This window comes from Osmerus mordax, chromosome 4 (assembly GCF_038355195.1).
Source record: "Osmerus mordax isolate fOsmMor3 chromosome 4, fOsmMor3.pri, whole genome shotgun sequence".
In the NCBI taxonomy this organism is placed as follows: domain Eukaryota; kingdom Metazoa; phylum Chordata; class Actinopteri; order Osmeriformes; family Osmeridae; genus Osmerus; species Osmerus mordax.
In genome coordinates this window covers 6530023-6596521 of record NC_090053.1, presented here as the reverse complement: position 1 = coordinate 6596521, position 66499 = coordinate 6530023, and the positions used below count along the sequence as shown (strand labels likewise).

Here is a 66499-nt window from a genome sequence, read left to right as displayed (position 1 = left end):
TCCATGAAAGTGTTCATAAACTTCCCTTGTTCCGCCTTCTCTTTTCACGTCGCCTCTTCCGTCCCCCTGTGCTGAACGACAGTTCTTAGAGCTTGCTGCTGTCGTGGGCTTTCCAAACATGTTACTAAAGTGAAGTTATGGAAACTGTCCTTATTTACCTCTCTGAACCCTGCTCTCCGCTCCACCCTTCCCCAACTGTCTCTGCTCTGCCACATCCCATGGACCACCAGCACTCCCAAGACCTGTCCAGCTGTGTCAGCTCCGCTCTGCTGTGATTGCCTCCCCAGTCCTCCCCGGCCGTGGCCATCTCTACCTTGCTCTGCTTTGCCTAGTTGTGCCCACCCCTCCCTGGCATTACCCATCTGTCACCAAACCCCATCCTACCCCGGCCCCTGCTCCGTTCCTCCAAACCCCAACCCCACCCCACCCCTTCTCCGTTCCTCCCAAACCCCAGGCCACCACAGTCCGCTAACTGCCCACAGAGGCTGCTTAAGTGTCCCTATCGGACCACAGCAGAGAGGAACAGCAGATTAGCCATGATCCTATCCGCTCACGGCCAGCCCCTTCATACGCTCCGTTACACCAGCGTTTAATAGGAGGAGGGAACACCATTCAGGCCCATCCTATGAATCCCAGACTCAGGGACAAGAACAGGCCTTTCACCCAGCCTACAGAAAAGGCCCTTTCTGGCACCCTCTGGTTGCTATGGACTCCAGGGTTCAATGGCGGACTCCCGTTGTGAGGGGACAAAGCCTCATAGTCACCCGACGATGGTTGCTAGGGGAGGCAGAATGTATGGGGAGGGACGGCGCGCCGTTGTCCCAGACGAAATGTCTCTCTTAAAGCGGGCGGGATTTGATGATTGACAGGTGGCTACACGCTCCACTGCAGATCACCAGGGAGGTCTGGAGCCACGGATGTCAGTGTGTGTGCGTGTATGTGATGTGCGTTCATGTATGTGTGTGCATGTGTGTCTGCTTCTGTGTCTGTGTGTGTATGTGTGTGTGTGCATCAGGGAACACGAGGGGAGTACATTGTTTGTCAACGGTTGGCAGAATGGGTAAGGACTCGGGACCATCTCTGCTTGCCTAAGAACAATGTGAAGGCTTTTGCAACCTGTAGGGGGCACTATGACCTTGTTCAGACTGTACTGATGCCCACTGGGCTCCCTTCTCTTCTCATGGCGAGTGCAAGTATGCCAGCACCTCACCAGGGTTATCCATTACTCCTCTTTGTCCCTCGAACCTACAGCCCTTTGTGACCAGCCCCCTCCCTCCCTTCACACCTCATCACATGACCAGACTCCATGTTGTAGATTCTCACCTATGTTTAGTTTAGAAGTTGTTCCTGTTCATGGTGGGGGAATAGAAAAAAAGAGTATGATCTGTGTTTGTTATATATAATGTATATATATACATACATATCACAACATGGCAAAATTGAGGACAGCTGTGCCAGTAGGAGAGGAGGACGGGCAGCATCACGTTATTCAATAAACCATGATGTGTGAGAATATTGTTCTATCCTGCGATTATGTGAGTCTTTGTGTCTTTGTGTCTACGTACTCTCTTTATACATCCTGTCTGGGAACCAGAGCTCAGACCCAGACATCAGCACCCCCCCCCCCCTGTTCATCCAGGGGTGATGGGGGTGGGGCAGACAGTGGGTGGGGTCCTACGGGGTACATGGTATCCCCTCAAACAGACATTTGGGACTGTCTGAGCCCTTCACTCCCAGACGACAGGGTGTGTGTCACATCCCCAGATGCAGCCTGGGCCCACCCCCCTTCCCCTTGACCTTGACCCTCTGTCCCAGAGGCCCTCCAGACAGTCTGGGGTCAGAGGGTAGAACAGAAGACAAAGATCCCGTCCCAGACAGGTCCTAATGTCACTGATGATGGTGTTCAGAACCAGCCTGTAGGAATGTCCCTTTGCATTCCTGTGGATGTGAGTCTGAAGACCCCTGAGGGGCTTGTCGAATGGAGATTGTTCATGGCCTTTTACACTGGTGTGAGATCATATTTAGAAAATACAGAATAATCCAAGGAGAGATTCAGTGGAATGATCTGTCTATGAAATTAGACTTAATAACATTTGAACCATCTCACATCACATGGTAGTAGCCTATGTGGTAATATTAGACATGTGCTTTTGAGTTATTATTACTCGTAATACATATTAAATATGACCACATTTGTCATAAATCTAATTCATTTGAGTGACAGTTTAAGTTTCAGGTTTTTGAAAGGAAAACTGTGTTTCCATTTTGTCTTTGTGCAGCTGCCATTCTTCAGAGTGCTATTCTCAGCACAGCTAACACAATCAACCTTCTACCTTTGACTCTTGTGATTCATACTGATTTCAGCCAATCGCTACAGAGCTGCGTCCTTGCCAAGACTGATCTGGGACTGACTGGGTTGGCTTCATCCTCATCTCTCACCAATAAATGGTCTCATTCATACTGTGTTAGCTCTGATGGGCTCTACTTCTGAGTGCAAGCATGCGCATATGGGTAATTGTGGCTCAGTGTAGATCCTGTGCCTCTTTCTCTCTCTCTCTCTTCCTCTCTCAGACTAGAAACTGTGCATTCTTATCTCTGAACAACAAAGAGATGAAGTATAAAACATACACATTTGGTTGTTATTCCTTAGCAGGAGGCATTTATTTAATTGAAAAAAGCGTTTAACATTTCACCCCAACAAAGACTCTTTGTTACATGGGAGGTCCTGGATTCATTCTCTAAAAGATTCCATGAAGGTCCATCACAGAGTCTCCGGAGTTTTGGTTTTTGAGAGGGCTCAACTCTGCACCCCTCTGAGCAGAGAGACATTACTGTCATATCCACCTCCAGCCGTCTGCTTGTTATGACGCAATCTACCCATTCATACACTTGCACACACACCATACCACACCACACACACACACACACACACACTCACTCACTCACTCACTCACTCACTCAGAGAGAAATCTACACAGCTATGGATCTTTCTACATGAAATACAAAAATCCTCCCAGACCCATGTATTGTCTTTCCATCACACAGATGAAAGTGAGACACCATGCAGCACTGCAGTCTAGCTCTGGCTAGACTACTAAACATACACGTGTTCGTCAGCCTGTTCGGAGCAGCATGGTGCTCCTGTCTACCAGATGCCAAGCTAGCTCGTGCCAACATCACACTTTCCTTACTTTCTTGGCAGCCATCGCATTTGTTAAAACGTGCTAAACCTATTGTACGTTACCATGAGTGCTGAATTTATAAGTGGTGGCCTTAGTTTTGTTCATTCTCCCCATGGTTGAAATTACAGCTTTCTGTTCGTCCATGGCCAGATTTGATGTTATGTATGATTGTGGTATGAGTGTGACCATTCGATACTGGATCAGCTTAAGGGATTTCTGAGAGTATCATGTGATACTTTGACAGATCTTCAAATATCTAATACACATATTTCTTGCGCTCTTGTAATTGACTTGAATGGACACAAACATATGCTTTTTTAAACGTTAACATTTCACCATATTTTAGGAAGCCCAATTTCTGTCATTTCGTTATTTAAGAGCACATATTAGGCCTACTCTACATTTGAAGTGTACCGAATGATAGGCCTATGGAATTTGTTGAAGATAACATATGATACATCAAATTAGCCTATATTTAATAGTTACAATATAATGAGCTATTAGTCTAGACTAAACTTAAACGAATTTCGCATTGTTTAACAAAACAAACAAATGCAGTTTTAGTATATCTTAACCCGTCAATTGTTTGACATATATGAATGATTGATTGTCCACACATCGGACACTGATAAAATGATCAATAATGACATACTGAATACAAAAATATAAATATAAGATGCAAATTAAAAGATCAAACTTCGCAATATAATTTATATTTATATTCTGAAGTTAGTATACACCTGTATATATAAATTTAACAGGCTGCTCTGTTAGCTATAGACTACGTTTGTTTCATAGATTTCCCAGTGTTTGTAGTCTGTAGGCTATACCTTCACATGGAATTTTGAAATACTACATTTGTATTGATTATCTCGGAAATAAGATTTACAACGAAAGGGGTACGGCCAAACACTTGACCAATACTTGTCAGTCTTATGGGGAAAGGGAAGAATGTATAGGCCTAACATCGACCTATATTTAATTCACAGCAGGTTGTGAATACCCGTTCCGGGAAGACAGCCAGGAGTGCAAGGGCAGCACTCCCGATGTCCTAATACACCAGGACAAGTTACTAATAATCGTTTAACAGGCGGTAAAGTGTAGGTCTTGAGGTGAGACTTCCAATTTGAACACTTTTATGGGTTGGCATCTTTAGATATTTTCGGCCTGTAATAGTAGGAGTGATGTTTGACATGCCAGTATCGAAATGAGTGACCACTGCTAGCCTACTGTCAATAAGTGTAATATAAACGATGGCATAAGTTATAGGCACAAGAGGAGGTTATTTTACCAAACGCGTATATATATATATTTTTTCGTGACAGCTCCTCCCCAAAAATTCACCCACAAACATATACGTCCTTGGGTCTTGAGCAATACAACTGCCAAATTTCAACTTCATACAGGGCCCAGTTCTCGAGATACACGAGCCACAGACAGAGGACACAATACAGGCCTTTATAGTTAGATATAGACAAACGAAATTAATGCAGGAAAATTGATATGTTTTTTTTAATTCGCTGTAGGCCCACAGCGATCCTGAACATGCAGCCAGAGAGGTGGCGCTGTCCTTTCAGCACTACACCCTAACACAAACAGCAACATCTTTTTTGCTCTGTAGTTGCTAAATGTTTTTAGTTTATAATACATTTTAAATAGATCAAATATGTGTTGATTGAGCCCGGCAAATTAGGGTATGTGAAGTAAATACTTCGGTTATTCATGTTTGTTCATTACGTTTGATTTCAAACATGCAGCCAGAAACGTGAAGTAATTTGTCATTTGACTTTCCCTCGATCTCCCAGAATCTGTACAAATCTGAATTTGACGCGAGAGCATGAGTGATTTGAGTCTGATACATTTACAATTATAATTGGACTTTGTGATCTACAGCTCGGTGGAGGGGGAACTAATTGATGATAAGGAGGCCCAGGGTCTGAAGGAAGAGGAAGGGGAAGGGGCCCTGTTGTCTCATACCAGCTCCCCCGACTTCCTCAAGTGTCTGGGGCCCATGGGTGGAGGTGGTGAGTGGAGGAGGTGGGGGCTGGGGGCCTTAAACAAACTGCTGTATAGGCTCACTGTGAAGCAGTGGAGGGAGGCGCTGCCAAGGTGAGAGAGGGGGAGGGTGTTGTAGGATGCATAAAACCCGCCTGATTAGGAGTTTAGGCATGGCCCAGGTCTGATGTGGAGACTGGGCAGCCCTCAAGTGATTCCATTCAGAGCCCGGGAGAAAGGTTGATGGGTCAGAGACGTTCACAGGCCCCATCTCCTTTCTTATGCTAAAAGATCATATACATAGCCCCTGGCTGGAAAGACGTCAACAATTCCTACTCTGGTCTTTCCCCCCAAAAGTAGAATAGCTCCAACATTGACTGCTAAATTGGTTGGCACTGAGATTCCTGCTCTCGCTCTCTCTTTCGCTCTCTCTTTCGCTCTCTCTTTCGCTCTCTCTCTCTCTCTCTTTCTCTCTGGTCTCTAAGCACTGAGTGCTTTTGACTGTTTGACTGAAATTAGATACTTTTGATTAGAAATGCTGATGTGATATTCAGCTGGGAAGTAATAGTGATGGGTTTTCTAATTTACATTACTGTGAGAGATTTTACTAGATTCACCTATAATTTGATGCAGTTTGAATCTATCAGTGCTCTTCTACATGAAAGTGAAACTTCAAAACATTTTGTGTAAAAAAAAGAAATTATCCACAAAGCAATTTCTTTTCTTTTTCCTTATTAGCTTGCTCATTGTTTCTCTCTTTAGAGCTCTATATCTATATCTGGTGTCCACTACCATTGGTCCCAGACATTAACTGGTTGTTGGTTTAGATCCATTGTTTTGTCCATTGTTAGTTTTTGTTAACCTGGCATAGTGACAGACCTCACATCATGTCTCTACTTATCCATCTCAGCCCAGCTGTCACTTGGGAATAACAGGAAACCACTTAATCTGTGGTCCTTGACCTATAGCTTTGACCCCTCACACTGCTATCTCTCAGGTCCTGTTTATTGGCCTCAAGGGGACTGTCCAGACCCTGATCTCTGACCCCAGCCCTCACCAGGGCATTACCAACAGGTCCCTGACCCTCGGCCACACTTCTGCCCTCATCAAGAAGCACTTTGTAACTGACTAACTGACACACACAATGTTTGCAAATGATGGGTGTTGAAACTAAATCCTTATTTGATGACAAATTTAAGTTTGAACGCAAACAAAGGTACAAAAAGCACACAAAACTGACACAGAATTAAAGATTAACACTGCAGTTAAATACTATACACGTTTCTGATAATAGATAAGAATTACATAAAAAGCACAGTTTTTTTAAACAAAAAAAGCCCAATAAAAATTATTGACTACCAAAGGTAATATCGTCACAATAAATCAGGATGACTCAAATTAAACGTACATTATCGGTCATTATGAATTATAATAATACATATAGGTTAAGTAATATACGGCACAATAAGAAAACATAGGTTATTATTATTTTGAGGTTTTGTTTTTTGGCCATATGGAATCAACGTAACGTTTTGGCAGTCTCCTAAACCGTTCTGATAATGATCGGAGTCGGAAATAATCCCTTTTTGACCTTACTCGTGTCCATCTGTTGTTGATTCCGGCCATCAGGACGGACAGTGATTGAGGTCAAGGGTGGGAGATGTGTTGCCTAGTTTAGAGTTCATCAACTCGGCCTATAAAATACATGCTAAATAGGTGTTAAAATCGCTGTCTCCAAACCTTCAATTCGAACAGAATTTAAACATTTTTTTTCCTTTTCTCCAATAGGCTATATATATTTTTCAATCTGGCAGAATATCTTTTTCTCTAAATAAACTTTTTGCTGTAGGCCTTTATAAAATAATACATTTGTGTTATAAAGCCCATACTGATTTAGACTATGGAATTATACCCAGTTGGTAAGACTGCGAATTAATTTATGGAGCACACAAACGTAAGGCCTAATTGAATAAAGTAGGATAATTATTTATTTTTCATGGGCGGGGTTTCCTCTGCAAAGCGTGTGCCTGATAAACTTTCCCACAGAAGAAACGGCGGGGCGGGATTCAAAGCACGTCCAGAAGTCAGGGCCTCACGTCGCTGCCATTCACCAGCTAATTAAAACTTAATGGCAGCTGGCGCTGGGGTCACCGATAGTCTCTTTCCCGCATGTTTCTCACACATAACCGTGTGAATCTGTCAAATCCCCAGACAACCACTGACACAACTAACGTTTCGTCTGGTCCACCCGTTTCCACTGTTCTCCGCTGTTTTGGGGGGTTATGAGCCGGATGGGATAGCCCTACAACTGCGCTAGTGCTTGACGCATGTGTCTAATGTAGCCTAATATCTGCTTGAAAATTACACAATGTGATTTTTAGAGAGCTCTATCTAATTATTTCGTTGATAAAATAAGAGGATTTTATGTAGGTTTATCATCTAGATTATTAGAAAATAACTAGAGAATTATTCCAGACACAATTATTTAGCAAAAAAAAATCACTTTATTTAGGAAACATATTACATTTTAAAATACAATTTACAAGCAAATCTAAATGCAACAAATTCACTTAATTTCATGGCACAACAATTCAGTATCATAAAATCTCCTACTGTTTTCTTTAATAATCAGTCTCAGATCAGCGAAGCATGTGCATAGCCAAGTAAAAGACATTCAGATGTATAATCAGATGTTTTAGTCAGATGGTAGCCAGACATAGTTCCAAACTGATAGGTTTTCTGAAGAAGGAGGCAAGGTTTTGTAGAGCATGTATCCTGAACTTCCTCGAGTTTAGATGTCTACAGTAGTTTGTTCTGTAGCTCATCATACTGTATGAAAGAGATAGTCGTTAAACATCTTTGTTGGTCTGATGGTGTAGGGCAGTGGTTCTGTTCAAAATCATCCCATGGCAGGACGGTTGACCACGAAGTAAACATCATGAGCCTCAGAAATCACACCACAGTCAGACCTGGGAGTAAGGAAGGAGAAGAAAGATCAGATTCAGTAATCATAAAATATAAAACCTCCCCAACCTCCACCATGTGTCAGCATGAATCAAACATTTCTCCAACACATCTCCATGGTAGCCATAGTGACAGGCACCTCACAGACTGCAACAGCTAATAAACACAACTCATCTTTATCTGAGACTTGTTTGAGACGCTAACAGGAATACAAACAGCCTTTCATTCCCTTCTGCAAACAGGCCCCCGCGCCCTGCATGCTGTCCCCCTGCTTCATTTACAGCCTGTATGCATGAAGGGATCGCTAGGCTTTAATCTCCACAGGGAACTAGCGCAAACTCTTTCTCTGTCAATTTTCACCCACTCCCCAATTCAGACAGCCCCTTTCTCCCACCAGTCCCACAATGCAGGATTTGTCCTCCATCTCTTTGTCTAGCGCTGATATCTTTTTTGACTGCTCCCTCTCTGCAGACAGCATGCAGCGTATGCAAATACAGACTCCTTTATTCCATAAGACCCCTTCCCTGAAAGAGTGTGACCTCAGATGAGACCACACTCACACACGACTCGCACAAAGGTTTCGAAACACGAACAAACATGCAGGACTCGTGAAAACACACACTTTGAGGACACGCAACGTGACACGCTTAGCTGTAGTAGCTGACACATGCTATGAGCATTTTCCACAAATCCTGAGACAAGGTTTCATCCCATAAGTCTGGCATTCTCTTCTTGTTCTACTTCAACAATTGTGTTGTAAATCAGCAATCATCTCCCCTCAGCTTCCCACAACAGCATGCTGTTACCCAGGGAAGTAGAAACATAATACCTCTTTAGCACCGAGACATGAATGGTTTTGGATGGCATGAGAGGTGGGCAAAGCTGCCAGTAGCAGGGACAGTGGGACAGGGCAGAGGGACAGGGAGTGCAGGCTAAGATCTTTGGAGGCGTTGTAGACTTGGGTTGAGGAGCAGTCTAGACAGAGCCATAAGGGCTGGGGAAGGAGGGCTACAATGAGGGATGTGAACACAGATCTGTATGGGGTTCTGGGAGGTGGGTAGAGGACTGGGTATGTGTGTGTGGTTCTGGGAGACGGGTAGAAGGCTCGGTGTGTGTGTGGTTCTAGGACTTTGCCAGACCAGATTGGTGTTATAGGGGGTGGACTGATTGACTGGAGTTATGGTAAAGAGTCTGAAATAAAGCACACCCTCGGAGTTGACATTCCCTAGCTCTGGGCCTGTGCCATCTGTGTGGCTGCGTTTGTGTGTGTGAGAGAGTGTGTGTGAGACAGACTGTGTGTGTGTGTGTGTGTGAGAGAGTGTGTGTGAGACAGACTGTGTGTGTGTGTGTGAGAGAGTGTGTGTGAGACAGACTGTGTGTGTGTGTGGAGGGGCAGGGGGGTTGATGTCTCTTGGACAACTCTGACAGTTCGGCCTTTTCACTGGTACATTGCTGAGTTGGCTGGCCTCCTTCCCCTAGCAACCCCCTCAGAGGTCAGAGGGGAGAGGCAGCCCCCCCCCCCCCCCCTTCAGACTCAAGACCAGGGTGGCCAGACAGACCCACCACTCCATCCAGACTGGCCACAGATCTGGCGGCTGCAGCCTTGAGCTGGAACTTGTTCTACGATGTGCAAAAGAGTCTAGATGAAAAAACACGGAGGAATGTACGTGTGTGTGTTTGGAGGGGGGTCTAAAAGGTTTGATTTGTACATCATTTGAAAGATAAGTTAGTAATAGTGTGTGCTTCTCCTTGCCAATCCCTGATACTTTCCCTTCAATACACTCATACTGTAAGAGCAAAGCTTAAACAGCGCTCGGTCCCCCTCGACACTACTTTGCTGGTTTTACCATTGCCTACAGTATCTTGGCAGGAAGCATAGGGGCTGAACCAATCATTACTTTCCAGGCCTGGTAGAGCCACCATATACATCGAGCAGAAGATTAGGATAACGCAAAGAAAAATATGGGTCACACTCAAGGCCCCCCCACCCCCAAAACCTCATCTTCTCCCGTGTGATTATATATGACTGCAGTATTAACAGCTCAGTCTCTTAATTCTCTTCTACTCTCATCGGCACTCAGAGGACCCCTGGTCTGGGGGGCTCATGCAGACAGACGTAATCTGAAAAGCCCAGGATGTAGAAACTTCTCCCTGTCTTCCTCTAAGATACTTAGGGACAGGCTTTGTGCTAGATTAGTCTCGGCGAAAGTTGTAATAAGGAGGCCTGATGAGGATGTCCTGACCTACATTGGCCCTCCTCCAAAGCTACGGCGGGCCGGTGAGCGGGGCTCTATATCACTGAGGAGATGTTAAAACATTAATAGTGTCCACACAGCCAGACAGGACTCCACGGAGGTAACCAGGGAGCTCTTTCGAGTCTGCTGGGCTTCTCCAACATACGTGTAATAGCTACCTTTCACCAAGTTTCATCTGAGTTCACTTACACTTAAACATAACAAAACAGTGAAAGTCAATGCTATACAACACACATCATTTCAAAATGAAAAATCCCCATCAACTGAATTTTATTTTCCTGAGAAACAAAGAATGCACACACAGCAACAGTATGTATGTGTTATCCCCTTAAACCCACTAATAGCCACATAATAGCCAACAGTCTACTAGTGGATTTTAGAGATTGCCCCCAGTTGTAGGCTAAGGTGTCCATATCCCATTAGGATCCAAAGCCTCCAGACTTGGTGTCTTAAATATGGCCCCTGACCTCTCGTTGAGGTCAGACTCTTTACTGAAAGATCAGCTCTTTGTTGAAGATCTGATTAATACCCGCCCCTGAACTTATTGTTTCAAACATCAACATATAACTGACAGATTATTTTAAGAAATCTGTTTCTTTAAAAATCTGTTTCTTCTCAGCTCAAATTCATGTTATTTTGAATGCTACGCTATGCTCCTGCAGCGGAAGCAGGCACGGATGTATTTGTATGTATGTGTATGTATTTTGAAAGACAAACCCACAGGGTACCAGCTGGGACCACAGGAGAAACTCCTAGTTGGACAAAACACACTAACGACTGCTTCACAAACATGCCTCCTTCTCTGACTTTCTGTTGGATACTGTGTCTCTTGTCAGCAGCATCTGTCACATGCAGCTCCAGACAGACCCCCCCCCCCCCATCTTACCCCCCTTCCCCGTACACACACACTCACCAAACACTTGCACGCTATCCCAGTACAGCCACCCTCAATCCTACAATAGTCAATTATGCACCTGCGCATACTCCTCACTCATTTACATATATTCCCAGACACTCCTGTCATTTCAGTGGGTCTGAATTCTGTGCGGGCGTGCGTGTTGATGTGTGTGTGTGTGACTCAGAGAGTCGCCAGCAGCCATGGCTCCCTCTGTGAAGGCAAGGTAAGGCTGTGAGCTCAAACATGGCCGCCTGACTGCTTACTACAGTCACGTGTCTCTCCTCCCTCTGAGCATCTCTGTTTCTGCCTCCCTCCCGCTCTCGGCTTTTCTCTCAGCTCCTCCAATAGGTCTTCTACCCTTTAACCATGTATCACCTCCTTTATTTTGGTTATAGGGTTGTCACTTGTATAAAGAAGCTCGATAAAGACATACTTTATTTCCACTGTATGCTACTTTAAACATCTACATGTGATTTATGTTGTATTTTTTATTAATTAGGTATATTTTTTGTATGCTGTTGCTACATAGATCAATAATGTGCTACTCTCCTCTGCTCTACAGCAGGAAAGGAGCTGGATACTTTAACAACCTCGTTGTGATACCTCAGCTGTACAGAGCAGTCACAATCACACAGATCAGCAGCTGTTTCTAACATTCTCTTAGGATCAACTGTTCTTGCCTTACACTTGACATTGATGTTAAAAGTTTGATCAAAAATCCATCATTTAAGAAAGAGTAACTAGGACTTAAATGCTTCATGAAACCACTGACAACACATACTGCAAGTGCAGAATGGGGCAGCTCGGTGCCTCCCCCATACAATGTCATAATTTAAACGTTAAACGAATCCAAGAAAACCTCCTTCACATCCAGTACTCAGCTGGGGGGGAGGAGGTAAAGGATTTGAGCATGATCACACATGCACAGCATACATACGTGCATATGCAATGTGACTAAACCTCCCTTATTTAGCAGAGAAAGGCCAGCAGCACACGCATCCTTCTCAGACATGGCCGAATAGACTAATGAACATGGTCAGGTGGCACTCCAGTGTCTGAATGAGAGCCCCTCCCCTTCCCAACACACATATCAAACGCACACACAGGCTCGCAGGACCCTCCTGATGTTCTCGACAGTCTAACGTCTCAGGCATCTGCTCATGTCTAGTCTGGAGGCCCGTTCCCACCCTGCCCCCAAGTCGCACCCTGCCCCCCAGTCCCCCCTGCCCCCAGCCAAGCCCAGGACTGCAGCAGTACCAGCCCTGACAATGGTGGGAAAGCAGGACTTTTGGAGGGTGGGGGTTGGAGGCTGAACTGCCATTGAGGGGGAGAGAGAGAGTGGGGCTGAATGATAATGTGCAACGCAGGGTTCTGTTCATTAACACGCCCGGGCTGCAGCTGCACATGTTGGCCCTGAACACAGACACGTGTTTCCCTCTCTCTCTTTTAGATCTCCCTCTCTCTCTCTGTGTCTCTTTCTCTCTCTTCCTGGTTCAGGTTGCTGCTGGATCCGCCGAGGGCACAGGGCGGCATTTAAACCTCGCACTCAAGTCTCCTGCTCTCTGTGTATGTGTGTGTGTGTGTGTTTGCACACATGGGTCTGTCTCTGTGTGGCTCTGTCTGTGTGTGTTTGTATTTGACAGTGTGAGAGTATGTGTGTGTGTGTCTTTGTGAGGTTTTGCACTTATATTCAGAAGTGTAACAGAGGCACAGTCATAGAAATCCATGAAGACCATACATTTAAGGTGATGGTGTTGGAAAACAAACAATAACGAATTTATCTATATACATTCTATGACATATGAATATTAATATGGTCTACAATCTACACATCTTCATACAGTAATACAATAGTCTTCAACAAAAATTAATCATATATAGAAAAAAAACTAGCTGTGATTAAATCACAGACCGCCCCCCCCCCACAAACACACACACACAAACACACACACTACCAAACTGAAAACATTTTGCATTATGTTTGTTTTGATCAAATATCAATATACAAATTTATAAATGTACCAAATCAGAAAACATTTTACTATTTTATTATTTTCAATGCCACCCTATCAGCCTGCACTAAAAGCAACATTAACCAAAAATCTTCTAAATACAACACAGGCAAATCCAGACTAAATCGCATAGCTATCTACAGAATAACTTTCCGTAGCAGACCTATTAACGAAGATCACCATTTGTGTGAACAATTCCATGACATAAGGATTACAGGATCCCCTTAAGTAACGCAGTGCTCTCTATGTCAGCAGAGGAAAATGCAAATGTCACTGACTTTATCGCTGCTATAGGAGGCAGTTAGGAGGAAATTCAAGGAGGAGAAGAGCCATGACCACAGAAAAAGGCAGGATTTCCTCCAATCGTGCCAGCTCATTAAATTTGTTTGCCACACAGCCCCCTCTACGCCCCAACCCTTCACTGGTAATTAGCAGTCCCTGATAGGCTGGAGAAGAAGGGGGGAGGAACTGTGTGTGACTGAGAAGGAAATGAGAACCCCCCCCCCCCCATTCTCCTACCCTCCTCACCCCTTCATATACACTCCAACCCCTCCCCCTCCACCACCCTCATCGCTGGTACCCAACAGAGAACCATGATGCAACTCACCTCGTGTGCCAATCCAGCCATTTTAGGTGCCGCGGCAACAACTCCCAAGATGGCTTCTCTGAAAGCGCCCGTACTCCAGGGATCCGGCAGGGTCTTTGTCCGCCTCTTGGCATGGGCATGGTGCCTCTGTTCTCCCGTTGGTGGTGCAGATGGCATTAGAGGATTGTAGGTGAGGGGTGAAGGGTTGGAGGGCGGGAGGAGGGTGGAGGGCTGGAGGAGGGTAGAGGGCGGGAGGAGGGCTGGAGGAGGGTGGCAGCTTGAGATCGCTTTTTTTCTTCCTCATTTTCTTTTTGTAATGATTCTGACCTCGTTGTAGTTCTCCTTGATCATGCCGTGTTGTGTATTGGTAGCCTGGGAGCAGAGCAGGTGGATGAGATAAAAAGCATTAAGATTAAACACTGAAGACGGCTCTTTTGTAAATCTCATTAATTATACAATTAAATGTTTCTTTTAATGTGATTAATGTGAATATACTGTATGTTGTCTTTGTTTTCCATCAGTTAAGACTGGCTACTGACCACTCACTACAAAGCTTATATTAATTTGGACAGATGCACACACACACACACACACACAATCTTGGATTCAATTTTGAATTCCTAAAATAATGTGACAGTTTCTAAACCTTTGCAAGCTACACTCTTTGCCATTTTATTACATTTTATTATCAACATTTTTGACTGTATAGACCCAACGTCTTGTTATTGTGCTACTTCAAATACAATTTCACCTAAATCTGTACTGTAGCATTTACTGTAATAAAAGTGAGACAGAATGTTAACTTTCCCAATTCAGTATGTGTATGTGTGTGTGTGTACACTGCAGTCCTGCAGTGTAGTACTGGATCAGGTGCACAATGTGTGTCCATTGGTAATGTGCTGAACCCCAAACCACAAGCTAAGGAAACCTCAGGTTCTCTCCCCGATATCCACTCCAATATGTTTCTGTCCAGTTGACCGTTAAGGGGACAACATTCCCAACCAACATTACAGCCGTACCCTCCTATCATGAGGCTCACTTTAATTCTGAGGCTTGATTTAGTCCTTCATAGGCAAAGACTGGACAACGGTCTTTTCATATATTCAATATAACCTTCTGAACCACAGCAATTAGCGCTGCCTGGTCTGACACTGAGCTTGGATGTAGCTGCAGGTAGTTAATAGCTTGAATGAAAACTCATCTCACTTTAGTGCTCTATAGGCTTTACAATCTTGCTTGCTTTCTCTGGCCTAAGCTCAGCGCCTGAAGTACCCAGTTGAGAAGTTCAGGCCCTGTCTTAGGATGGCTCTGCTTTCAGTATTGAACAAGGACACAGTGTATCAGTCAAATCACACAGAGGCTCTCAAACTCACTCTAGTTGTAACTTCAGTCTGAAAGTGTTTTTTTCTTCTTCACAAGTGTATACTTAAGTTACACTTACACCACTGGGCTTCAGCTATAGGAGCTATAGGCTAGTTAGTTTTACTTTTAATGAATCACTCTCACTTTCAATTATTAAATTAAAACTTTTCAAGCATGATTTAGTCTCAAGTTTTCCAAAATAAATTGCTGAAGCCAAGTAAACACCTTAATTTAAAAAAAGTAACATAACAAAAGGTAATGTTTTAGCATGAGTTGTGAGACTGATGAGAACATACGTTCTCTCCTTGTGTGGCGTCTGGTTAAGCATTCAGCACCATGTTTTCGAATCATACTGAATGGACAGCTCCCTGCATGGGCATGCAGCCTCGATAATACAACAAGCCTAATCCAATCTATTGAATCAAAACTCATTCCTTTAAAGGAGCATTTTGTTTTGTCAAATAGGCCTATTGGAGTTACAAAATAAATGAATGATAATAGGCTACAAATACCAAAAATAAACAAATTGAAAAATAAACAAAATAAATTAATTTGCTTACCATTGGTGAAAGTTGGCATCCAGTAGGCATCAAACCCAATGTGCTTGCACAGATTTGGAGCTCATTTTTACTTTCGGTTTTCTAGCTTTATGACAGGTATTTAACACTCATACAGCTAGATAACCAAAGACAAAAACCGACCTCCCACGTGCTTATTTTCGGATTTATCATCCAACGAATTCGAAAGACGATGACGTGCTCCATCAGACACCTGGGGTAATAATGGGTGATACCGTTAAATATATAAAAGTTAAAGTATTTTTCTTTCATCACACTATCAGTTACAAACCTTGTTAACAGAAAAGCTTATGATTTTTTACAATGTTGGTTAGGCTATAGTTCCAATGTGTTACAGTAGGCCACAACACTACAGGTCGCAGTAGGCCTAAACCCTTAAACTACACAAGCATATCGTCCATAGACTACGACACAACTCCATAGGCCCACATCTAAACATTTCTAAAACGGATTATTTTACATACTAAAAATATTTTATAAATATGATGATAATTGACCTGTTGTTTGTGGAATAACGGTATAATTGAGAAAGAAAATAAATAGTATAGACAACTTCAGTTAGTTCTTAAATGGTTACAAAAAATACCTACTCTGTAGGCTATTCATTATAGACTTCTGCACACATTGCCGCCTAAGAACAATATATTTGACACAGGCTTTAGTCAAATGCTTTTCTTTGGGGGAAAAGCGAGAAAATACTTTTCCTAATGCCAATACCTAATGAGTTTGAAATATTTTCAAGAACAAAGTTGATTTACTTTAAGGCCTACATAATTTAAATTAATTTCAACAAGTCAAGTTACTGTATAATCTAGTAACATATAGTAACCTGCTCGCCATGTGCCTTCAATTTGTGGGCTTATGTTACTGTATACGTGTTAACTAAAATACGTCAACGTAATTCAACAGGATATCAATTTCAACCTCGTAGTAGTCTAGTAGCATATAGACTAAAGTGTCTGTCTTTTAGGTCAATAAGATAATTTGAGCATTTACAGAGGCTGAACATTGAAGCTGTAGACTAGAACACAGACTGACTGGTCCCATGTCCTTTCAGAAGTTTTCAGGCTATCGCTAAAATCACGGACGTCCTCTGCTCAAAGACTTGACCGTGGACATGGACCAGAGAGAGAAAGAGGGAAAGAGAGAGAGAGAGAGAGTGGCTCCGGAAGACGGTGAATGAGTGCAGCGTATATCCAAGACCCATGATCCTACGCAGCAGGTCAACGGCTTTCCGCGAGCAGTGTAAACCGTGTAGCTTGAATATATTGAATTCGATATAGACTATTGATTTTGAGTCGTATAGCCAATGCAGTTTTACTTAATACCTGGGCCAGATTACTTTGAATGAGAGAAGCCTCGTCAATAACCTATAGGCTATGGGCTATCAGTATCAGGAGTAGGCTACTGTTCAAAGATATGGTAAATTTTTGGATAATGTCTGGACTATTGTCTGTTGGCGACTCAAATAACTAAACCAGCGTGGCATAAATTATTGCCAGTGGATTGTCTCCTCAAATAAGATCTGTCCTAGTCCTATATTGCCTAGGCTACGTTCTATCCAGAGGCGCGCCTTTACGGCAACGCTTTAGTTGGATGACTCAACTAAAAATCGATATTTACAGTAAAGTAAGGAAACATAATTTGTAACTGCAGATACGCGTCTTCGACAATAGACAACACATGGTCATGACAAGAATGAACAGGTCCCACGAAATCCTTTGACAAAATACATTTCAAGATGCTCTCCAAGATGCTTTCTTTCTTACTTGTGTCTTAGATCCAGTAGTCAATTTCTGGTGTCCTGTTTTTGACTTCATTGCATGTAGGCTATTCTGTTACACGGGTCCTATGGATGAAGTATGCACCGTCTTCTTTGCGTTAAGTCCGTCTCTGTTGCTTGTCATTCAGGATCTGCTGGCAGCCTCCGCGCTTCCTCGGGTACCAATTTTCGCCTGCAGTGACGTCATTTCAGTAGCAGGTTGTTGTATGACCAATCACAGTATCCGATTGAACGGAAGATCGGTGTGCGCGTGTGCCAATAAGATGCAAGAGGGCACATAGGTTGAGGGTATTAACAATCGTTCAGCATGTTCAAGTCAATGCCACGTTTGTATAGACTTTAGACTGTATAATTTACATGGTCTAGACTAGGTTCTTTTTCAAATCCAAATCATCTTGACAAAATTTAGGCTAGTAATTTGTAGACGTTTGGGCTTGAAGTCACGGGGATGCAAATCAAAAGAAAAAGTATGATATTGTATAACGTGTAGTTGTCAATTATTTTTTAGTTAATGTTGAAACTAGTTTCTGAAACTCCACATGTTACTTGGCTGGTCTGTAACTAAACTCAAAGCTGGAAACAAATACGATGTTTTAACCTGTGGCATAGACTACTCGATGAAAAGGATAGGCCTCTGCATTAAGTAATTTATCTTACCAGGCCTACAGGTGAGACGGATGCATCCGTCACACCTGTAGGCCTAGGCAGTATGCCTAATTGTAGTTGCTTACTGTGTTCAGATCAGTGTAGAAACGTTGTTTTATCTTGATTTAAATAGAATGAACAAGGACTGCATGCCATATCCAACGACTAATAGATTTCCCTTCAGATGAAGTGTTTGTCTTTGTAACGTTTACTGAATGTTATGTAGGCTTAACATGAAACGCCAAAAAGATTTTAGCTGAATGCCTTTTTCTAACTGCCTGTCACCATGCAAGTCCTATATTAACCCATAGCCTACACACAGAAGCAAATAGAACGTTATAGGCCTACGCTAAAGTTTAAAACACATGGTACTTTAACAGAGGTAACTTTTAATAATAAAAAAGGGTTCTGGAAGGTGGTTCATTGGGCGTGTTTAATAAGTCAGCCTTTATTAATTGCTATTCTATTATTATCGCCATTAGGAAAATTCATTTAAAAACCTTTTTTGAACACAATATAACTTACCGTAATCCACGTTATGGGGAATTAAACTTTCTGAACCATATATTTGAAGTTAAAGATGAATTAACAAGAAATAAAACATTGTTTATTTGCTATGGAGCCAATGGAAAATATTAAAATGTATAGCATATCAAATGAACAGGCCTGGATCGGTTTCTTGTAGGCAAGTTTATAACAGCATTTTATAGCTTACGCTATAAAGTGGGGTTTTGTGCCTAGACTAATTGCATTCTTTGTTCCACCTAATCACTGTTTAACCAGTGGCACACTATGATTGCTACATGTCGCCTATATGAATCTCGCCATATGTAGGCTACCTATTTCATTTAGCCTAATTCAATATAAAGATATTCCCACGCTAAATTTTTCAATGTTTAATGAGAAAGGGTCAAACAGACCAAAGGCAATAATGTATTGTCGTTAAAGGCTAATAGTCTACTAGCCTTTAAGCGTACTACAACAACAATAAGCTACAACAATTTTACAACCACAACTAGCCTGTAAATACTAGGTTAATATTACAACATAGCCTACTAGGCTACTACGGAAAGATCATTTTAACTATAGCAAGGATAATGCTGTTAGCAATGATAACGACACGTTACAATAATGCCACGACAAAAAAATTAGTTATGTATTCATATAACAGGGCAGGAGCATGGCACATTGGCTCACTGCAAAAAACATTTACAATGATCAATGCCAAAAAACAACAAAACAAAATAGTGTGCAGGAAAAGCGCACTTTTTAACAGTGTGTCCTTTTCTAGGCTACATCAAGAAACTAGATTTTTTGTTAGACTGAATAACAACACACTTAACCTCAAGCCTGTAGGTCCATACTTTGCGTTTAGGATGTAAACGCTTTCAACAGTAAATTGGGCATAAAATAGTTGGCCATTTCAGTTAATCTTGAGAGAGAGAGAGAGAGAGAGAGAGAGAGAGAGAGAGAGAGAGAGAGAGAGAGAGAGAGAGAGAGAGAGAGAGAGAGAGAGAGAGAAAATGTGTGAGTAGTCGAATTGTATCCTTATTAAACACTGCCCCCTCCTGGTCAAAATGAGCTTTTACGACGTCAGTGTTGTCTGAAACACAATACATATTATGTTTTGGTAATAAATCAACAATATATTATGGAGCAGCAAGTGAATGCCCCTTTTCCTATGTTAAGTCTGTTTGGACAGTCCTAGTGTCCATACCATCCGTGCACACCAGCTATAGGTCCAATCATACCAACACATAGTAGGCTGCCACGAAATGAGAATACCTGAGGTTGAGAATATGTGTGCCTAAATGACAAGTTTTTAATTTATATTACTTTTTAATTTGACTAACAGTGTTTATATCGTCAAAAGTGAAACAAACATGCTTTTGAGGGAAAACAGGCACACAAAAACATTTCAATAGTAATGTACGATATTTTACATTTAGTCATTTAGCAGATATGAAACACATTGCAATATACTTATACTGTACTTTCTTTATGCACAATTTGTATATTCAATATTTATATATTTTAAATGAATAAAAAATGTATGGTCATAATGCTGTGTTCATTTTACGATCTGAATGTTTTTCCATCTAACTACAAGTCCCAGAAATGTTGTGTCCATTTCCGGGTATTTTTGGCTTCTCGCGACAAACGTTTGTAAAGGAAAACAGCTGACCAAGCGATAGGGCGGTCAGGGGCGGTGCTTGGTTGAGATCTCTTAGCATTTTTTCTGCTTAGCTGGTAAACCAACCTAACCATAGTTATTACCCTGTATTAATCAATCAATTTATCAGTAATCCTAATTCCTGTCAAGGTGCATAGCATACCATGTCAGAAACGGATCCTAAGTCTGTTCAGGACCTCACCAATGTGGTAAGTATTTTAGCTTGCTTGACCCAGCTAGCTAGCTAATGTTACTAGCTTTACCTAGCAGGCTAGTAATTATAATACACCTCGTATTAAGTGAAACCAACAGCTACGGGTCGCTCCGTTGTTTACGTTACTAATTTAATAGCTGTTCCTAACCATTATCATTCTTGCTGAGAAATACGTGGGTTAAGGTTTAATTGCCAGCGAGGGTCACTAATAGTTTATTGATGTTCAGATCACCTGGAAGGAGGGGCTCTCTCTAAGGTTCAATAATTCTAAATACACCCGTAATTTAATTCTGTGTAAATGATTGCACGAAATATTGTCCTTGTTCTGTCAATCCCTTCATAGCGTTTTAAGGATCGCCTTTTCTCTCTCTCGCAGGTCCAGACCCTGCTGCAGCAGATGCAGGACAAGTTTCAAACGATGTCTGACCAGATCATTGGTAGAAATATCCTTTACTGGCAAACAGTATTGCTTATTCAGTGAATAGGTTTCAGACTATGTATGTCAACAGTTTTAGGTCTAGGCCACAGTACAGCCATAACACATTATAGAAATAGTATTGCTGCGAGAAGCATTAACGGGTCCCATTTCCACTAACAAGAATTAGTCCAATAGAGAGTTCGACAGTTTCCCACACGACACACACAAGGTTTTATAATAGTTTAAGATGGTGCTGTTCTAGAACGCTGTAGTAATAAATTGTTTTGGTTTCTTAACCCTGTCCACTTGACGAGATGAGCACCCGCATTGATGACTTGGAAAAGAACATTGCGGACCTCATGACACAGGCTGGTGTGGAAGAGATCGAAGGAGCAGAAAATAAACCCAAGGAAGATCAAGGGACATTATAAAGGTTACCATTATAATCACGTCATTGTCTTACTAAACTGCCAAAGGCCTCTTTCCCCCCTAGCAAGATATGTCTTAAGTCGATAATTCACAGCAGAGCAGATTAGCTTCCAGCAATGGGAAACATCTCCACTTAATGCATGTCAATGTACCAGATATACATTAGTGCGTACAGTGCTTTGTCTGTTTACTTACCCATAGCTATATTGAGTTTAAATAACATGTTTTTTCCCACTTGTAATTTTGGTGATAAGCTAAACAAAGATTCCCTTGAGTGAAATCAAGACATGCTACTGTAGTGTTGTATAGTTATTAAAAAATAAACTAAACCCAGGTCAACCTTCTATTTTGAATAATTGAAATGACTTATTTGTGCATCAATGTTAATTTTTGAATGTATCTTGCAATATAATTGATTAGATCTTACCAAAAAGTATTAACCCTACCGACATGAGGCAGACCTGAGTCCACAATCAAGTGAACTCCTAACAAATGTTATGGAATGATGATAGGAGACCTGTTTGATTACATTGTGCACGTGTACTTGACGCAGAGTGCTAGAACGTACCTGCACAACCAACGTATGTGTTCTCTTTTGCAGGTTGCCAGGTAACACCATGTCAAGGACAGTTTTCAGGAGCAGCCAGTTTCATCTATCATAAATTGATTTGGGTGTTTTTGTGGTGAAATGCTTTTTTCTATGAACTATTGTAATATGAGTAACATTTATGTAGTGTAGATTTATTTGTACAACAAAATCCCTACTGTACACAGAACAATGGCATGAGATGTTTGAAGTTGTTGCAATGAGAAACGGTGCTGCTTGTGCCAAGTGTGGAATGCAATCCAAACTCAATTGATTTGTTATATTGAAGTTATTTAATACAATGTCTGTGTCTCAGTATCTGACCAACGATTTTATTACCACAAATGTAAAACAATCCCATTATGGGTATCAGCTGCATCCACCTAGATGCTTGTTCAAACTGAGTGTTTGCCTTTTCAAGGAAAGGTTGGGACCAGATTAATCTGCCAGCTCATGTTTATTTGTTCAGGCAGATGGGTCTGGCCACCCTCCTATTCAAACTGATTTCCCTCTGGCATGGAAAGGGCCAGACCAACCGTTGATGGGGCAGTTTGATATGATGACTGTACAAAGCGGTACTTTAGCATTTTAGTAAACATCCAAGATGTCATTTTGGTTGGTTCATAAGCATTTTTGGTGCTCCTAGTGAAGACACTTCACTGGATGCATCCAAGTAATGAGTGTATTACTCAGTCAGGCTGTGTAAAATGAAGATGGACAGTGTATACACATCTTATTACTGTACAAGTTAAGAGTCCTTCAAATGAGCAGCTATTGCAAATACATTTTTATTTGAATCAAGAATATATATGTACATACAAATTTGTTTTGACTGGAAACACTAAAATACAAAACGATATTAACATGAACAAAATGGTGAACAACCATTCTTTATAAAAGAATCAATAATGAAAAAACAATGTTAAGAACCATGTGTACAAAAAATACATTCACAGGTAAAACCTCTTCAACTTCTGTTCAAATAACCCGGGTCTGCAGACAGGTGGAGGGCAGGGTTAAAACTGGAAGTCTCTCTCGGTCATGTCTACGGCCCAGGCAAACTTGTCTCTCTGAGACTTGTTGTAAATCTTGTCCAGGGGGACCTCCATGTTCTTACACCTGCAGGAGAGGAACAACACAACAAACATGTCCCATGGACCATGTTTAAGACCAACCGGATCAGTCTGATATGAGAGTGTGTGTGTGTACTTGGAAAGACTGCTTTGCGTGTGAGAAAGGGTTTGAGAGGGTGTGAGCGAGGAGTGCGTGCTCGTCTCTGACCAGGCCACACTGATGCGTGGGTCCAGGTAGTTGAGTTTGGAGGTGCCCAGAGCGATCTGCTTGTTCTCCTCCCTGTCTGTCGCCTGCACCTCCATCCTCAACAGCTGCTCTTCACAGCGCTCCACAGCCTTCTTCTTGCGCTCCACCACCCTGAAAAACAACAGCTTGAATTCCCTTTCTCGCCTCATGCTAGCTCACTTAAACCGGTTACCTAGTGCAGTGGTTCTCAATCCTGGTCCTCGGGTTTTAGATGTTTCCCCTGCTCCAACACACCTGATTCAAATGAATGGTCGTCATCAGGCTTGGATAACGACCATTCATTTGAATCAGGTGTGTTGGAGCAGGGAAACATCTAAAACATGCGGGCAGGGGGTCCCGAGGACCAGGATTGAGAACCACTGACCTAGTGTAATCAAACGCTCTGGATAAGAGCGTCTGCTAAATGACTAAATGTAAATGTAAACGGAACTAAAGGCAGAAGAATGTGTGTGAGAGAGGGAGGGTGTGTGTAACTCACGTCTGCAACTTGGGGTCTGAGCTGGACTTGGCCTCCTTCTTGGCCTCCTTCAGATTAGTCTTGGCCAGGACCAGCTGCTCCCTCCTGGCATCAATCTACAATCCAGGACACCTTTTTAACCTTGTCAGTTGTACTACTTGTTAATGGTCACATTACAGATAGGGATGGTATCACAATACTAATGTATTTTTCAAATCTCAGACTGGTTCTTCCTACACATTAGTCACCATCAAAATTAAAATCACTTCAATAACTAATCCCAAGTATCTGACCAGATATTTTTTATATGTTCAGTTTACTACTTGTCAACGACTTAATTCTACAATGCAAGTATACTATAGCCACCTCTACATAACTCACTTGTAGGCTCCTTTCCCAATGTCTTATATTGCATCAGAGGTGAAGGTCCCAAGGTGGATGTTTGGTGGGTAACCCCCCCCCCCCCCCCTCCCAGTCTGAATTTCCCCCTAGGACACTGTTCACCCCCTCCTCACCTTAGTCTGTAGGTTGGCCATGGACTGGTCGAAGCTCTTTGGCGGTGCCCGCTGGTGGTTGCAGAGTATTGCGACTGCACGGTTGGCTCTGTTGTAGGAGAGCATCTTCTCTGCCTGGTTGTTTGTCACTGAGGTCAAATAAGTTGTTTGATTCAGATTGACTGGGGATTCTTACATCAGAATTAAGAGATGTGTATTTTAAGTGTGTTTGGTTAGAATCTGAAATGCTTTAGCTGTGTTTGTGTACCGTTTGTGTGTGCATGTTAGGGTGTTTTTTTGTTGGATGTGTGTGTGTGTGTGTGTGAGATGAGGTGCATACTGTTGGAGAGCTCTCTGAGCTGCTGTTGCAGGGTGACTGAGGCGTTGTATGTCCTGAACACCTTGGCAGTCAGGCCTGGCATCAGGGAACTCAAGTGCTTGTTCAACAAGCCTGTCTGCATGCACACACAATAAATGAAGCATACACAGTACTGTTAACATGTGTACAAAAGTCCACAGGGACCATGGACTGAAGCCTGCTGGCAGAAGAGCCTACAGTTCAACCCCTGGCCACAAGGTGGCAGTAGAGTACCGTGGATCAAGCACGGTTTCTGCACTGCAGGGAAACGGCGTCATCCAGTCTCCAGGTACATTATCATCACCATCATTTGGAGTAGAGAAGGAGATTAAAAAAAGACCATCATATTACTTTCTCTGACTTAACCGCAATTTCGACAAGTATTAGCATAAGTTAAAGCTGCCAAAGACAGGAATTATATTTCCATTAACTGCAGCGCCCTGACAGCAAGGGCTTTCCAATAACAAGACGCTCTAGAAGTGGAGAGCCGGGGTCTAGGGCTGAAACACACACACACTTAAATGCAGATGCGTGCACACCCACACATGGATGAATAAACCAAAAGCAATCCAATAGTGTCCTTAAGGGCCTTAAGTGTTGTGAGGCAAGCTGGGAGCGACGATGGCCGGGCTGTTTGTCAGTGCAGGGTTAGGACACGCCGTCCTTCCCCTACAATCCTGCTTAGAGGACAGACGAGGAACGTGGACAAGTGTGTGATCTCTTATCTGCGAGCTCACAGGTCTACAGTGATATTGACCCCCACCAGAAGTCCTGACGAGAGAAGATGGGACATACATATATATGTGTGTGTGTGTGTGAGGTCAGCACCATCCACCTGCTGGGTTGGAGATAAGAGACGGCAGCATGTCCAGGTGAAGGTACAGGGACTACAGCGACAGGAGACACACACACCACACTGACCAAGACTCCACACCCCAGAGTCTGAATGAACACATTCCCTTCCTTAACAAGACACGCTACCAGGAACAACGCACACCGTTACTGGGAACGTGTGTGCAGGCAAGTTGAATCCCTCAGTTACGACGAGCAGGTTCTCATGCGTGTCCACACGCGCCCCTGCAGGCAAGGAGTATAAAAGAGGGGCTAGGGTCCTCTTATCACCACCAGAGAAGACGGAAGGCAGCCTAGTTATGTGACTGAATGTGTACTTTAATACCACCTCCTAATATCCCCCACATGGCCTTTGAGTGTCAATCAGGCCAGCTCAGTGCAGCGGTTAACATTTCCCCTTCACATGGCCTGCCATTTTTCATCACACTGGAGGTCAGGGAGGAAGGACACCACCACCCCCCCCCCCCCATTCCTTCCTTCTCACATTCTTTCCATCCATCCGCCGCCCCCGCTCGTCCAGGGAGGCTTAGGACCATGTCATTTCACAGCAATCTCCGCAGCTGCCCCTGGGCCTGCCGGGGCCGGGCTCCTCTGCAGCCTGCCTGGCCCTGCAGCCTGGAGGGTGCAGCAGGGTGAAGGGAGGCTGCATTCATTTATAATCCTCTCAGTCAGCCTTCCTACCTCTTTTTCCCCTCTCTCTTCTTATCGCACTCCCTTCTTACAGCGCTCCGCCTTTGCTTCTCGTTCTTGCTCACCTCTTTTTTTTTCCCTCCCTTACCTTCCTACCCGTTTCTCATCCGTCACTCTCTTCATTTCAACTCTTTCCCTCCCTCCCTCCCCCTCCCCCCACTTGTCCCTTTCTCACCCTTTACGGTCTCTTTTCTAGGAAGGCGTCGGTGTGAAGCCGCTGCTGATACCCAGTAATCTCCTTGCCGTGTCCACAAATACACATTTCCTTTTTGGCATGTTTAGGCATTCTAGCAGTGGAATGAAGACACAAAAAGTTTCTGACTCACATTGAGGCGGTCGAAGACATCGTCACCTCCCTGCTTATTTTCCATGAACAGCTTCAAGTTTTTAAACACCTGGAAGAGACGAGAACAGAAGCCGTCACAACTGCACCCCGACAGAAACAGACAAGAGCAGGACAGACCCCCCCGACCCCCCCCCCAGGACAGACTCGGGAGGCCAGCTGGACCCTGGTGTGTGCCGGTTTAGCCACTTGGGGTGAACCTGACTTGGCTTCTCAGGCACGATCAATCAGACACAATCAAATCAGGGAAGAGTCTAAGAAGTGCCAACTGTGTGCACGACAAGTCAAATCAAGCTCAATTTTTCTCTTTGAAGTGCGTGAGTGTGCGAGAGAGCGACAGCAAGACAGACAAAGAGAAGGAAAGTCTGAAATGCCAGCCAGACTGCATATAAAGCAGCGGCAAACTCTGGCCTTCCAAATGCTCCTGATCCTGCCAGAAGATGGGCCTCTAGCCAGGAGACATCCCTCTCCATACATCTCCTTCTGCTCTGCTCACTCACAGGGGAGCCAGAGGAAAGATTGGCACAATTATATTTGACATTTCCAATGAACCACTCCCTCCCCCCCCCGTACCAAGTAAACCTGCTAAAATATGCAAGAAGCTAATTAATGCTAGGCAATATGTAGCATTTCTGTGATTTGAACTACAATTTTGCCTCAAGTCAACATTTAAAAATGCTGAAATAAAGAGGGAACTGAGGTGAGGTGTGTGTGCGGGGAGGAGGGGACCCCAGCCCTATACTCCAACCCCAGGTCAGATGTTGGCTGGATGACAATCTTCTAAGTGCTGGTCACATGATTACATTTAAATACACAGCAAACTGGGTTTAACACTGTACATTTGGTATAAATGTTGACACACACGTCGGGGAGTTTGCAGATGGTCATGTGACCACCATCCCTTCTTCCCGTTCATCCCCCTCTCTCTCCAGGGGTTTGGAGACAGAACATTCCTCCAATTCCAGCTGACATTTACCAGCTCTAACCTACCCTGGCATTACATATGCAAAGATATGCAGGACACTAATTAATTTACCTGATGTGTTGCTTTTAAATATGCTTATTTGAATAATGAGACATTCTGCCTGGAAACAAAACAGGCTGGCAGGTGCACACATGTCCTGGTCTGCAATCTCTGGAAGGTTCCAACATTTGTGTTCAGTGTAATAGACGTGTCTGGATCCAGACACCTTCCAGTTCGTATCCAGTCTAATTCTCACTTCTGACAAGATAACTAAAGATGAAAGAGAACAGGAAAAAAAACTAATTGTCTTATTTTCCATTAAAGTCTTTTCATTTGACAATTACAATGTGTGACAGCGATAATACACAGCTATACGGAAATAATGAACTAGTGTCAGCAATATTGTTTTGACTAGTTTATTTGGGTTTTGGAAGGGATAAAGCTCACTGGCAGTAAGACAAGGATTCCTTTTCTCACCCCGAGGATGCCTCCAGTTCTCCATCCTTTACAATCGCTTTTTTCTTTCCTTCTCAAATCAGATGCATTTAATATGGATTTGACTTTTATATAGCATTATCATCAAAACCCTACTTACAAGTAATAATTCCATGGCTGTTTATGCATTTCTGCCAGTTCGTTTGACAAAACCATCTTGACCTTGCAGTGAAGAACTAGTCGCTGAGAATGTCCACAGTGGAAGTAACTCCAGACCACCTGGGGTCTAGCCCACACTAATCCATCTCCCCATGTGCCAATACAAATGATCATACCATCAATCCACTTGACTGACAGCTTGTTGGAGGGAACTGATAATGGAATTCAGTCATACTGTAATTCCAGTGCCAAATTAAAACGCTGGGAGCAATGTGAATCCCATCTTATATGGAGCCCTGTGGGTATCTTAACGTCCCGCTTCCTGGGGATGTGTGGGAGATTTAGGGAGCGAGCGGAGAGAGAGCGAGCATGTTCTGTGGCTGAGAGAGAGAGAGCGAGCGAGCATGTTCTGTGGCTGAGAGAGAGAGAGAGAGAGAGAGCGAGCATGTTCTGTGGCTGAGAGAGAGAGAGAGAGCGAGCGAGCGAGCATGTTCTGTGGCTGAGAGAGAAAAGGAGCATGTTCTGTGGCTGAGAGAGAGAGCGAGCGAGCATGTTCTGTGGCTGAGAGAGAGAGAGCGAGCGAGCATGTTCTGTGGCTGAGAGAGAGAGAGAGAGAGAGAGAGCGAGCATGTTCTGTGGCTGAGAGCGAGAGAGCGAGCGAGCGAGCATGTTCTGTGGCTGAGAGAGAGAGCGAGCGAGCATGTTCTGTGGCTGAGAGAGAGAGAGCGAGCGCTTACCTTCTTGGTGACTGGGACCTTGTTGTAGTAGCGGATACAATCTTTACCCAGGAAGTCAAACTCCACCACCCAGTCATCCCCCTCCAGGTGGTCGTGGAGGGTGAGGTGTTCCACCCGGAGAGAACAGCAGCCTACCGTGTCAGCCGTCTCTCCTTCCTCCTTCTCATTACCCGCTCTCAGAGCCAGCTGGGGCACACACACACACACACACACACACACAATTAATAGTTAAAACTACCACTAGAGTTTAGAACCGGTACGTACAGGACCACTTCGAAACGCACATGTTGGTGCCACTTAAATGCCTGAGCTGAAGAATGTGCCCTCTGGTGCTCCGAAACGGACAGAAGTATAATCAGCGCACATGATCGCTAATTACATTATACTGCATTCATGTGGTGTCAGAATAATCAGAAAACAATTTCCCGACCGCGAAAATTAACTTGAATGCAAGTCGGAACACGGAAGGTCGAAGAACATCGTCATGAAAGTGATCAATAAATAAAGAAAAGCAGTTTTGTCATTTTGTGGCTCTTTAAAAAAGGATCGGTTCAGGCACCGTTTGGGAACAGGAACCATTTAAAAAAAGTTGCGATTTGGCACCAGTACTGTAAAAACCCAAACGATACCCAACCCTAGTCTAAGGACATCCGGTTGTAGGGCCTACAGCATCAGAGGTGGTCAGAGGCAGACCTTGTCGATGAAGTAGAGGGCCACGGCTCTCTGGCGGGTGGCCATCTGTTTGGACTTGAGGTCTTCCTGGTAGTGCTGGCGAATGCTAGCCACACAGCTCTTCAGTCTCCGGGCCACCTCGTACTTCTCCCAGTCCTTCTCCCCCTGAGCACGCACACACACACAGTCAAACCTTCATTTGAACACCGCGCCCATAGTTCCTCCTCATTTCCACTATGGTATGTGGTGCTAACAAACACACTACCCGTTAGGAGCTGGCCAGTGACATGGTGTTTGCCCATCCTTCAATGGAACCAGCCACTAGCATTTTAATTAACAGGACCCAGGCCACCCTACCCAAATACACAGGTCATCGTCACGGAGACACACAGGAATAACTTAACCTTCACAGATATGCAGGAAAGGAGAAGACAATAGAGGAGAATCGAGTAGAGACCAGATTCTAAAAGGAGAGTATAGGAGAAGAAATGGAACATAAGCACAAACATCCAACAAAGGCAACATTTGTGTAAACATCACCATACAAAACACATGATTTGTGCCCACGCCACAGTCCTCCAATGAAAAGCTCATTGGCCCATAAGAGCAGAACAAATAATTGCAATTAGAAACTGCTTTTCACAATGTCCTCCTCAACTAGGGGTTAAAGTGTTGCTCCTAGATACTGTAGCAGTACAGCATAACACCCTGTGCCAACAAAACAACCCTCACACTGAGTCAGTGAATAGCCCCTAGTCACCCTGAACACAAGAACGACTGGAATGAAAGGAACACATAGGCCATTGTTGCCATCAGTGCTTTCAAAAGCACAACACTTTGTATGAATAAGATATGTCATTTGCCTAGGATTTTTAGAAGCAGAAAAGCACTTTACGGCGCTTTTCTGTGGTTGCCGTTTGAGTGTGTGTTTCAATGAACAGAGGCTGCATGATAATCAGCTTTCACATAACCCGGTTAAGGACAGCAGGGTGGACTATAACAGAGCTGGGGCTTTTGATACACAAAACATGTTGTGAATACATGTAAATGGTGTTTGTTCAAAAGATGCCAATGCCTAGAGTTCCTGAATAAAAGGACTCAACAGCTTCCTTGACGACATACAAGTGGCGTGGAAACCTGCTTGCTTCGCCGCCTCTCCCTCCCTGCCTCTCCCTCCCTGCCTCTCCCTCCCTGCCTCTCCCTCCCTGCCTCTCCCTCCCTGCCTCTCCCTCCCTGCCTCTCCCTCCCTGCCTCTCCCTCCCTGCCTCCCCCTCCCTCGCCCTTCTCTGCACAGCCTGGGAGGTGGTTTGAGACGCATGATCTACGGTCCTTCTGCTTCCCACCCCCCCGCGTCCGTGTGTGTCAGGGTCGCACCTTGAGTTTGGAGTTGGCGTTGAGCATGATGTATTTAACGGAGCCCTGAATGTTCTCTGTCCAGCTGGCCAGCCACGTCACCCCGTTGTCATGGCGAACCTCCTTCCAGTGGTGACCTTTTGGGGGCTCTGGGATGCGAGATTCTCTGAGTGTGACCGTTACCGAGGGAGATTAGAGAACAAAGAGATAAAGAGAAAGTTTAAGAGGCAGAAAGATAACATAGGAGTGCATATGTAATTCATACAAAGTTGGCCAGTCTATGTAGTAAGAAATGCCAGTAAAAGTCCCCCCCCTTTACGAATTATCTGTCAATAACAAATGGTGTCTGGCTACCAAAAAGAGGGCGTTTGAAAAAGACCACTATCAATTGCTAAACCGAAGCTACCATTCCAAAGCTACAAGCGAAGTGACGAATCCCATTGTCAGGAACGTTCCAAACGTTGTTGCCTGGACACGAGGAACACTAGTTCTCCTTAATAAAGCCTGACCAACCATGCACCACACGGTGGCATTCTAAAGCCAGTGTGACACACGGCTTGCCGCAGGTGCCTGCAGTCTCACTTGCTGCAGTTGATGATGACGTCTTCGGGCCAGATCCTCTTCTTGAGCTGGCCCTGCTTGGGGTGCTCCCCACGCCCCCTGAACAGGCTCGGGGGCTCAATCTTGAAGTTGCCGATGCGCTCTCTGTGGTGGTCGAGCAGGCAGAAGCCGTACTCCTCCACGATTTTCTGGTTGGCTTCTTTGATCACCTGGGGAGGTGGAGAACGCCACAGAGCAGGTTAGGGGGAGATGAGGGGGGGGGGACGACGACGACAACAAGCTTCCTTCTTCCGTTCTGTGAGCTGACATGGTCTGACAGGTGTGAGTTTCTCGGTTGTAACCAAATCTAATCAATAGTTTTAAACTTAAAGGTATCTCAGAGTGCGCGTGTGTTTCAGAGGCTCAATTACTGCATCTTGAGAACTGGGCACAGTATGAAGTTGAAAATTGGCAGGTGTATAATGAATATAACCACATTTGTCACCATTTTGCAGTGCACCAAGCAAGGGAGCTATGGATCGGGTGATAACGGGCACTGCACTAGCATTCGCTGAAAATGGGCACTACAATAGTACAAACGGCTGAATAGAATCCAGTGCTGCCTAGTCCTGGGTGAGATATACGTGTTGAAAAGGGCTGGACTGTGTTCAGATGGGACAAATGGTTGATCTCACCAGTTTCTCTTCCTTGGTAATGCTCTTCCTGGCCTCCACCTTTTGCTTATGCATGTTGTGGAGTTCCCCGAAGTCACACTTATTCAGGTCCTGGATCAGTACACGCTCCTTGTGGGTCATTTCCTGAAGACGGTGCGAAGACGCGTGACCCTTTAGTGAACATATAGGAGGCACAGGGACACACACAGAATCCCCACAAAGGACGACCCCCCACCCTTACTCACTAACCAGCGGAACACAGATCAGTCCATAATGGAGCCGTATACTTCACCAAACCACCTCAACTAGTGCGAATGCTCGAGCTCACAGGTCAATCTGGGTGCCCAGCAAACAACGCGCTGCTTTCGTTTGATTTCATTGGATCGTCTCCCAGGCAAAATGTCACAACCATGCGGCCTCTCTTCTAACGTGCTGCCCCATAGCGGCGAGGATACCAGCTCTGCAGGACCTGCGAGCCAGGCAACGACAGAACCCCCCCCCCCCCCCCCCCATCCATTAAATATTCTCTCTCGCCATGGGAATTAATTTTTCACCGAGATGCCGCACTTAAACTAGAGAAAGAGTAGGGGGGAAAGGACAATGAAGGCACATTAAAAGCCCAATTTATATGGTGTTTATAAAGGTGGCACAAGGGGAGAGAGAAAATCAAACAGCCTAGCTTCCAATCAATACCAGCGTCTGTTGGACATGCATCTGCTTTATTCAGTCAGGAATGCAACCATGTAAGTGTTTCAAGTGTGTCTAGGAGGCCAGTAGTCTAGAGCAGTGGTTCCCAACCCTGGATAACGACCCATTCATTTCAATCAGGTGTGTTGGAGCAGGGAAACATCTAAAACATGCAGGACAGGGGGACCAGGGTTGGGAACCACTGGTCTAGGGAACTAAGTTGTCCAGGGTCTAGGGGCCAGTGGTGTAAGGGGCTAGGTGGGCCAGGGGCTAAGAGGTCAGTGGTCTAGGGAACCAGTGCGGTCTAGATGGCTAGGTGGTCCAGTATGTGTGGGGCTAGGTTGCCAGAGGTTGAGGAGACCAGTGGTCTAGAGTTTCAGAGTCCAGAGGGCTAGGAGGTCAGTTTACAGTGCAGCCAGTGTGTGACATACCCCCCACACAGCAGATGGGGCCACTTGAAGACACTGAATCAAGTCTCTAACCATGATTGACAGGGAGAGAGTGGGCGGAGACTGGGGGGGCAGTGAAGCGAGGAGAGGTTCTTCCTGTTGTAATAAAACAGTTTAATTGGATTTGTTCAAATGCGAGGAGACGGTTGTCTGGATTAGCATATCAATGCCTTTACACAAATCGTATTTTCAACAGCATTGAGCACTAAGCAGCACAAAATTAATTCTGCATTATATGGCTTCAGGCTTGGTTAGGGTGGGGTGTGTACCGAACACCGTGCCACCACCTTGCACGCATCCCAGCTCTCCACTCAGCCCGTTTCACACCCTCACACCTGGAAGGAAACGCCGTTTGATTTCCCTTTCGTTCCAATCAAAGGGAACTTGAAACAGTTTGCCAGGCACATTGGCTGGGGCGACTTCATGGCTTTTCTCCACGGCTTTGTGTGTGGGCTCCACCAAGCCCACTTCCAGATGAAAGGCAGATTCGATTTCAGTGTATGGGTCCCTGATATATATATGTGATATACCTCAGACTCTGCCAACTCTAACATGCGATTTTGTCCTTGGGCATACAGCTTCACTGTTCTTCATCTCATTCGTTTCAATTCTCTTTATCTCCCCGCCCCTCCCTCCCTCCACCGCCAGTCTCTCCTGACCCATACCTTTCTCCAGTCCTTGAAGAAGTTGTTTCGGAACACCTCTTTAGTGGTGTACTCGTGGTCCAGCATCTGGGCGAAGAACAGAGCCACCTCCTCGGCTGCAGGGCTCAGGTTCACCTCCTGACCTGAAATAAGACACAAGTCCAAACCTTCCATCATCCCAGTGGTGCCTCTTCTGTGTGTCATGTTTGAAGAGACCATCTCAAGGATCAAGCCAATCAATCACCCTCTCCTAGACACACACACACACACACACACACACACACGAGAGCAACAGTTTTAGGTGTCAAACGATGTACGTAACAGGTCTCTGCAGTGCGCGCGTGCACACACGTTCAGTAGGTGGAATATATGTCAAATGGTCTTCAATAACCATGTTTGATCCAGCAAGCCAACAGCTCCCCTTCACTTTACAGCCCCAAGTAAAGAAGCTGGTCCTTGGATCTCTCTGTGCACACACACACGTCAATAAAACAACTTTGTTGTTGTTCGTCATGGAGTCTCTAGTGTCCTTTAGAACCGCTTCTCTTGGACCCACACTAAAACTGACAAGTCGGGAGCAGTTTCATAGCTCATCTATTGCTCTGTACCAGGATCAATCTGCTTCTCTGTGTTCACAGAGCTGGTGTGATCCTGGTAAGCCTGGACAGGGCATAGCGGTTTGTCTTCCTCTCTCCCCCCATCTCTCTGAGAGCAGACAGGAATGACAGATCAGCTGTCACTAAGCACCTCCGAGTGGGAAGGCTGATCCAGGATCAGAAGTCCTGCTGAGACAACTTTCATGCAGGCCACACACCCTGATCAAGGCCTCAGATCAGACTGCTGGTTCTCCCCCTTAGAGACCGGCAGGAGAGACCGACCTGCAGGAGAGACCGACCTGCAGGAGAGACCGACCTGCAGGAGAGACCGACCTGCAGGAGAGACCGACCTGCAGGAGAGACCGACCTGCAGGAGAGACCGACCTGCAGGAGAGACCTGGACTGGCTCCCTACCGTCGTAGTAAAAACGAACATCCTTAGGCAGGGGCTGGTACTCAGGAGGGAACCACGGTCCTTTATGTTCTAGAACCTTCCACTTTACCCCGTACTCATATTTCTCCTCCTCCCACCTGATAGCAAGAGGGAAACAAAGACAGAGCTTTCAATTCAATCATATACTACCTAAAGCAAGTATTCAACATCTGCTGCTGTCATTAATACAAGACTAGACCAGAGGCCAGCCAACTGTCAGAATAGCACGTCCAAGTTGAAGTAACATGTGATCCTTGCTTGTAAAATGCCCCAGACGGTGATGTCCCTCACCATCTCCAACGTTGCTGCTCCTCTTCCTCCTTCTTCTTTATCTTCAGAGCTCGCGCCTCCTCAATCTCTTTCTTGGTCCTCTTCTGCTTGGTAGAGACGGTGTTCCCCTCTTCCTTCTCCTCAATCTCTTTCTTGGTCCTCTTCCGCTTGGTAGAGACAGTGGGCCCCTCTTCTTCCTCCTCCTCAATCTTCTAGGAAGACCAACATCAACAGGCACCCTCAGTACAGACCTACTTCTACAGCGTAAATGACTTGGACACGGAAACTGAATGCAGTATGGTGGATTGGCAAGATGAGAAATTTGGGCTCTAACTTAATACACATCGGTTGTCGTCATTATGTTGAATTTGACTGGATTGGAAGACTTATGAAAAAAAAAACGTTTGATCATTTTGTTACAGTAAATAAGATTAGCTTTCAGCTAACATAGTTTAGTGGATTGTAGCCATAGGTGACAAGTTCCATGCATTCTGCTGTGTTTACCGCTGGTCCCATGAAATCCCAACGCATTGTGATGACATCAATGTCGCAACCATCACATTCACCCTTGCTTTAGGGAAAACACAGCTGAAGGGTTTTGTGTAATTACTGTCTAACACAGGCAGGAGAAAGGGGAGGGTGTTCACCTTCTCTTCAGCCTCCTTCTTGACCCTCTTCCTTGGTGTCCCCGACCTAACCTCACCATCCTCCTTTTTTAATGTCGTCTTTCTCTGAACCCTATAAATGATCCAAGGAACAGAGAACACACATTAAAACCAATCAAACGAACCTGGACTCGACATGTCCCTATTCAATCGTTAGCCCTCACATGGCAGAGGCAGACGGCACGTCCTGCCTCTTCCTCTTCCTACCCGTCTGCTGGGGAGCAAAGTCTTCTTCCTCCTGCTTCACAGCCATGTGGAACCTGGAGAGAGATAAGAGGGAGAGGGACAGAGATGGGAACAAGAAAAGGAAGGATGGACACAATAACCAAGTTTGAGACTCGTCAATAGCTATTGATGCCGATTGTAATAGAGCTGCAGAATTCCCACAACACAGCATGAACTGGCTACAATTGGAGCAACTGTAGACTAAATGTAGGCCTTCCAAGGTAAAAAGGAGCCCAAATGTGCACACTGATGATTCAGTGACCACACAAAATCACAGTGATTAAACAACATTATTGAAAAACAGCCAAATGATAATGGGATAATTACAATGATTAGAAATAAAAAATAATTACAGGACTGTGAGCTTGAGTGTCCCTTCAGTGTAGCTCAGCAAAGAGAAATGGACCAAATTAATAACTAATTAGAGCAACCACTACTAATAAATTACACTTCTGCTTCCCTTCACACATGCTAAACAGCACCCAGTTGGGCAGACTGGAGCCCATGCAGTGGGCTACTTCCATTGAGTGTCCACACCCATGTATCGTCGGAACAGAAGGATATTGATTGTAATTGATGGAACATTTTCGCAACCGCCAAGAGGCTGTAATTAAATCCAAGCGTCGGCATCCATTGTTGGGCAGAACGTTAACCTAGTGCATGTGTGGTTTGTGTTGGCAGTACCTGGTTGCTGAGATGTGGTTTCTTTTCAATGTGGCTAATGAAAACGGAACGTTCCTCGACTTTGACCATCGTAGTACCATGCACTTCTGATCCTTGATCTTTCTAAATGCACCATTTGTACTTTGCTTGAAATAAAAGCCTCTGCTAAAGGAATAGAAAGGTCATGTAAACATGTTCTCAGTAATTGTGAGAGTTAGGAAGGTACCACCGTGTAAGGGGAGACAGAAAAACACCCTTCAGCCTTTACTAATTTCCAGTACAGGTGGGTTGATTTGTCTAAATCAAATCAAGGAATAAAACTGAGACAAACAAAATAACTTTGAAAGTCTTTGTCAACTGTCCATTCACCTGAAGTGTACTTGGAGTTGGAATCCCCCAGGAGTGACAGCCAGAGTCACTTCTCATGATTCAATCAGATCCTGTTTGAGGCCTGAGGCAAATGCAAGACCAACACACTGCCCCCTTCCCCCAACCGTGGGAGTCCATCTTCCCCCGCAACACCATCTCATTTATTGCGTTTCTGACAAGCCAGATATTTTCTTCAATACAGCAAGAAATTAATTTCCTGAGAGACAGCTTAACGCTGCCTGAGAGATGGGAATGGCTCATGTCCAGCCTCCTGGACATCCAGATCACCTAAATTAATTTACATCACCTCAGAAGAAGCAAGAGAGACAGAGCAAGTAAGAGTGAGAGAGACAGAAATGAATTGAATCCATTAGAAACGTAAACGGATTAAAACTAATTTCCAATGGCAGCAGCAAGATGCCAATTGGACAGTTTTTTTCATGTTCATCAAGTCAATGAAGTGCAAAAGAAACCTGAACGTGAGTGATGAGCAGCACCATCATTCACCATTACTTGGCCTTCTTTTCAAACGCTGTCCAAAAGTAATTGAGCAGTGTTACACACCTGCCGTTTGCATCAAATTTAACGCTCTGTGTTGACCTGACGGAGATCGAAAAATTAACAAGAGGAAGCCAGACAATGCTGACATTCCATCATCAATTGCCCTTTGAGGACATAAATAAATGAAATCAATAAAATCATCCCTTAAGCCAAAACACACTTGAAAGGGTTGACAACAACGATTTGCCACTTTAAAATGTGTACATTGAAGTGATTTCATTTGATCCAAATAGATAATCACGTCAGGATTGGTAACAGCATAGCTCTGATTGGCCAGAAGCTCTCGTTAGTCTGACCATTGAGAAATGGTGAGAGGACCTACAAATGTTTGGCTAAAGTACTTCAGAAGGCTTCCATAACACATTTTAGCTTGCGTAGTATGTGATATGTAACTTTGAAATGGGTTGACAGAAACCTGCCAGTTTTTTAAATTATATTTACCTTGACCTTCTCTTTCCTGTGCTTACTGCTACTCTCCACACCATAAGAGAGGACGGGAGAAAGTAAAGAATAGTTCAGTTACTATTTTAAGTGTTTTCTGAATGTTTCATTTGGAGTTTACTGTCAACAGAATATAACTAAGTGATCACTTGTGGATTGAAGAGGTAGTTGATAGTTAAAACCATCAATGGTGGGACCCTCAAAACGAATGTGTCACTGTCTTATTCAGTAGGATTTAGTCGGATCAAAGTAATACTTTAGGCCACGACTAGGCTACATGAGGAAGCCTAACCCAATCCCAGTCAGTTTTGGCGAGTGAAATCACAGAGCCGGCTGCCACTCACACAAACCGTCAATTTTTCTTCCTCCTCCTATCAACTACACACGTCAATTACGCATGACTGGAGTATAATTTGTCTCCTCATATAATGCAACAGATATCAATGTAAATCAATTTATTCAGATAAAGATGGAGTAGGCTACCACTAACAAATTCTGTGGTACTCGCGTTAATGAATGCACGGCGCCCACTCACTTTCTGGAGCTTTTGCAGTGAGCTGAGACTAGGGAGATTTACGACCGTCTGTGCGGCTTGTTTTGTTTGGAGGCTTAATTTGTCTCCATTTCCTTCTTGACAACATGAGACGAGAGCCTGCACGCTAGGGCAATGGTGTGTTCAGCCATGTGCAGGTATTTGCAATATAACAGGTTGCAAAAATTCGACAAACAGCACTACGCTAGCCACAGAAGTGAGCAATTTAGAGCATCATGATGCTAGGAGGGTGGTTAACAGCAGGACCTAGAATCTACCTACCATACTTTCAATCACCTATCACACTGCTTTGAATCACACCTGTAAATTAAAAACAGTATCTATGTATGCAATCTTGTCACAGCTACACATGCTAAATTCACCTTTTGGATGCATCGGTGGGGCCATCTTCGTTCTCACTCGGCGAGCTCTGTCTGGGCTTTTTAGCTTTGGCCTTTTGGCCCCGCTTCGCTTTGGCCATATTTACACACTGCAACATTATAAAACATACTGTAACGTTCAATACAAAGCGAAAGTTAGCTAGAAACCCCACCTTTCATGCCTTACTACTAGAAGTAATCAATTACATGTGTATTAGTAGACCCCACATGGTTCCGCAACTGTAAAAATATCTAGCCTCCCTACAAAGTGCAAACCACACAGTGCTTACCAGCCTTTCCCCCGGCGGTAGTAGTGCAGAGCCGACTTGTCAACTGGACAGCTTAATTTATATTATTTAAAATGTGAGATGACTGTACGACAGGTGGCTACTGGATAAAATCGCTATTTATCTAAAACCGAGCAATATTTGTAATGCCTGCTGAACCTTTTTATATTATTGTTACAATAAGCTCTTACTGATCCAGATCGCGCGGGAAAAATAATTGTCCGCTGTGGGAAGATGTCAGGTGAGTGGGTGTGGCCTAATTAGCCCTCGGTGACGTTCCCATTCTTTTTGAACGGCTCTGTAAAGCTCTAAACTAAAAGGAATATTGGCCGAACTCAAAGGTCGATTAAAAATGTGACAATTTGAATCTGACTTTTAAGAAACACAGTGTCAGGCCTGCGAGCCAGCTCCCAAAACAGGTGTTACTTTACGATTTATTATTCGAACTTCATCAGCTTGTGGCAGCCATATCAGTTTCTGCCGCCTTAGTTCAAATAGCTGTGCTGTCCCTTTAAGGTACCGGAAATACTCGCGTGGTGTACCCCGGTGGTGGATTTCTGGCTGTAAAACTAGAGCTCCGACGCGATGATATTTCACCACCTAGTTTCCACATTGCGCAGCGGAGTGAGGTGCTGGCGACATCAAGGTGTACTTAGAACGGGTTTAGTACGTTTCGAAGCCTTACATTTGTATAGCACACGTTGTTGGTCAACCTTTGCTCCCAAACGTATGAGGCCGGGCATGGAGGAGCTTCTGACTAGGGTTGTCGCTCCGTTACCCACATACGAGACAAGGGACAAGTCCCCGCCTCCCCCCGAGTCAAACAGTGTGGAATTTATGCATTTCTACAATAGCCTCGAAAAAGAACATAGACTCGAATTCCTTGTGAAGCTGTCACATCAGTTTGGGGTGGATCACAAATGTGCTTCAGAACTAGCAGGAAAACTTGTCGACACTCAGCAACGGGACTTGGCAACAATACTTCAAGTTGAGGACAGGTTACGTTACAGCCTGACTCCCCGTTACAAACAGTTGCTTAATCACATAAGCAGAGTCGAGGGGGGAGTAAAGTTTTTGGTGGATCTCCGTGCTGATGTCATTGAAATAATATCATCGAAAGCAAGCGAAAGCTCACATATCAGGGTAAAATCACTTGTTTACATTTTTCTATGGTGGCCTGCTAAGGTCAATTATGTAGCGTTGTGCGTTTGAGAAATGCAGCAAAAATGTGGAAATTGTGAACAGACACCGAATATAATCTTCGTATAAAGTGGAGTTAAAGCTTTCAAATATTTTATTTTATCAATATTCAGTACTGTTGGTTTTATTGTAATTTTTTTCTTGGCTGAAAAATCTAAAAGGACAATAATCTGCATGGTTCAATAACTAAAACTTTGTAAGCATTGTACTGTTCATGGTCTGCATACCCCAATGGGACCACAGAGACTCCCCCACCGTAGACCTGCATGTTGGTCCCACAGGGTGTCATGTGTCACCATAGTGCAGTTAAAGCACTGGCGGTGACTTTTGCCCCAGTGCCTTGAACAGCTTGTACTGAATCAGAAGGGTGGGCTTCATCACTAAGCTATGCCTAGCTATGGACATCCTGTCTACATTTCACTTGGAGAAAATGTCCTGCAGTGTTCCAATTGTGTCAGAGGTCTTTGCAGAGGAGGGGGTTAGTCATCTCTTATGGTGGGTACCCTAACTCCCTGGCCCTTCCTTTGACAATGGATGTCCTGTCCTGTATGCTGTTATACAGATTTTACGTGTTCAATATTCACTTCAGGTGCAGGGTCACGGTGTATACATTTAGAGGCTACAACTCATACAGGGCTAGTGCCTCTTATTTGAAGTATTTTCAGTATTTGCGTTGGTCAGTTCTATCGAAACTGGCAAAGGATCTTCTGCAGGATCTTAAGGTTAACATAGTGCCAAGAAACAGTCTGACCATCTCCTACAGAGGCCAAGTGATTATTTTTCTCCAAGACCCCTCTGTCCCTATCTCCTTTTGAAACAATCCTTCATAGTGATATATCCCCCCCCTCAAGGCTGTTCCATAGGCCACAGAGATCTTGGAAGCTCACAGCCAACTTATTGCTTTATCTAGAGAACCAAATCGATCAACAATTAAGGCATGCTTGCTCAGCTTGGCCTTGTTTCCCCCGCGCTACTACCCGTTGTTCTGCTTCTTTATTGGTCAGATGACTCTGGACACGGAGGGATAAATGGATCAGTTTCTTCTCTGCCTCGGTAGTTTTGTGTTCCTCCTCCTGTTTCTCTGTTGTATACCATAGGCCTGGTTAACACATTTATTCTTTGATATTGCTTTGAGTTAGATGGAATAGTTAGCTTTTTGCTGCTAGAAGCCATTTTCGTGGACACGAAAAAACCATAGTGTGTGTAAGAATAATATTCAGAACAGATTAAGAAGGCGTTTCGAGAGAATATTTATTGTTCAGTGTCCAAATTGAGTAGAGCGATGCACAGTCACAATGCTTTTGAATTACACAGTTCTTACAAACACTGTCCCAAACAGGAATGAACTGGAAATGGAAAAGGTTTTTGAAAATAGAGGCCGGGTGGCTTATGACAGTCTTGAAGGATAGAAAAAAATTGGCATTTCAAATTATGTTAGTAATCAAAACAGAACAAAAAAGTTGTAAATTATAGATATTCCCCCCCATCATTTTAAGTAGTTAAAGTTTTGAATATCTCAAGACTGCAATTACTAAGGTTCTTTAAGGACTGTCACTTGGAATTCCACACTAAATTAGTTACCTGCCTGTTAGTCTATCGATTTTGTTTCTCTTTCTCTTCTCTCACCTCTAGCTGTTCCTGTTCTGTTTCCCCTCACTCAAGAGCAGAGCGACAGAGAAAATAACTTAGATTTAAGTACTTTAGCTCTGACTTCAATTAAAGTGAGGGTCTTGCTTTTGATAAGAGTGTTGGATACAGTAAGCTAGTCTCTGTGGTTATTTTTGCCTTCAGTCAGAGCCCAGGAAGACAGCCAGCCTGTCACATGTCAGATACTTGGGCAAAGGCAAACTGTGGGCTTGCAACACTAAGGAGTTGCTCCAGTAAATATGGGTCATCACTGGCTGCCAAGTTAAATACATTTGACATTGAAGACTGGTCTTATTATAGAAGTATTAGGCTACATAAGGATCGTATTTAATTTTGATCTTTGTCTGCATAAAGAATACAGTGTCGTAGGCCTTTGTTTATCTGCTTGTCGATAGTATACCTACTTTTCCCTTTTATATCCTGAGGGACAGAAGAAAGGCTGTCAGTTCTATTTTCTTTGAAGAATTTGGAATCTGAGATATTTTCTTTTCTGGAAAGATGGTTTTATTTCAGGTTTTTATTCCTCAGCCCCTGCAGAGTGCTGTGGTTGATGCTCCCATTGCAGAGAGCTTCCTCTGTTGTTACAAGGTCAATGAAATACAGATTTACCCCCGGGGGGGTTTTGTCTTCCTTTAGCGTGACGTTAAAATTGGGAGGCGGACCAGTCACTCAGTAGGTCAATCAGACAGCGACAAGGCTGATCCCACACTTCAATGTGTCAGCACACAGCTACAGCAACTTCTGAAATGCGTTGGGGTGGCCTTGCCTTACCCATCTTGCCCTTCTTTATTTAGTTTCTATTATCAGACTTTTAAGTTTGCGATTTCTGGAGTGTGAGCTGACAGGCAGGCAGGCAGGGCCAGAGAGGGGGAGAGAGAGGGGAAGAGAGAGGGGGAGAGAGAGGGGAAGAGAGAGGGGGAGAGAGAGGGGAAGAGAGAGGGGGAGAGAGAGGGGGAGAGAGAGGGGGAGAGAGATGCTGCTGTGCTGAAATGTTTGGGGGCCCTCAGGCTTAGCATTGACTGCTGTGCCTGACTCACAAAGAGCGGTAAATAATTAATAATGTTGGGTGCCAAATCCCAGGGCACACCAGCTGCTTTGTGCTTACAATACCCAAGTGTGGAAGAAGTCTTCACAGCCAGTCAGAGAGGCTAAGGACTATTTTGGAGGTGTGTGTGTGTGTGTGTGTGATTGACTGACAATAGGATATTAGGCATGTGTTACTTTCCACTCAAAATATACAGACTACTGAGCAATTCCAGAAAATGTGGCCTATATAAACTGTTTGCATGAATTTGGTTGTTTTCATCTCAAATATACAGTATGTTTTGTGGTCGCTGCTGACATTTAATCCTCTGTGTATGAGTCATATGTGCATGTTTGCAGAAGCTTTTATTTATGAGATCCCTGCTCAAATGTCAGGTTGTTTATTAAAGTACTCAGTGTCTTCATATACCAAAGCCTCCCTACCTATGCCTGTGTCAGCATCACACAAGACATAATAAAAGCACCAGGAATACAAACAAGCCCCCACTGTAAGTACACAGACACCCACATCCAGGCAGGTACAAATATGTGCCTCCAGACTAGTTTTGAGGGGAGATGCACAGGGAGACTTGGCTGAAGTTATGAAGGGTGTTATGTTGTCTATCAGGAAGTGCGATGCGACTTTGTAAGGACTTTGAGCAAAACTGATAAGGCTTCTCAGAAAACAGTGGAGTGAGATCTTTCAGCCATTCACCGTACGGAATCTATCTGCTAAACGAGATTATAATTTTTTTTTTGTCACCTACACTCTGGAACTAGAAAACAGTTTGGCCACCTCAGACATATGAATAACAATGTGTATGACCTGCTGTGTGTATAACCCTGTCCTCTCCACTGTGCACACCCACAGGATCTGAGCAGCACCCTGAAGAGCCTGCTGTCTGAGTGGTTCTCTGTAGGTCTGCTCAGACTTGAGAGGATCACCTGGCAGTCCCCTTGTGAGATCCTGCAGAAGATCAGCCAGTAAGAAACACACACACACACGAGATCACACTCACAGATTCACACTACACAAGACACACACACACAGACAAAGTCACAGTAGACGCACACACGCACAACATGCTCACTGATTCACACCAGACACTTAACCTGTGTGTGTTTGTCAGGTACGAGGCTGTGCACCCAGTGAGGAACTGGACGGATATCAAGCGGCGCGTGGGCCCGTACAGGCGCTGCTATGCCTTCACCCACGCTGCCATGCCCGGGGAGCCGCTAGTGGTGCTGCACGTGGCCCTCACCGAGGACATTTCCGACAACATACAGGTGAGGCAGCAACCGGCACAGTAATGCGTTACTGTTGGTCGATAGCCACAGTAACACGTTAACAAAAGACTCTTGTTTGGTCCGACCTTATAAGCGAGTCTCCATAGCGACTCTGCCTCTTGTCTCCGCCCCCTTACAGAGCATTGTGAGGGAGTTCGCCACACTGGACTCCGAGGAGGACGTGAACAAGGTCAACGCTGCCGTCTTTTACTCCATTTCCTCCTCCCAGGCCGGCCTGCAGGGGGTGGAGCTGGGCAACTACCTCATCAAGAGGGTGGTGCGGGAGCTGCAGGTGGGTGGAGCCAGGGGCGGAGCTACTCCAGTCCCCGCCCGCATACCCCAGCTAGGCCTTATCAATCACTTCATACACTATTATCTTAATCCTGGTTCCGAGTTCAACACTATCTCTCGGCCTTTTGGTCACGCACGTACACGCTAAAACAGACCCGCGCGCGCAGAGTGATGTGTTGACTTTCATACACACTTGGTGCAAGAGATTTTCAGCCTCCCAAAACAATGGCAGCTCTCCCACGTGGACCAGTGAGCAGGTAACACGGAGGAGAGTGTAGGAGGACACAAGCTTGGGCAGACACCCCTTAGCCTGTTTACCATGATGTGTATTGTTACTGTCACATCACCTCAAGAATCTCTTTGTTCTTAGTCCAGATGCTTTCTCACATTCTTCTCAGTTGCTTACCACCTGCTGTGTACAGTGTGCGTATGTGTGTGTGGGTGTGTGTGGGTGTTTGTGTGCCCTCAGTAGGAGCAGATATGAAGACAAACATCAGTAGAAAGAGAGGAGAGAGAGAAGTAATGAAATCTCAGCTGTTCCCCTCAATAACGTTTAGAGGAGAGAGGCGCTTTCTATGTCCAGGCTCGCCAGCTAACTGTTATCTAAAGGAACACTGAATGGAAAAACAACACACACTTAACTAGATGGATTGAACAGGTCTTTGTTGTTGTCCCACTTTCATACAAGGATCTGTGAGGTTGGCGCTGCATGATAAGTCCGTGAGACGGGGGGAGATATTTCTTTATTGGCATCTTTATGGTTGTTAATATACACAGGCTCAGCTGACATGTTTATAGGTGTGTGTGAATGTCTAAATGTTTTCTGAAAAATGTAAGCAAATTGATGTCTCGTTTTTAAGAAAGTTTGCACCACCAGTCTTCACAGGGTTACACCCTACATAGAGGTGAGGGGAGGAGGCGCTCAGCCACTGAGGGACCACCACAATGATGGATGAATGATAAGACAGAAAAGAAAAGGTCAAGTTGTGATTTAGGATAAGGGAGGAGGGTCCAGTTGTCTTTCAGGATTACTCTCTGGGGTAGTATTTTGGCTCTGGCCCATCATACTCCATCAGCTTTTTACTCTCTCTCTCTCTCTCTCTCTCTCTCTCTCTCTCTCTCTCTCTCTCTCTCTCTCTCTCTCTCTCTCTCTCTCTCTCTCTCTCTCTGTCTGTCTGTCTCTGTCTCTGTCTCTGTCTCTGTCTCTGTCTCTGTCTCTGTCTCTGTCTCTGTCTCTGTCTCTGTCTCTGTCTCTGTCTCTGTCTCTGTCTCTGTCTCTGTCTCTGTCTCTGTCTCTGTCTCTGTCTCTCTGTCTCTCTGTCTCTATCTCTACCCCTCGGTCTCTCCCTCTCTCGTCTCCTTCGTTTCCAACCTTCCTCCGCTCCCAGTCTGCTGACCAAGACCGTACCACATAATTGTACTGATGAATGGAAAGTGACCTCCTGCCACTCTCATCCTCAGATCCACTGACTCGTGAGATGAAAGTACAGCGGACTGAGGGAGAGAGAGAGGGAGAGGGCGGGAGGGAGGGAGGGAGGGAGGGAGAGGGGTGTAGAAGACGACAGGCGGAGGGAGGGAGCTGCAGAGAGAGACAACAAAAGGATTTAAAAGAAGGAAGAAAGAGTAGAGTTGAGGAGAGCTGGGAAGCGTGCTCTCTAGGTTGTCTGACACATTCAGTCTCATCCGCTGCTTCCTGTGAGCCAACACCCTCTTTTCAGCTCACCGCTGGAGGGGGACAGGGGGAGACGGCGGGGGTGAGGCGAGAAGGTGAGAGGAAGGATGAACAGTCGGTGAAGACGAGAGAGTGGAGCTAGACAGGTTTTAAAGTGAAAGACAGTGGAATTAGGGAAGGAGATGTGGAGGGGTGGGGGGGGGTAAGGGAAAGGGGTCATTCATCTCCATCATGTCAGGTGTGGATTCAGGTTTATTGGTGGTGCTGTAGCTGCTGTGTTTAATGGAACACAGAGACACGTTTTCTGGTGGGATCGGGAGGCGTAGGGCACCGGTCACGCCCCGCCTGTTTCACTGTTGTTAACAGGAAGTGGCTGCAAGGACACCTGGGTAAACGGCCATATTCGCTCTTATTTTGTTTTTGCAGAGCTCAAGTGCTTTGCTCATGTAGAAAATAGTAACATTTGTGTATCTGCTACATCAAACAAAATGTTATGTATGCATTCTCTGTGTCAGTGAGGCATTTGTGTGTATACATCTGAACTTGACTCTCTTTTCCCCTCTGCCTCCCTCTTCCACTAGAGTGAGTTCTCCCACATGGCCCAGTTCTCCAGCCTGTCTCCTATCCCAGGCTTCTCCACGTGGCTCCTGGGCCTCCTCAGCCAACACAGGAAGGAGGGGCGTGGCTCCGAGCTGCTGTCCGAGTCCGAGTGGCTGGAGGTGGAGTTAGCCACAGAGTCCCCACCCGGAGGCCCAGCCCTGGATGCCCTACGGAAGCTGATCAGCACCAGCGAGTGGGTCCGCTCGGAACGCCTCGTCCGAGTTCTGGAACCGGTCCTGATGCGCCTCTGTGCGTGGTACCTGTACGGGGAAAAGAGGCGGAGCTACGCCCTGAACCCTGTAGCTAACTTCCATCTGCAGAACGGCGCCACCATGTGGCGGCTTAACTGGCAGGCTGACACCAGCCCCAGGGGTGTGGCCAACTCCTGCGGCATCATGGTGAACTACAGGTACTTCCTGTCGGATACAGCGTCCAATAGTGCGGCGTACTTGCAGAGCAAGGTGATCCCAGCGTCTGAGCAGATCCTTGGGCTGGTGTCTCAGTTCCAAAAGAACAGCAAACTCTGAGACTGTTTGTCACAAACACTAGCCTGTGTTTTTTTTTTTGCACTGTGGGTCATTGAGCTGCACTTGGCATCAAAGGTGCCTCTCTGACTCCATCATATGGCACTATTGTGCCAAAGAGGAAAATATGACAGAAATGTGAAATTATTTGTGAATGTTTCTCTTGTCCTTTTTCTTTGCTATTAGACTTGTGTACAGTGGTTTTCTGGATCTGCTTCTCTAGGAGTGTGGTCAGTTAGACTGACATTATTCAGTGTATGGTTCAGGAAATGAACTCCAGGCACCACAGATACTGCTATATACAATGAATAAACAAGGTTTGGAATCTTTCCTTGGGGTCATCTGTGTCACTGCAAGGAGACGAGCGGGAGTTGAGTCAAATAAGTGGGTTGAAATGAGGTGAACTAAGACTCGTTTTTTTCCGTTCGTTTCTGAGAAAAGAATCAAGGCACTCTCGGGACACTCGCGGATGCCAAGGTCAGACGTGTACCTCCGAGTTCCCCCACTGCCCGCCACACCCCTCCCGGAGCCCTCTGCAGCCCTCCTGAGTAGCAGTAGTACTGTGTCTTCCCTTACTCCATTGTTGTGGAATAATATATCACAGTAAGTTGACTGTGAAATTACATTTTATCTCTCTGAGGAGGCCAACTTGTTCCCCCCCTCCCACGTGCCACACAGTGTCCTAGAAACTAATGAAGCGAAGAATCAAAGTTAAAGTAAATGGATGGATTGATGGGGGGGGGGTTCAGGTGAATAAAGAGAGGAGAGTGGAAGGTAGGTCAGGAGGGAGATGGTGGGAGGTGGGGGGTGTCACTGAGCATAAAAGAACGGTGTTTAAAGTCGGCCCTCAAGAGAATATTTCTTGCTAAGACATGAGATGAAAGATAGGCCTGTGCCTTCCGTGTGTGTGTTTCATTTGAGAATCCTGAGGGGAATGCGATGGGTGGTGTGACGGCTGTTGATGATAATTGTAGTTGTAGTTGGTGTGTTTCATTGAAAAACACAAAGGAATTCCTGAAACCCCATGTCTGGATCCTGAACTTCAGAAGTGTGAGACCTCTTAGATGTGTTCTGACTTCCTTGTTGGGCTAATCTCTCCTCATTCCCACCATCCCTTTAAAAAAAAAAAGATACCTCCAACAACAAAGCCAACCTAAGGAAGGTTTATTTGGTTGTCGTTTACAAAAAAATACCAAAGCAGGGCCTCAATTGAATTGTTTGAGACGCAAGAAGAGATAGCAGCCTTTTTGACTAGACCCAAGGTATGTGGCAGGCAGCACATCATCACCACAGCGTCAGTTCTCGCTATGCCCACTGCCAAATGAACATGAACATTTTAGCACCCATTATTTAATAAGCAATTACAATCAGAATTGATTAGTTGCCACACTTTAAAACAGGCTTGTGTCTGGTTGCAGTCTGGATTGCTCACATACACAGTATTATTCTCTGCGCTGCTACTTCACCTTGTCACAACATTTCAAGAGCTGCGATACCAGCCTTCTTGTAGCCAGATGGTGTGTATGTAACTCTGTTCATGAGTCATTAGAATTTATCTAAATCGGTCTTCCTCCGTTTCTCTTCATGTGTTAGCACTGGTAATGTTAAGGATCAGGAAGTGCTGGTGAACAGGCCCTACAGAAGGTCCCACCCTTCACTGATCCCCTATCTTATCACTATCCTGGGTCCTGTACCATCCTGGGTCCTGTATGCAGCCTATCATAGACTACCATCCTGGGTCCTGTATGCAGCCTATCATAGACTACCATCCTGGGTCCTGTATGCAGCCTATCATAGACTACCATCCTGGGTCCTGTATGCAGCCTATCATAGACTACCATCCTGGGTCCTGTATGCAGCCTATCATAGACTACCATCCTGGGTCCTGTATGCAGCCTATCATAGACTACCATCCTGGGTCCTGTATGCAGCCTATCATAGACTACCATCCTGGGTCCTGTATGCAGCCTATCATAGACTACCATCCTGGGTCCTGTATGCAGCCTATCATAGACTACCATCCTGGGTCCTGTATGCAGCCTATCATAGACTACCATCCTGGGTCCTGTATGCAGCCTATCATAGACTACCATCCTGGGTCCTGTATGCAGCCTATCATAGACTACCATCCTGGGTCCTGTATGCAGCCTATCATAGACTACCATCCTGGGTCCTGTATGCAGCCTATCATAGACTACCATCCTGGGTCCTGTATGCAGCCTATCATAGACTACCATCCTGGGTCCTGTATGCAGCCTATCATAGACTACCATCCTGGGTCCTGTATGCAGCCTATCATAGACTACCATCCTGGGTCCTGTATGCAGCCTATCATAGACTACCATCCTGGGTCCTGTATGCAGCCTATCATAGACTACCATCCTGGGTCCTGTATGCAGCCTATCATAGACTACCATCCTGGGTCCTGTATGCAGCCTATCATAGACTACCATCCTGGGTCCTGTATGCAGCCTATCATAGACTACCATCCTGGGTCCTGTATGCAGCCTATCATAGACTACCATCCTGGGTCCTGTATGCAGCCTATTGTGGGCTACCTGAGGCTTTCAGAGACATCTATACTGGTTTTTTGATCAGCACAAAAGATGTTAAGAAGCTAATGAATATGAATATCAGAAGTGATCCTGATATATAATTCAACACCTAGCCGGGCCAACACAATAGATCTATTGAAGCAGTGGATTTCTCTGAAAGGTTTGCTTTGATGAGACGAAAGAAAATTATAACCTTCAAGGAAAAAAAGAAATGAAGAAATACACGAGGTTTTCAGTTGCAAGCCTGAGAGATTGTCCTCATGAAAAGAAGCAGAGGGGAGAATAATTGAAAGAGGGAATGGAAAATAGGTGAATTATCAAAGCTGTTGTAGAGGATTAGAGTTTCACATGATCACATGCACAAATGGAATTATGCCAGTGGTCCTTGAAGAAAGAGACGCAAAATATACATTTGATCAAGGAGAGACATGGTCAATGTCTGACTGCTTTGTTGGTAGACATTTGTTTTGGTTTTGCTTCTGTGAACAGTGCCTTGACCCATTCATTGTCAATCCTTACAAAAGAGCAGATTCTTGTATACAAAGTACGGCTGCACAATCTTACCTTTATAACTAAAAAAACATCAACAAAACGTTTGTCTTTCTGAATTTGTTCTTGTTGCAGCAGCAATATCTACACTTTTATGCAATAACTTACAGAATTTTGACTGTGTCTAGCTCATAAACAACAAGTTTTAGCAATTCAAAAAAACATATTTGTAGCCATCCCTTGAAAAAGCCTCAGCCTTTGTCCACACACCCACTCCCTGATTTGTTGTTCTCTGCCATTTTGAACATGCGTGCCAGGGAAGGTATAGAGGTTCTGCCAGTTCTCAGCCCCCCTCATCTGCAGCTCCAGTCCCACAGCCAGGTGCATTTGACGGTAACTGCAACATTGTGATTGCGACTCAGCCAGTCATTTAACAGCCCCCTCCTGAGACTAGCTGCTCCGCCATCCCAGTTTGTTGTGTTTACTTATTCACGTTGGCGCCTCTCTCCATTTCCCTGATGGTGAGGAAGCTGGCAATATCGAAATGGGGAGACGTGATTAGAGAAAAGGAAATAGTATGTAAATGAACTGTGGGAATTTCTGAAAGAGGGGAAGGGGGGTTCATGGGGGGGAAGTGTGTGTGTGTGTGTGGGGGGGGGGTTTGGGGTGGGGTGATTGCCTAATTAAATAGTTAAATCAAGCGGTTTGTCCTCTTTCCCCTTCTAACTTTGCAGCATAGCCTGTGTTTGTGTGTTTCTCGTATGTGTGTGTAACTGTGTGTTATTTGTGGCCTCTATCACCTAAATCCTGTTAAATCCACAGCCTACCTGAGGTTAGGCTGTGCTACTGAGGTGATTAAGTCAAAGAAATAAACAAGACAGACAGAGATTTATATTTTTTTCCTTTCTTATCTGTACTTAATTAGAAAAAGGCACATTTCGAAGAAAAATATAATTAAATCTGTTACTGAAACTAATTTCATTGTCGACCTGATTAAAAATTGCTCTGTTTAATGTCCAAATGTCATGTTAATGGGAAAATAATACATCAAGACTGAGACTGATTGACTGAAATTTTACTGAAATTAAACTGATGTTTCTTCAAAAGTTGGACAGAACCTGTTATGATTCTCAGCACTTATATTTCTACTCATCTCTTATGTGCCCCAGTTGTCATTGTTACAGCTATAGGGCCGGTTGATCAGTCAGACATCAAACACCATCTCATGTTTCAGTCATGCAGGCTCGTTAGGGGTGGAAAAACTGGCCTCTCACCCACTCCAAGTTGGAGTGTGGCATATTTAGATGATACATGTTGTGAGGATCATCAATCTCTAAAGAACCATACTACAGACTTTTGTTGAATAAATCATCATGTGTACCATGGCTTTGGGCCCTAAGCCATGGCCCTGGCCAATGGCAGTGAACCTGATGAACCTGATGATGTCAACAAACATATCTGACCTGGTGAGGTCTGGCCTGCAGCCTAACACTAGTTCACATAGCAGACACTAACATTCATCTGACCGGGCGCTCTGGGGAGGACACTTCATCACTGCACACACTGCCCTCTGGGGAGGACACTTCATCACTGCACACACTGCCCTCTGGGGAGGACACTTCATCACTGCACACACTGCCCTCTGGGGAGGACACTTCATCACTGCACACACTGCCCTCTGGGGAGGACACTTCATCACTGCACACACTGCCCTCTGGGGAGGACACTTCATCACTGCACACACTGCCCTCTGGGGAGGACACTTCATCACTGCACACACTGCCCTCTGGACACACCTTCATATCCAAACCAAATACACTACCGTGTGTTTGTTTGTGGCTGAGGGCATGTGTTGGTGTGCATTTTTTAGTGCACAACCTTATGCCATGCAGTGTGATCATATTTGTGAGAATTGGCTGTATGAACCCGCTTGTGCGTGTGTGCTCGTGAATTTGTTCTCTTTCTTCAAGCATCGCTCTTATAAGTCTGTGTAAACTGGGACTTCTTCAATGGTGTTTTTCTTGCAAAGCGATAATTGGCAGGCTCTGCCTGAGGCCTGAGGTCAATGTTAATACTGTAATCATTAGACCAGAGCAGGTTGATCTAAAACAGCCTTTAAAACAGCCTGCAAACCTGGAGTGCATCAGCCTGCAGTTCCTCCGGTGTCTTCGAGCCTGACTGAGACACTGCCCCTCAGTCTGTCAGGGGAGGGCAATACTGTACGCACACCTCATGCTAACATCCCTGCAATTACGACTGGTACAGAACGTCAAGGACAACGAGAAACAGGGAAGAAAAGGAGGTCACAAAAAGAAGGAAAACCAGGAGATGACCGTGGAAGACAGTGACGAGAGGAGAGAGGGATGATCATCAGATGACATATTCAGGACAGCATTATGGGTCTGCAGACTCCGTCTGTTACCGGAACGCAACGCTGTCTGTGTGTGTTGGTTTATGAGGGAGAGAGAAACGGATCTGAATATATGTGTTTGTGGGCGTATATCAAACGAGTGAGAGAGTGTGTGTTGGCGTATCGCATATGAATAAAATTGCATTTGTCTGTGTGTGTGTGTGTGTGTGTGTGTGTGTGTGTATGTATATATTTATGTAATCACAGTCGTCAGGTCAGGGGTTTGTTTTGACAGAGTAGTTAAGAAGAGTGGAACCCTTTGCTGTGAGTCAGGGATCACTCTTAATTACCTCCACTCTGAGCAGCATTGCTTGTCTCACAGACTAATGACTGAGATGGGGATTAAGCACTTGGCTCAGAGATAATTAGCTCCAGTAGCAACTCTCTCCCCCTATTTGTGGACGTCTGTCAGACCTCAGACACAAGCCTTCATCAAGAGACCAACCGCTATGTCGTAACCTCACCTCCATGTTTCTCTTCCTTCTCCTCCACTCATCCCCTCAGCATGTCATCCTTTCATTACAATAAAAATTATTCACCCCCCTTGGATGTTTTCCCCTTTTGTTGCTTTTATACATGAAATCATGATCCATATAATTTGGCTTTTTTGACAAGAATTTGCAAAAAAAAAGCTTATTTGAAAACTAATTTTTACAAACTAATGTAAATTTATTAAAAAAATATAATGTAAAATAAGTGTTTGCATAAATATTACACCTTTTAAAGTGACTGACCTAATTCAACAGAGGTCCAGCTAGTTGATGCCAGCAGTGTCACAATTAATGAACTGGAGATCACCTGAGTGCAGTTGATGTGTGTCAAGTGATTGTAGTATAAAAACACCTGTGTCTGGGAGGTCCAGTCTCTGGTTAATCAGTATTCCTACTACAATTGCAAAATGAAGACAAAAGAACATTCAAAGCAACTCAGAGAAAACATAATTGAAAAGTATAAGTCAGGAGATGGCTACAAAAAGATTTCCAACTCACTGGGCATCCCACGGAGTTCAGTTAAATCCATTATTAAGAGATGGAAGGAGTATGGCACTTGTTTAAATCAGGGGTCAGATTGCTGAGCGGTTAGGGAGTCGGGCTATTAATCAGAAGGTTGTTGGTTCAATTCCCAATTCAAAAAAACAAATGCCATGCCAAATGTTGTTGTGTCCTTGGGCAAGGCACTTCACCCTACTTGCCTCGGGGAGAATGTCTCTGTACTTACTGTAAGTTGCTGGATAAGAGCGTCTGCTAAATGACTAAATATAAATATATAAATCTGCCTAGAGCTGGCTGTCCTCACAAACTGAGTGACCGGGCAAGACACCCACGACCACTCTGAAGGAGTTAAAAGCTTCGGTGGCTCAGATGGGAGAGACTGTACATACAACAACTGTTGCCCGGGTTCTTCGCCAGTCGAAGCTGTATGGGAGAGTAGCAAAGAGAAAGCCACTGTTGAAAAAAGCTCATGTGAAATCTCGCCTGAAATTCGCGTGTGGGAGACGTGTGGGAGATTCCAAGGGCAATTGGAAGAAGGTTCTTTGGTCTGATGAGACAAAAATTAGGCTTTTTGGCCATCAGACTAGAAGCTAGACACCAAACACTGCACATCACCACAAACACACCATCTCCACCGTGAAGCATGGTGGTGGCAGAATCATGCTCTGGGTATGCTTTTCAGCAGCAGGCCCTGGAAGGCTTGTAAAGGTAAAGGGGAACATGAATGCAGAACAGTATTGCCAAATCCTGGAGGATAATCTGACTCAGTCTGCAACAGAACTACGACTTGGGAGAAGATTTATTTTCCAGCAAGACAATGACCCCAAGCATACAGCAAAAGCTACACAGAAATGGTTCAAAGACAACAAGGCGAATGTTCTGGAGTGGCCAAGTCAAAGCCCAGATTTAGTCCAATTGAGAATTTGTGGCTGGACTTGAAAAGAGCTGTTCACGCCCGATCCCTGAGCAACCTGACAGAGCTTGAGCTGTTTTGCAAGGAAGAATGGAGAAAAATTGCAGTGTCCAGATGTGCCAGCCTGATTGAGACATATCCACACAGACTCAGTGCTGTGATTGCAGCCAAAGGTGCATCTACTAAATACTAACCTCAAGGGGGTGAATATTTATGCGATCATCTACTTGACCTTATATATTTTTTATTAGTTTACATTTTGTTAAATCTGTTTTCACTTTGAGTTTTTTTGTGTGCCAATTCCTGTCAAAAAAGCCAAATTATATTGACCATGATTTCATGTTTAAAAGCAACAAAAGGGTGAAACATCCAAGGGGGTTGAATACTTTTTTTGATAGGCATTGTAACTTATTCTATCCTCACAGCCTATCCCCCTCTCTCCATATCTTACGATCTCACCATTATTATTTTTTCTCCTCTCACCCCCACAAACATCATTCTCCTATTCCAATCTTCCTCCCATCGTGTCATTTCATCCTTCCCTCTGCCCTCCATGCTTGTGTTTTGTCACGCTCCTGGTATCTGTCATCAAGTCGCTTTGAAAAGAGAGCAGTGAAGAAAGAGTACAAGAATAATACAATTGGATAGGTACAGTAATTGAAGTGAAGAGATATTGTCTAGATGGCCTCAGCCACTGTGCAGTCAGACCCCATCTCTTCAAAAGATCCCATATTGAATGATTTCTCTCTCATCTCTCACTCTCTCCCAGTCATGTGTTGCATACACACAACTATAAACTGAGCTAAAAACAATTAGCTAAATTAATGAACATGTGAATGGACAAATGAACAATTAAATTTGTCAATAGCTCCATTAGGCTTAACAGTCTCCAGGGAAAGCCCAGAGGTACATTTACATTTATTCATTTAGCAGACGCTTTTATCCAAAGCGACTTCCAAGAGAGAGCTTTACAAAGTGCATAGGTCACTGATCATAACAACAAGATAGCCACAAAAACATTGCGAGTAGCCAAAACATGAAGCACACATTGTGAACAACCAAAGTAAGTGCCAAAGGGAAGAACCATAAGAGCATGTAGAACAAGGAACAAGTGCGTCTTGAGCCTTTTCTTGAAGGTGGAGAGACAGTCAGTGTCTCTGATGGAGGTGGGGAGTTGATTCCACCACTGGGGGGGCCAGACAGGAGAAGAGCTTGTGTTGGGACCGGGCGGTCTTGAGCGGTGGGACCACCAGGCAGTTGTCTGAAGAAGACCGTAGGTGACGGGTGGGGGTGTAAGGCTGCAGGAGAGACTTGATGTAGACTTGAGGTAGAGTTATTAATGAAAGGAGACCAGGTACAGAAGACTACAACAGCACACACCAGACTGTGCAGCCACATAGACACCCTCTGACATGCAGGGGCAGACAACTAGAGAAACTTTGTTTGTGTGGTCGTTGTCAGTTCTGTCACACAAAAGCCTGATCTCCACAATTACAGATCCCTTTTTTCTCTGAAATGGTAAGGTGAGGGAAAGCGAGAGAGAGGGAGAGAGAGACAGCGAGAGGTAAATAGCGTGAAAAGAGAAAAAGGGAGGCAGAAAGAGCCATCATAGCAATGTAGTAATGATATGCACACACACCCACATGCCCACACACACACCATAAGATCCTAGCTGTAGAAAATAGGTACTCACATGGCCGACGATTAAAATAATGCCCACATGCTGTGTATTTGTTCAAGGGCTGAAAGAGACACATTTTTGTTAAACGCACACATTTCTGTTCAGCATTTATGTAAATCATTTGATGATACTGATACGGAGCAATCGCCTCATCATCATCATCATCATCATCACAACCCCCTCCCCAAACCCCACCCCACCCCTTTCCTCACCGACCAGCTCCAGGGAACATACAGAGGCTGACTCTTTTCTCTGCAGATGAACTGTTGGACTGGAGCTAGTGGAGTGCTGAAGCCTTGGGCAATGCAGCAGTATTGTCAATGTTCTGCACTTTGTGTTGCTTTCAGCTCAACTCCATGACAGTCTGTCATTTCGACCTAACAGCAGGGAGACTCTGAGGGGACAGGGGGCAGAGGAGTACAAGGGAGTTGGGGAAAGAGAGAAAGAGAGAGTGGAGGAGAGAGAAAAACAACCAAACCCAGTACATACAAACTCCTCATAACCCCCCCCCCCCCCCCCCCCCTCTCTCTCTCTCTCTCTCTCTCTCTCTCTCTGTCTCTCTGTCTCTCTGTCTCTCTGTCTCTCTGTCTCTCTCTGTCTCTCTGTCTCTCTCTCTCTCTCTCTCTCTCTCTCTGTCTCTCTCTCTCTCATACACACACACACAAGCCGGAAGGATTAAAGGTTTAAGAACACGGCTAATGGGTCGGTCCGTAGCTCCATCACCAAGCCCCTGGAGGAAGACAAGGCTCTTCTGCAAAGCGTGACTGCTGCTTTACTGCTCTTTCCAAATACCTATCACCCTTACACAGACTTACACACACACACACACACACACACACACAAACACACATGCTGGCCAGAGGAATTTGTGTATTTAATTGGACTCTTCCATGTGCCCAAGGTGAGGCTGGGTGAGCTACAGTCTTATAGATAACACTAATTAGTTACAGAGAGAGAGTGAACAGACCCCCATGTACCACCTCAAAGTTATACTAACGGGGATGGGGTTGATAGAAAGAGGGAGGGCATAGAGGGGGGGGGGGGGGGTGTGTGGAGGTAGAGTAGTAGAAGGAGAGAGAGAGCTATTTCGCAGGAAGAGCATTGGAGGTAGCCATAGAAGCTCAAGTAAGATACAAACCTCATATTTATTCTGATGTAAGCACACACTGAAAGTGGAACCAATGAACCACACCTGATATGACTCATCACATAGTAGGTGGTTACTATGGGAATAGACAGACAGCAGGGTCTTTACAAATATTCTTCACCTCTCACTCTACTAAAAAACATCACCCATCAGAATACTGAGAGTTTGTGAATCTGAGGAAAAAATATCCTACCTTGTGCCTCAATATTCCCATCTGCTGGTGAGGAATATATCACTGTCAGTTTGCAAACTTTTAGTTGGATTCTTTTTAGGTGTCTGAATCACAGTTCACAATAGCATGCACAAATACGGGGGAGTTTCCAGCCACATACTCCTTGGTCATTAGCTAATGTTGATTGGTTGCAGACACACTAAACCGTAAACTGTGTGAAATAAAACCATGTCCTTGAGAAAAAAGTTGTGTCAACCTCAGTATGCCATTAAATGTCATTCAAACGGCTCATTTAATCAGCATTTCAATTCAACCTCCTCCTAGAAATCATTACAGCAAAACTCTTTACATGTTGGCAGTAGCCTAGCTCCTCTGTATTCCCTGTACACCTAGTGTTTGTCTCTGGAGAAGAAGCCTTTGGCAAATACCCCATAATAATCATCCTAATCATCATCTCCCACACAGGCTATTCCTGATGAACATTTAATGCCTATTAACACAGCCTCTCTATCGTTAATGACCGTTCAATTATAGTCTACAGCCTCATTCTGCCGATACTTCAGCAAGGTTAAACTGCGCTCTGAACCAATGAGGAAGGCAGCGGGAGGGCTAACATCTGTGGTAATGAGTGTGTTTAACCCAGCCCAGAGGAAACACTGTCCAAAGCTGTCTTGACACTGTCTCCCACTACCTAATTCATCCATTGGAAACTGCCTGCTACTCACGGAATAATAGTCTTGACAACTTGACAGTGAGTAATTCCAATTTGCTGAATTCTTTGCTCTCTTTGCAGGCATGCACAAGCACACACTCTATTTACAACTAACTAGTCAAAGGTCTTTTCGCCATGTTTTTTCTTTCCTGTCTCAAGTGTACATTTGTCATGAGCCTTTCAATCATTTGAAAAGAAAGTACTTGTATTCTGAATGGAAAACTGTAGGTTACCTCATCCACTATAACACTCCAACTCTGTTTCTATGTATATTGATCAATATTATATAAAAATTCTCTGAATTAAGAGAGCAAAGTTCAGAGATACAGTAAGTGAAGAGAACACGTTTGTATGTAGAGGACCATCCTCGAAGTACATTATCAATAGTCCTATTGCTGCATTTAGCTGTTGAATGACACCACAACAACATAGCCAAGGCCACAGAAATGTATTCTGTCGAATGGTTAGAGGTGTGTGTGTGTGTTTGAGTGAGAGAGAGAGACAGACAGAGGCATACACTTTCAAAGAATACAAATATTAGAAAGAAAGCAAAAAAGAGATGACAGACACATTCACAAGCATTGTTGCATCTGTACAGTATGTTAAAGTCATGATTGACAGACAGGAAGGGTGTCTATTTAATCACAGGGTGTCCAACATGGCCTCCTCTAAGAGGGCATGAGCAACCTGAGAGAGGAGACATGACGTGGCCCTGAGGCAGTGGGGCTCCTGTGAGGAGAGGACAAGGACACTTAGCTCATAAACAAAGAGGTCCGTGGTGAAAATGTCCAGGTGGACAAACGCTGCATTATATTAAGAGTGGAAAGAAGCAATGCCATCTGAGGAAGAGAATACCTCTCTCTCTCTCTCTCTCTCTCTCTCTCTCTCTCTCTCTCTCTCTCTCTCTCTCTCTCTCTCTCTCTCTCTGCCTGACGTAATGTTAGCATGTCTTCTACATGCAAGCAAACTTGTTGTGCTTGACCCTTTGAGTGTTCCGCTACCGCATGTGTGATAAGTGAGAGTTCCTTCAGGGTGTGTGAATGAACGCATGGGAAGTCCCCGGGGGGAAAAAACGGCAACACAATATGCCGTCTCCAGGTAACTGCAGCGGCCGTGGCAGCAGGGAGACGACCCACAGCTCCCAGGAGGGGCAATTTGTTTTCTCTGCTGCCTGTCTGTTTGCTTGGCTGTTTTCTGACTGTCTACTTTGTGCCTGCTGGTGGTTTTCCCAGCTAAGTTGGTCAGCGAGGAGGATTAGACAGGGCTGACGGTGCTCTGACGCTGGTGAGAGAGAAAGAGAGAGCGAGGGTAGAGGAGTCTGAGACTAAATTCCTAGGTACACAAATTAGGCTGTACTGTTTGGAACGCTCCTGTGACTGGAGGATGTAGAACTTGGCCAGCCAGCCATTGATTTGCCTAAACTATCTCTGTCGTAATATTTGCTGAGGAAACTGAGCAAATTGATCACACAATTAGTGCCATTAACTGGAGAATTTGTGTAATGTCCTATAGGAATTAAATACATTTACATCAGGATTAGCTGAATTAACGTGAAGATTAGAGCCACTCTCCTCTTCCACTGCTTGATGTCTGGCCATATCTCTATGTCTGACTAACACTTAACCACTTCCCTAAGCACTAGCAGCACAAAAGATGGGTTTATTCGGCCCTTAGCTTTGCTGGAAGGTCAGTATGAATTTCACTAGCGTCACCATCTGCCGTTCACACTCTCTCTTTTTCTTCATTTCTCTCTTTGCTCCCAAAATACTCCTGCACTCCATTTAAATACTTGATTGGCATGACAAGAACATACTTAACAAGATAAATATATACAAGTAATGAATCCCTAGGAAATTACAAAGAAAATTAAACAAGAAAATGTATTTTTTCTTTCTCATCTCTTCTTCTTGCTCTTTCTCTTCTTTTTTTCCCTCTTTCCTCTAACTCTACCCCCCTCCAAACATTTTTTTCTCTTTCTCTTTCTCTTTCTCTGTCTAAGTCTCACTCTCTCTCTCACTCTCTCTCTCTCTCTCTCTCTCCTCTCTCTCTCTCTCTCTCTCTCTCTCTCTCTGTCTCTGTCTCTCTCTCTCTCTCTCTCTCTCTCTCTCTCTCTCTCTCTCTCTCTCCTCTCTCTCTCTCTCTCTCTCTCTCTCTCTCTCTCTCTCTCTCTCTCTCTCTCTCTCACTCTCTCTCTCAGACAATGAACAGGCCTTGTGTGACTTCTGTATTGAGCCACACGGAGTCTTTACACAGCGTTAATTACAGTAAGCCATTCCTGTTAATAGTTTCCTTATTAACTACAGTATCAGGCAGACTCAATTAACTCAGCAAGACCACAGCTTTTTCTATTCTTATTATTTCCCTGCTTTCTGAAGATAACTTTTCTCTACCTTCTCCACCCTTCTTAACCCACCTCCCCCACCCCCTCCCTCCACCCTGACAGCAGACGACTTCTCCTCCTTCTTTGAGAAAAAAGTCGCCGACATTAGCAGTCGGTTCCCTAAACCCACCTTTCCTACCCTCTCACCCTCCATGACTGACCCAACTAAATGTCTAAACTCTTTTTCTCCCCTGTCTGAGGCAGAGATCTCTGACCTCATTCTCTCTCATCGCCCCACCTCCTGTCCCCTTGATCCTATACCCTCCCCTCTCTTTCAAACCATCTCCCCCTCCATCATAACTTTTCTTCTCCATGTCCTAAACTCCTCTCTCACCTCTGGCACCTTCCCCTCTGCCTTCAAACAGGCTAGAGTTACCCCTCTACTCAAAAACCCTCCCTTAACCCTGCCGTTCTCCAGAACTACAGACCGGTATCACTGTTACCCTTCCTTTCAAAAACAATTGAACGTGCTGTATCTAACCAACTGTCTAACTTTCTCTCTCAGAACAACCTGCTTGACCCCAACCAATCGGGCTTCAAGACTGGCCACTCCACAGAGACTGCCCTCCTTTCAGTCACCACTGCCCTCCAGTCTGCCAGAGCGGCTTCCAGATCATCCGTTATCATTCTGCTGGACCTTTCTGCAGCGTTTGATACGGTTAACCACCAGATCCTGCTCGCCAGACTTTCTGAGATGGGCATCACTGGCACTGCACTCCAGTGGATCTCATCCTACCTGTCGGGAAGATCCTACCAGGTTTCCTGGGGAGGCAAACTGTCGGGCCCTCGCCAGCTCTCCACTGGTGTCCCACAGGGCTCCGTCCTTGGACCCCTCCTCTTCTCTCTGTACACCACCCTCACTTGGACCAATCATCACCTCCCATGGCTTCTCCTACCACTGCTACGCTGACGACACGCAGCTGTACCTGTCGTTCCCCCCGACCGATCCGGGGATCTCAGCTAGGATTGAGGCCTGCCTCACAGACATCTCCGCCTGGATGACCGAGCACCACCTCCAGCTGAACCTCGCCAAAACAGAACTTCTCATCATCCCGGCTAAACCCTCCATCTCCCACGATCTCTCAATCACCCTGGGATCTGCGACGGTGACCCCTTCATCCTCTGCCAGGAACCTTGGGGTTACCATGGACGACGAGCTCTCCCTCACGGCCCACATTGCTGCGGTCTCCCGGTCGTGTAGATTCACCCTCTACAACATCCGGAAGATCAGGAGATACCTGTCTGAGCACTCCACCCAGCTGCTAGTCCAAGCACTCGTCCTCTCCAAGTTGGACTATTGCAACTCTCTGCTCGCTGGTCTCCCAGCATGTGCAACCCGCCCTCTTCAGAGGATTCAGAACGCGGCGGCCCGCCTGGTCTACAATCTACCCAGACGCTCCCATGTTACCCCGCTCCTCATCTCTCTCCACTGGCTACCTATCATGGCCCGTATCAGATTCAAGACCCTGGTATTGACCTTCCGAGCAGTGAACGGGACTGCACCCGTCTACATCAAGTCTCTCCTGCAGCCTTACACCCCCACCCGCCACCTACGGTCTTCTTCAGACAACAGCCTGGTGGTCCCACCGCTCAAGACCGCCCGGTCCCAACACAAGCTCTTCTCCTGTCTGGCCCCCCAGTGGTGGAATCAACTCCCCACCTCCATCAGAGACACTGACTGTCTCTCCACCTTCAAGAAAAGGCTCAAGACGCACTTGTTCCGGGAGTACAACGGTACTTAGGAACGGTTCGCTTGACCCGATGTTAGTTTCCTCAAGGATCACAATGACTCTTGCTTAGAGACTTGTTGCTCTTGTGGTTAGTGGTAACTGATTTACATTTTTGGTTCTCGCTGTGATATATTGTTTTATTACTGTTGCTTGCTTTTTCCCACAGGTACACTTGCACTTATAGCTGTTCATGTTGTTTGGTTGTGACTTGTTTAACTACATGCTCTTATGGTTCTTCCCTTTGGCACTTACTTTGGTTGTTCACAATGTGTGCTTCATGTTTTGGCTACTCGCGATGTTTTTTGGCTATCTTGTTGTTATGATCAGTGACCTATGCACTTTGTAAAGCTCTCTCTTGGAAGTCGCTTTGGATAAAAGCGTCTGCTAAATGAATAAATGTAAATGTAAATGTAATATGTTCTATCTAACCATCCATATCTTTAAATCTTAGCTCTCCCCCAATGTCATACCTAAACATGTTATACTAATGATTCTAGGAAAACTGTCCCGAATTGATGTAAGAAAGTGAACTTTATGAAATTACAAAGGATTTTTTTTTTTCTTTCTCCTTTACACACACACACGCACGCACACACACACACACGCACGCACGCACGCACGCACGCAAGCACGCACGCACGCACGCACGCACGCACACACACACACACACATAATTATGTGTGTATGTGTATCCATGTGTGTGTGTGTTCCCCACCTCCTCGGGAGTCCTCCCAGCAAGACAAGGTTGAGGTCTGGGATCTGTAAACGGTGTGTTTTGGGATGACCATTGTCCTCTGTGTGGCTCTGTGGATCCACAGGCCTCCAGTGTAATCTGTTATCTCTGCAGGACCTGAGTGGCTTGTCATTACCAGCCCCCATTGAGGGCCCGAGGCCAGAACCAGAGGAACTGGGGCCAGCCCTGCTTCTGTCTACCTGCACAGGAGAACAGCCTCAGAGAGGGAGAAAAAATAGAAGAGGGTGTAAAGCAGAGGGAACAAGTACACAGTGTGAGAGAGAGAGATAGAGAGAGAGAGAGAGAGTGAAAGCGAGAAAAAAAGAGTAAGAGGATGATACTGTCGAGAACTGGACGATTAAACTTTTTGCAGAGCTGTTTCACTCTCCCTCCTGCACAGAACAATTTCAGCTTGACATTCAAAGAAAATCATATTTCACATGGCACTGAGTGATCAAAAAAAAAAAACTATTTTGTTTATTTCTTACACTTTCTCATGCCCTACCCATTCCCGCTTGTTATTTTATCTAGTGTACCCTTTCTCTCTCTCTCTTTTCTGCTTTCTTACCTGTTTATTCCCACTCTTCCCTTTCTCACTCCCCATCTCTCTTCATCCTCTCCATCCTCTTTTCCTCCCCCATTCTCCATGACTCCCAGTGAAAGCTGTATATCAGTTGGAGAAAGGCAATCCCTGGTGCTCTTGTCTTTGTCTCTCCCTCTCTTTGATCCCTCCCTCCCTCTCGCTCTCCCTCTCTCTGATCCCTCCCTCCCTCGCTCGCTCGCTCTCCCTCTCTCTGATCCCCCTCTCCAGGGCCTCATCTCACATTAGCTACCAGACACAGATGTGATAAGGGAAACAAACACCGCTGAATATTCAACAAATCAGCGGCATGGAAATGATTGTGTTTCTGTTGTTATTTACAGGAGGCAGTCGTCTCGCTGGGGACAAATCAGAACCCTCCGGAGCCAGGCGGATGTTTCTCCATCCTCACAGCTCTGAAGCTTCACACACCTAAGAGTGGCTCTGTCAGCCGCACAGCATGTCTGTGTGCGTGTGCTTGTCTATGTGTGTGTGTGTGTGTGTAGCAACAGGCAAAGGAATCACACATTTCAGAATGTCCTTTCTTTCTTTCTTTTTTTGGTGCCCGTAAACCAGAAACCGTAAATACCACAGACCTAGACTTTCCTGGAGACCCATGAATACGCCTGCACACCACATTTAACCTGCAGCATCACACAAGTGTGTGTGGTATCCTGCATGATGAAGAGTGTGAGACAGCGAGTCATGTGAGTGAGATTACAAGAGGAATTCTGGTGAGTGAAGAGAGTGTTTAATGTGGGCGAGAGAGACATTTTCTTTTACGTGGATGAGTGAGTGTTGATGTGTGTGTTTGAGAGATATATAGATAGGTAGGTAGGTAGATACAAAAAGAAACACTTTCCCACCCACTGACTTTAATTTCCATTTCCACAGCAACATAGATACATCATTCAAACAGATGCCATTTTTTCTCTCCAAAATAACAGGGCGTGTAAAGATCACACTACCAAGCAGACTGCTAACTGCTCACATTCTCCCGTGTACTTCATGCTCGTATAAACATAATACAAAAAACATCACTAGGAAGTGACACACAAACACTGACACACACATCCATGCACAGACAGACAGACAGACAGACAGACAGGCAGGCAGGTAGGCAGGTAGACAGACAGACAGGCAGAGGTGAGGGGGTAGGTGAGGGAGTAGGTGAGGGGGTAGGTGAGGGAGTAGGTGAGGGGGTAGGTGAGGGGGTAGATGAGGGGGTAGGTGAGGGGGTAGGTGAGGGGGTAGGTGAGGGGGTAGATGAGGGGGGTAGGTGAGGGGGTAGATGAGGGGGTAGGTGAGGGGGTAGGTGAGGGGGTAGATGAGGGGGTAGGTGAGGGGGTAGGTGAGGGGTTAGGTGAGGGGGTAGGTGAGGGGGTAGGTGAGGGGTTAGGTGAGGGGTTAGGTGAGGGGGTAGATGAGGGGGTAGGTGAGGGGGTAGGTGAGGGGGTAAGTGAGGGGGTAGGTGAGGGGGTAGATGAGGGGGTAGGTGAGGGTGTAGGTGAGGGGGTAGATGAGGGGGTAGGTGAGGGGGTAGGTGAGGGGGTAGATGAGGGGGTAGGTGAGGGGGTAGGTGAGGGGTTAGGTGAGGGGGTAGGTGAGGGGGTAGGTGAGGGGTTAGGTGAGGGGGTAGGTGAGGGGTTAGGTGAGGGGTTAGGTGAGGGGGTAGATGAGGGGGTAGGTGAGGGGGTAGGTGAGGGGGTAAGTGAGGGGGTAGGTGAGGGGGTAGATGAGGGGGTAGGTGAGGGGGTAGATGAGGGGGTAGGTGAGGGGGTAGGTGAGGGGGTAGGTGAGGGGTTAGGTGAGGGGGTAGGTGAGGGGTTAGGTGAGGGGGTAGGTGAGGGGGTAGGTGAGGGGTTAGGTGAGGGGGTAGGTGAGGGGGTAGGTGAGGGGTTAGGTGAGGGGGTAGGTGAGGGGGTAGGTGAGGGGTTAGGTGAGGGGGTAGGTGAGGGGTTAGGTGAGGGGGTAGGTGAGGGGGTAGGTGAGGGGTTAGGTGAGGGGGTAGGTGAGGGGGTAGGTGAGGGGGTAGGTGTGGGGGTAGGTGAGGGGGTAGGTGAGGGGTTAGGTGAGGGGGTAGGTGAGGGGGTAGGTGAGGGGTTAGGTGAGGGGGTAGGTGAGGGGGTAGGTGAGGGGGTAGGTGGTGCCACACAGACATCCTGTCTTGTTATCAGGGATTCTACACTGATGTGAGGTGACATCGTGTTAACTTGGGGTCAACACATTGACCAGCCCCACAACACACACATGCATGCAGGCACAAACACACACACATACGCACACAGACACACACACACACACCCTGTTCTCTTCCTGCCTTCTGTGTTGGGCTAGGTTGTTAGTTTCATGATTCAGACAAAGCTGGGAGTGAAAACATAGACAGAGATATACTGGCAATAAGGAAGCGAAAGAGAGACAGCGAGAGGGGA

The 66499-nt window shown here is 45.2% G+C and overlaps 3 protein-coding genes across 3 annotated transcripts; 2 read left to right on the top strand and 1 right to left on the bottom strand.

The window, feature by feature from the left end:
• The first annotated feature begins 20449 nt into the window (after nt 1-20449).
• hsbp1b (heat shock factor binding protein 1b) lies at nt 20450-22382 on the top strand. The gene is made up of 4 exons (XM_067234914.1): nt 20450-20642; nt 21024-21090; nt 21372-21498; nt 22096-22382. The coding sequence occupies exons 1-3, from the start codon at nt 20598-20600 to the stop codon at nt 21494-21496; spliced, it is 237 nt and encodes a 78-aa protein (XP_067091015.1). The 5' UTR covers nt 20450-20597; the 3' UTR covers nt 21497-21498; nt 22096-22382.
• Nucleotides 22383-22798: 416 nt separating this feature from the next.
• On the bottom strand, nt 22799-39339 carry zgc:173742 (DNA topoisomerase I, mitochondrial). The gene is made up of 18 exons (XM_067234913.1): nt 39333-39339; nt 39046-39152; nt 36036-36131; nt 35854-35944; nt 35228-35418; nt 34919-35034; nt 33930-34051; nt 32150-32272; nt 31497-31684; nt 30936-31080; nt 29583-29726; nt 28890-29075; nt 26578-26646; nt 24692-24806; nt 24373-24500; nt 23879-23973; nt 23362-23511; nt 22799-23199 (listed from the first exon to the last, which is right to left on the bottom strand). Exons 2-18 carry the CDS (start codon nt 39141-39143, stop codon nt 23097-23099), a joined length of 2160 nt encoding a protein of 719 aa, XP_067091014.1. The 5' UTR covers nt 39144-39152; nt 39333-39339; the 3' UTR covers nt 22799-23096.
• A 567-nt stretch (nt 39340-39906) lies between these two features.
• On the top strand, nt 39907-47902 carry mlycd (malonyl-CoA decarboxylase). The gene is made up of 5 exons (XM_067235088.1): nt 39907-40472; nt 44071-44183; nt 44330-44486; nt 44626-44778; nt 47031-47902. Exons 1-5 carry the CDS (start codon nt 39915-39917, stop codon nt 47574-47576), a joined length of 1527 nt encoding a protein of 508 aa, XP_067091189.1. The 5' UTR covers nt 39907-39914; the 3' UTR covers nt 47577-47902.
• Nucleotides 47903-66499: the final 18597 nt, after the last annotated feature.

What these genes read in the sequence shown, in the direction of transcription:
- hsbp1b (XM_067234914.1), top strand. Translation starts at nt 20,598, where the DNA reads ATGTCAGAAACGGATCCTAAGTCTGTTCAGGACCTCACCAATGTG. An exon ending in TTCAGGACCTCACCAATGTG is followed by an intron (nt 20,643 to 21,023) that starts GTAAGTATTTTA and finishes TCTCTCTCGCAG; the next exon opens with GTCCAGACCCTGCTGCAGCA. An exon ending in TGACCAGATCATTGGTAGAA is followed by an intron (nt 21,091 to 21,371) that starts ATATCCTTTACT and finishes AACCCTGTCCAC; the next exon opens with TTGACGAGATGAGCACCCGC.
- zgc:173742 (XM_067234913.1), bottom strand. Translation starts at nt 39,143, where the DNA reads ATGGCCAAAGCGAAGCGGGGCCAAAAGGCCAAAGCTAAAAAGCCCAGA. An exon ending in AGAAGGAGGCTGAAGAGAAG is followed by an intron (nt 35,419 to 35,853) that starts GTGAACACCCTC and finishes TGGTCTTCCTAG; the next exon opens with AAGATTGAGGAGGAGGAAGA. An exon ending in TCTTCAAGGACTGGAGAAAG is followed by an intron (nt 32,273 to 33,929) that starts GTATGGGTCAGG and finishes CACCGTCTTCAG; the next exon opens with GAAATGACCCACAAGGAGCG.
- mlycd (XM_067235088.1), top strand. Translation starts at nt 39,915, where the DNA reads ATGATATTTCACCACCTAGTTTCCACATTGCGCAGCGGAGTGAGGTGC. An exon ending in GCGAAAGCTCACATATCAGG is followed by an intron (nt 40,473 to 44,070) that starts GTAAAATCACTT and finishes GCACACCCACAG; the next exon opens with GATCTGAGCAGCACCCTGAA. An exon ending in GGGTGGTGCGGGAGCTGCAG is followed by an intron (nt 44,779 to 47,030) that starts GTGGGTGGAGCC and finishes CTCTTCCACTAG; the next exon opens with AGTGAGTTCTCCCACATGGC.